Source organism: Pavona decussata, unplaced genomic scaffold, assembly GCF_977016875.1.
Source record: "Pavona decussata unplaced genomic scaffold, jaPavDecu1.1 SCAFFOLD_106, whole genome shotgun sequence".
Lineage (NCBI taxonomy): Eukaryota > Metazoa > Cnidaria > Anthozoa > Scleractinia > Agariciidae > Pavona > Pavona decussata.
The window spans coordinates 1,094,207-1,166,017 of record NW_028145520.1 but is presented as its reverse complement, the minus strand read 5'-3'; the positions used below and the strand labels follow the sequence as shown (position 1 = coordinate 1,166,017).

Here is a 71,811-nt window from a genome sequence, read left to right as displayed (position 1 = left end):
TTTTGTCCGACAACGACAGCCTTTGCAATGATGAAGTAGCTCTTTCCGCTGAAGTGGAACACAATGAAAGCAAAACCTTCCCTTAACTCGCAGACATGGTGGAACATTTGCAGCTACTTGCAGTTTATGCTTTACGATCTAAAAGGCATAAAAGCGGTCGAAGTTAGTGTAGAGAGAATCTTGGCTTTAACTGAACACTGAGAGTCAGTCAACGATAGAATGACATCTTCCACGTCGAAATGCCAATTGAACACAATTTCTTTGTTGTCTTCGAACTCATCTGGATGAATCTGTAATTCGTAATCACAACAATTAACAATTATTTACCGAAGTGGAGGTTAATAGTGGTGGACACTGAGGTGGATAATTGTTTTAATATGCGGACCAAAATATCCCTTTATATACAGTGAAACCTGGTTAATACAGACACCATGGGGTCATGCCAAAGTGTCTGTATTATCCAGGTGTCCGTATTGGGCAGGCTCTCAGAAGAAACGTCACGGACACACGTTTTATTGATACAGAAACTAAAGCAGACATTTTTACGGCAGAAAGACGTTGTTTAATTTCTTAACTGTAACTTTAACAAGTTCAAACTAAAGAAACATTACCCTCATTTATCATAGTCTCGGGCTAAAACTACTTTGTTGTTCTTGAAACACAACAACGGAATCGAAGTCCTATCGGCGACAGCCTCCGCGCGGAGGCTGATGCCGATAGCGGCAAGCAAAGGACGTCAAAGAGGAAAAAGGCTACAAACAATGACCGCAGCAAAAGGCCAAGGAAATGAAACTTTTCAGTGTGTAGCAAAGTAGGCAGAAAACTAAAGTGTCAAACACTTATTAAAAAGTGTCAGAAAGCAGCTGCCAGGCTTGTATGTAAGACTTCTCGCTTTGATCACATTACGTCGCTACTTTTTGAGTTGCATTGGTTTCCCATTAAGCACAGGATTAACTTAAAGATCCTCCTAATCACATTTAAAGCTCTGCATGGCCTAGCACCTGATAACATCACAGAACATATAACTGTCAAACCTTTGTCCTGCTACAACTTAAGATCTAATGGCAAACGCTTCCTCCAGCGACCAACGATTAAGACCTCAGCGACCTTAGGAGATCGCTCATTCGCATTTGCAGCACCTACACTATGGAATGAACTTCTCACGAAGATACTCCATGCCAACTCAATATTAACTTTTAAGATACTCCTTAACACTTTTCTGTTTAAAAAAGCGTTTTAGTAGTTTTTTTAGCATTAAGTAACAATGTTTGTAAATTTAAGTAACGACCATTGTAAATTGCTGTGATATGCATTTTTCTTTAATTGTATCATTTTTGTGCGCGAGTAAGCATTTCCGTATGAAACCCGCGCACTACAAATTATTATTAAATTAAGATGTAATTGCGGTCCTCCACGAGTGCCATCCCATCTCTTTCTGCTCTCCCTCCACGCACCTCCTCCAGGTCATTCGTGGTCTGCCCCGTCTAATTTTGCCTTCTGGTGCCCAAGTCAGTGCAGTTCTGGCGATGTTGTTGCCATCTCTTCGTAGTACGTGTCCAATCCATCCCCATCTTCGCATTTTTATCTTTACAGATAGTGGCAGTGTGTTAGTCCGGCTGTACAGTCTCCCGGCCGTTCGAGATTTTGTTTGGCCAGAAAACTCTGAGTATCTTTCGCATGCACTTCCTGTGGAAAGCATCCAGTTTGTTCCTGTCTGAGGCTGCGATTCTCCACATCTCTGCCCCCATACAGTAAGACGGGCACTACACTGGTGTTGAAAATGCGCATCTTGGTTCTCAAGCTGTACTTTGAAGATTTCCATAGGGGCTGTAGCATGCCAAAAGCATTCCTTGCGAGGACCAGTCTTCGTTTGATGTCTGCCTCATTGCCGCCTTGTTTGTCAAGCACTACTTCGAGGTGTGTGAATGCTTCAACGTCATCCACTTCACTGCCACCGACAGTGATGGGGTCACTCTTCTTGCAGTTCAGGTGCATGGTCTTGGTTTTGCTGGGGTTGATGCTGAGTCCTATTGCTTTAGCTACATAGTGAAGGCGGGATGTCTTCTCCTGCATGTCGCTCTGCCTACTTGCAGAGAGTGCCTTATCATCTGCGTAGTCCAGATCTTCTAGAACAATGGTGAAGTTCCAACGCAGTTCTCTTCTTTTATCAAGCGTGTTCCTCACGATTCAATCAATCACGATGGCAAAGATGAGCCAGACATGACACAACCCTGCTTTACACCGCTTTTCACTTAAACCAGTCTGATGTTCCTCCACTCTCGAGGATGCAACCTGAGGTTTGATCCCACAGGTCTCTGATCCATCTCGGGTCTCTGACCATACTCTTGCATTATGACCCTAGTTTCTCTCTGATAACCCTATCAAAGGCTTTCCTGAAGTCGCCAAAGTTCACGTATATGGGAGCCTGCCATTCCATGCGTTGTGCAAGGATGTTTCTATGTGTGGACAATATCTGTTCCATTGTTCCCCCGTCCTTGTCTAAAGCCAGCTTGTTCTTGACGCACCTTCTCATCCACAGCCTTCTTGATTCTGTCGATCAAAATTCTGCGGAAGATCTTCCATGTCACTGATAAGAGGGATATGCCACGGTAGTTGTAGCATGGGGTCTGTTTTACTTTCTTTGGGATTTTTAATGATGAGAGATCTCCAGCCTGATGGGGCTTTCTGCTCGGCCATGATCTTGTTGAAAAGCTTTTGGAGCTTCTTGATGAGGTGTCTTAGGTGCACGTGAGCATTTCTGCGTTGATGGAGTCCATTTCTGGATTTTCCTGTTCTTCAGTCTTGTAATGGCGCCTCTTATCTCGGCTTCACATTTCAACTTAAATGAAGTCGAATTACATTCACAGTGAAGTAGTCTTTGGTCTTTTCTTGTAATTTCTTCCGTCCTTTTCACAGAGAAAGGTTGCACAAACAGTACCTTCATGCGAGAATTTCTGGAGTCTTGCATTGGTATAACCAAGCGGTTTCTTCAATTTGGAGGTGGAAACCCAAACCTGACAATTGTTTAAAGCGTATAAGATTTTTGTAGGCCAAGATTCTCTGTGCCAAAATTGAGCAAAATAAATTGAGATAATCAGACATGCAATTTCAATTTCAAAATGATTGTTTTGTATATTATAACCCTTCAAATATTTCATTAGAAATATCGAGGTTTGGTTTGAAAAATGTTTGACTAACTTTTAAAATTTTTTTTTGAGGTTGCAGAGTTGTTTGCAGAGAATATGTCCTTGTATGAGAGCGGTGGAAAACTAAAATACGTTGTGGATGTGGAGCAAGGATATTAGTTACCGTTGTCACAGGGAATTCAAGGATTTTATTGCAATACCTCTGGAAGACCGGCACTGGAAACAGAATACTTGTAAGCGAGACTGAAACACCTTTGGAGGTTTCCCTGTTCGAGTGACCATCCCGTATAGAACATCCATTTAAAACAACATATTGATTGTACACTATTTTTGTTGAAAACTTTTCATAAAAAACCAATAAATTGATCTTACTTAGTTTATATTCTATCTACTCTTGCTTGTTTTAGTCATGCGTGTAAATATCATGTAATAATTGTTTGCATGTCATTGAGGAGGGTGTAGATGGGGTTAACTGATGGCTGAAATCGGCCAAAATTTTAAGTGTCAGCTGAGAAATGGCCAAAAATTTAAGTTGATAGCTGATAAATTTTAAGTGACTGTTGAATGAATGAATGAATGAATGAATGAATGAGTGAGTGAGTGAGTGAGTGAGTGAGTGAGTGAGTGAGTGAGTGAGTGAGTGAGTGAGTGAGTGAGTGAGTGAGTGAGTGAGTGAGTGAGTGAGTGAGTGAGTGAGTGAGTGAGTGAGTGAGTGAGTGAGTGAGTGAGTGAGTGAGTGAGTGAGTGAGTGAGTGAGTGAGTGAGTGAGTGAGTGAGTGAGTGAGTGAGTGAGTGAGTGAGTGAGTGAGTGAGTGAGTGAGTGAGTGAGTGAGTGAGTGAGTGAGTGAGTGAGTGAGTGAGTGAGTGAGTGAGTGAGTGAGTGAGTGAATGAATGAATGAATGAATGAATGAATGTTTATTTCCCACAATTATAAATAACATAATAAGTACATATTCCAATTTACATTGAAGTCGGGAGGAAGACTAAAGGAACCCTTACGGGCTTTTACAAAGTAGTCCCCCTTTGATTCAAATTACATTTTTAAGCTAAATTAATCAGGATATCAGGTTTGGTGTAAAAATAACAGTTATGATAAAAGGTGCAAGTAAAATTATGTAAGTTAACGCCTATATCATAATCATTGAAAGAGAAGGAATTGCTTCATTTTCTTTTTGAAAACATGTATAGAAAGAGATCGTTTTATTTCTAGAGGAGTTTTGTTCCATGTATCAACTATCTTACTTCTTGAAGAGTATTTTCCATAGTTAGTTCGGTTAAAACACTTATGTAGATGTTTTGAATTCCTGGTATTATAACCATGGACTTGCGTGTTTTCAATGCAGAGGTCACTGAAATAGGTAGGTAACGATTTACTGATAAGACTAAAACTGAAAGATCCGATTAGTAGGCCATTAATTTGGTGAATATTTAAGCGACCCATCTTCATAAAAAGAGGAAGAGATGGTGCGGTATATGGAGAGAATGTTATGATACGTAGTGCCTTTTTTTGTAATTTGAACAATTTCATTAGCCTTGTGGGGTAATTATTTGCCCAGACGATATTTCCGTAATGCAGGTAAGTGTAAATCAAACTATAAATATAATCCATCAAATATTTTCGCTCACGCGCGATTGGTCTAAACGCCTCACGTGACCGAATATACCCCAGCTAAAACTGGGGAATATCCGAGGATATTCCCCAAGTGATATTCCCCAATTTCAAAAACTTCAAGGCGCGTCTAGTTTACAATTAAAATGAATGTCAAGATGGGGGAACGGTTTGCTTTTGTGACAGAACAAGAGATAAACCTGCTGGTCGATAAACCAGTACCAGAAAATAGCATACGCTCTAAACGTTTTTGACGGTAAGCTGTTCGTAAACGAAATGTTGAAATACTCAAGCTCGTATTTGCGACATTTTCTCTTGGTTTGAACGCTGTTTAACAGTCCTTGAATTAAAAATGTGGTAAAACTGAAAAATATGAAAGGCGAAAAGTTTTAGCCCACCTCATTTAAGAGTATTTATGGTTTTCTTTCAGTCTGGCGAAATGAGAAAGCCATCAACAAGCTATTAAACGAGTTTTATTAATAAGCTCGAAGCTCGCTCACACGACGGCAAATATTACAGTTGTAATTCAATGAGAGCAATTCGTGCTGGCCTGGATATAAGGAATTTAAATAACGAAAACATAAATTTCAGTACCATTACTGACAGAGTTCAAACAGGTAAATGATGCTATCAAAGCTCACCTGGTCGAGATCGCTCGCGAACATAAAATCTCGTCCACGAAACAAAAACCAGCCATGACACCCCGAGATGTCGAAATTCTCTACGAAGAGAAGCAGCTTGTCCTACTCTCGAGCAACAATTTTAATCCTCAGTGATTGTGAACGACTTCGTTGCTGGCTCCATTCAATGTCAAGTTAGCAAAGAAAGCGCTTTGATGGAATCCAGCAAAAACAACCGGTGGCGTCGTATTCGACTGCAGGTTCAGCTTCGATTTCTTCACAGGTCGTTTTCGGCTAGCAAATTCCACAATTGTATTTTCGATATAAAGTGCTGCTCTAATTGAACACGAGATAAAGGAAGAGAACGACAAAGCGCCGGCTGTTTCGTTGACGGCAGTTTACACTTTTTACGGAATGCGATACTTTACAGTTTTTCGCTTTCAGTGATCTTTAGCTTGTTTTTGAGAGGTAGTTAGATTTCCTGTAGCCTTATCCGCCACTTGTATCTTGCTTTTGTCTTTCACGGAATTAAACAAGTTTACTTTCCTTTCAAATGTTTTACCTTTTCCCCAAACAAACGCTTTCGACCTGAAGCGAAATCTGACGTGGAGATTTTGGAAGCCAACTGACAAACTTTGACGTGATTGACATATGACAGAATGGCAGATCCTGCCGATTCCCGCGAGATTCCCGCATGTTGCGAAAAATATTTGAAGGATAATAAACACAATAGCCTCCATTTGACTTTAAAAATATGCTCAGATATTTGTCCTTGGACATTATCTGCTCCTTGAAGCTCACAGTTTTCCTCGAGCTTCGCTCTCGGAAAACTGTTCGCTTCGCGGAACAGATAATGTCCGCGGACAAATATCTGAGCATATTTTCGCGCCAAATGGAGGCTATTGTTTATGTATAATATTTTCAATAGTACTAGACTGACATAGAAGCGAATCCTACATAGCATACCGGTGGTTTTTATTATCTTCTTAGTGATATAATCAATATGATTCTTCCATGTTGAGTGCTGGTTAATTATAATTCCTAAGAATTTAGTTTTATCTACTCTCTGGATCTCCTTGTTATCAAGCTTAAGAGTCAGTGATTTTTTTAACTGTTTCTTTGTTGTTCTAAATATTATGTAATTGGATTTTTTTATGTTGAGTGTAAGTTGATTTAGTGTTAACCATTCTTGAACATGAACTAATTCCCCATTTATATTAGCTGAGATGGCCGATAAATTTCCTTTCAATAATCTTTTGGACAACACTCACAAACATGACATTACGAGAGTTGCTTATAATAACTAAAACTACCGATTATCCGGCTTCCCGGCTAGCCTCCCACGCAGTCGTTTTTAGGAGACTCCCTTGTGGGAGCTCAAACGGGGATTTGTGAAGGCCAGGGAAGGCGGTCGTAAGTACGTACATGAGCTTCCACTGTATTCATATTTAATTTAGTTATTTAGTCATTTGTCAATAAATAAGTTATTTGTTTTGTCGTTGATAAATTAATTAGTAAACTATAATAATAGTATATTGTTATTAATTAGTTACACTGGCCTCCATTTAGCACGTGCGCATGCTCGAACCTCAAAACGTACCACATGGAAGACAAAATGAGTACATTTTCATATAAATATATCGCTGAATCTCAGTTTAAGTAGAGGTGGAACTGAGGTTTGAGTATGAAGGGATCTATCTCATACGGTCTAGGGGCCGACCTCGCTGTCTTGTCGGGGACCAGGTATCGGAAAGCAGCGAGGAACCATCTTCGGCTGGCATAAGGTACCACTGTCAGCTGTGTTTTGCTATCTTTTTCAGCCATTTTGTCTTAAACATCCCAAGTGGAAGACACAGTGACTGCATTTTAGTAACAGGATGATCACATTGATATTAAGGCTGGCAAGTCGCCCGAAGACATCGTAGGGAAAGAAGTGTTTCATTCATGTCGCTTGTCATGTCCTTGTCGAATTGTCGACGGGTATTGTATACAGTCAAACCTGTATATAACTGCCCTGTATATAGCGGTCACCCTGTGTATAACGGTCACTGAACAACTTCCCAAAAATCGTCCCTTATATTTACTGTTAAGTTGACCTGCATAAAGCGGTCACCTGTATATAACGGACGCGGTCACCCTTTTGACTTCCTAAATCCCCAATTTCATTATCTTTTACCTGTATATAACGGTCACGTAATTGGGTTACGATTAACGAATAATGACAAGCTTTAATCATCAGCTCGTTAAATAGCAGCCACCAAGGCAGGAGTCTCACAAAAATACAAATATTAGCACCTAGACACAACTACTAATACATGTCATCGCCTACGTCTGACTCATACTTGCGGCAGATAACATTAAAGTGCCGTCGCTTTCAAACAATAGTTATTGCAACTGTAACAACACAACCCTACCGCACTGTTTTCACTTTCGTCGTCCCTGATTATATAAACACTGTACTGTACTTATCAAGTTGACAGCAGCGGCTTTACACTCAGCGCTCGGCATCAAATTTCTCTTCTATCAGCTTTCGATGCAACCACTCACAGGAGAAATTGTCACCCTCAAAAATGTATTCACACGGAACCTCGAGACCAAAGCCACCTCCTCTGTTACCTCGCTTCCCCTTTATGACCACTTTCCCACAGTTGGTGTGCCTCTTCAAAAACCTTGTTAACCAAGTAGCCATTAACTTAGGTACGTGGCCTATGACCTCGAATTCTTTGTTCAAGATATTTGGATGAAGGTCGACGGCTCGTTCTGTCTTGACCTGGTCAGGTTTTGGTCTCACAACGGCTACTGCATTCACGTCCTTCTCATTTTTTTGGCTCACGCATAGGCTTATACATATCTTCTAGAATTGGTTCCCAGTCAGCCTGGTATTCATGGTATCCCCTGATGAACGAATTTTACCCGATGAAAGCAAACAGATAGAACTTACATGAAAAGCACCGTAGCGTGAAATGGACCGAACCTTGTTATCACTACCACGCCTACTTTTGTTACACGTTTGCGTCGCACTCCTTTTCCCACGTGGTGTTAAAGCATTTCCGTTGGTTTTTAACCCTTTTTTCTTTCTCAATAACAGAAAAACCTCCTGGGAAAAAAACTGTCATGGAGTCTCCGCTCCTTTCGATAATTATTATTATTATTATTATTATTATTATTATTATTATTATTATTATTATTATTATTATTATTATTATTATTATTATTATTATTATTATTATTATTCGGATTTTACATCTTCCGTCTAAAGTCTACATCAGGAGCCAGGCGGTGTGCGTCACGACCCACAAAGGGTGCTGGGTAAAAATATGGAAATGACTCATTAGCCTCTGGTCACGATCGAGTAAACATCTCCCGAACGTAAGACTTATGTCGATTTACAGTCGCACTGAAACTGGGCATTCAAACTTTGCTTCCTTTTCCAAAATCTATCACTAAAGACAGCAATTTGGCAAATTTTAACGGTCTAGTGGCAGCCGTAGATGCTTTTTGTTGGATACACGAGGCGATATTCCCGGTTCGGAGACAATCAAAGGCGAGAATTTTTTTTGTTTATTCTTATACTAGTATTTGTGCTGTCACGTCTGCTTATAGACGCTTTATTATAAACAGATATTTAGACCGCGAGCGGTCGAGGGGTATCTTTCTCCTAAATTCTGACTTCTGCGGCACGCGATGGATCTATCGAGCGGTGAGGCCGCGAGCGGCGAGTTCATTTTTGTAATTTGCATAATTTTATTGTTACTTTGCGCGCGTGATCTAAGGAAAAAGTACGACTGTTCGCAGTGTAATTTTCATTTTTCTCGCTCATTTGTAGTTTACTTTTTTATCTCAGGGTAATAGAGATCTACATTTCCTTCCTCTATTTGTTGGAGAGAAAAGCATTCGCCCGTTGGCTTTTTCCGGTCGGTTTCCCGGGAGTTGAGCTACTTTGTTTACACGATCTCTTCATAGATTCTCTATTAGTTCAACGGCTTCTAACGGAAAAACCATAAGGGGTAGACCCGGGTAGACCCCGAAAATTCTAAAGTAGAAAGGATAAGCTAGCTTCATGTGCAAAAGTATTGGCCAAACCCAGCAAGAGTAAGTAGCTTTCGCCTCAAGAAATGCAGTAAATCAACGACCAAAACAACATGGCGGCAGGCGCGAGGTCGTGACCTTTGAAATGGCTACAAACGCGAACAAATGTTTCAGCTTAAAAATTAACATAATCAACATTAAGCCAATTTGTTCCTCTAACTTTGAAACAAATTTCAACCGGGAAAAAATGTCACAGACTTCGTTAATGACGAGATTTTCGACAGGCTGACCTCACCTCTCCAGACTGATGTTCTTGAGCGCGAAGACTACTTATCAAATAACGCATTCTGATTGGTCGAATTTCGTGACGCACACCGCCTGATCAGGAGCATTCCACAATCCAATTCTTAGGAATTTGAAGTATTTCGTTGTCTGTATTGTAAACGCAATGCATACACCACTCGGCGCCGCTCCAATTTAAGAGAGCTGTACGGCGACATCTGTCATTCATTGATTTTGTACTGTACTTTATCACCACACTTTCGACCGATCTCTTATTACCATGTTTTACTGTACTGTGTGAGGTCTTCCTAATGTGAGGCTAAAGCACAGAAAGATGTCTTCTTTAAAGCCTTGTAAGACCTGCAAAGCCGAAACAAAGTACGTCTGTTTAATTTGTCAAGGTCCTATCTGCAACAGATTACAGTGCTCTGTGTTTCTTCCCGAAGAGACTGTCAACTGGAAAGCTGGGATCAGTGTTTCTGCGTGTTTACCATGCAAAGAAGAAAATACACAGCAAACTGACACCCCAAAACAAACTGATACAAGCAAGATTGTTCCTAACACCACACAGAGCAGCAGAACGAAATCTCAGCCACCTAAAACTACTAAAACAGCCTCTGCTAAAGCTTCTACTGATGGTGCCAAACCTGTCAAGGAATCGAAATCAAGAAATGCCCTAAGCCTGCAACAGAGAGTGGAATTGATAAACTATGCAAAGAATAATCCAAACGCAGGTTATCGTAAAGTTGCAGACAAATTCGGCATAGGGAGGACACAAGCCTCGAAAATTCTTCGTACCAAGCAGGAGATTCTGTCCCAGTATGAGACAAGCATGAAGCCTGGTCATCAAAAGAGGGTCCGCCCAGCAAAATACTCTAATGTGAATGACGCATTGTGGGAGTGGTACAGCCTCTGCAGACAGTCAAACATTCCCGTGTCTGGCACGATGCTACAAGAAGAAGCTCGTCTTATCGCAGAAAAGATGGAAATAAAAGGTTTTTCTGCGTCAAATGGATGGCTACAGTCCTTTAACAAGCAGCATAACCTCCAGAAAATGAACACTGCAGGCGAAGATGGTGATGTAAACGAAGAAGTACTTGAAAGCTGGAACGAGCGGGCCAGGGAGATCACAAGAGAGTACAAACGGGAAGATGTGTGGAATATGGATGAGACCGGATGCTTTTGGAAAGGTCTGCCTGACACCAGCATGAACGAAAAGGGGACGCGGTGCAGAGGAGGAAAGCAAGCTAAACAGCGTAACACCTGGGCATTTCTTGTGAATGCAGCTGGTGAGAAAGAAGATCCGATCGTAATTGGGCGATACGCGAAGCCGAGATGTTTTGCTTCTTTGACGAATAATAAGCGCCCGTATGGTTGCGGGTACTATTCCAACAACAAGGCTTGGATGACAACTGAAGTTATGAAAGAAGTGCTGGAGAAACTAAACGCAAAATTAAAGAGAAAAAGGCGAAAGATCCTGCTTCTGATGGATAATGCTCCCTGCCACCCTCATAACCTGGCTGACACTTTTTCTAACATTGCCATCAAGTTTCTCCCTAAGAACACAACTTCAATGACGCAGCCTCTTGTTGCTGGTATTATTGCTAACTGGAAAGTTAAATACAAGCAAAAACTTCTCCGCTATGTGTGCTCCAGAGTAGATGGAAAAAAGAATGCTAGTGAAATCGTCAAATCAGTTAATGTCTCCATGGCAATTGAGTGGGGGAAGCAGGCGTGGGATGAAGTGTCCTCGGACCTGATTGTCAAGTGCTTTAAGAAAACGAAGCTTTACCCCGAGGAAATAGACGACGACGATGATCCATTTGAAGGCGAGGATGAATTGCCTTCCCTGCAACAGTTGGTACACGAGATCGACACCACGTGTGATGCCCTGACATTCATTTCGTCAGAAGACCAGATTGATGTATGCCAGGGATATATCGATGACACAAAACCCAACTGGAGGGAGGAGGTCCGGAACGATCTCTTTAATGACGAAGATGATGAAATTGAAGCTAGTCCCCGACAGAAGCAAAAGAGAGGCAGCGATGCAGCAGAAGTTGACCATGATGAATATTACGACCCGGAACTCAAGGAACCAGATGTCAAGACAGTAGCACAGGCAGTCGGACTTGCAGAGCAGTTGAAAGACTTTGCTCAGTACTACGGACATGAAGAACTTTCTTTCACACTGAGTAAAGTCAATGACATGCTAATGAAATCAAGCTTCGAGCTCCGAAACATCAGAAAACAATAACTGATTTTTTTTCTTCTTGAATGTTAAAAGCTTTTCCTACAAGGAAACTTAAATGAAAGTATACTGCATCTCCCTTAAAGTACACCACGGACATTTCATGGGCATTTTTGTCTTATTTATTGCGTTCCTGTTTAAAATTGTTGTCAATGAATGTAAATTGAGTGATTTTCATTGGTTTCCAGTAGACTCTTACTGCACCTCGCTAAAAGTACGCCACAGACATTTTATAGGCCTTTTTTATCGTGATTATTCCGTTGCTGTTACTCGTAATTGCTAATAAAATGTAACTTGAGTGATTATTTGCACATAAAAATGCTATTTATTGACTTCCGGGGGAGTTTAAAGGAAACCTGTGTACAGCGGTCACCCTGTATATAACGGTCACTTGGCCATATCCCAAGGGTGACCGTTATATACAGGTTTGACTGTATAGTGTATTGGTAGCTTTGCCATCCAAATGATTCGAACGTTTCCAGGCTCTCATTGAGGACGTCCACCTCGTCTCGGGCTATGAAAAGGGAGAATTTTTTCTCCTTTTAAGCAAGTACTATTAAGTATGCGAGTGGTCAACCCGCACTAAAACTAAGACAAACTCTCTAATGCTCGTAAATTGACGAATTTTGCCTAAAATAGAGCAAGGCTGATTTCATGGCGTCTCGCTCTCGGATTTTTGATTGCAAGCGTCTCGGCTTCGGAATTAAACGAGGGTCTCTTCGTCTCGGCTAGTCTCGAATTTTCCCATTTTATACCCCTTCTTCTTTGACCTCCTTGCTTGCCGCTATCAGCATCAGCCACCGTTCGAAGGCTGATGCTGATAGGACTTAGATTCCGTTGTCGTGTTTGAAGAACTGACAATAAAGTAGTTTTAGTCCGAGACTATGATAAATGAGGGTAGCGTTTCTTTAGTTGAAACTTATTACAGTTACAATTAAGAAATTAAACAACGTGTTTCTGCCGTAAAAATGTCCGCTTTAGTTTTGTCCCCTCGGTGTTCTTATTAACCGGCTTTCACTATCTAGGCTGTCACGTCTATTTATACCAAGAGGGTGCAATGTTTTAGCTTTGTTGATTAAATGAGCTTCACGAGCCTTTCTAACTGAGTCACGTTTGCTGCGTATAAGTTCAAGCGGGATTAGTTGGACGTCGTTGATTGAGTGGCCAGGTTGGTTGAAATGTAGCGAGACAGGAGTAGGGTTGAGTAGTTGATGGTGATTCAGGATAGATCTGCGATGCTCTCCTTCTTTGTAACGATCCTTTTATGTTTCTCACTTTTCTTTTTCGTTCAGCCCCCGAGGAAGGTTTGTATTGCAAACCGAAATATCGGGCAAAAAAATTTGTTTTTTTAAAAAACAAATATATTTCAGTTATTCTAGCTTTTGTTGTTTGTTCGATCTCTCAAGCTCGTCACCTCCGCCGTTGGGATCAGTCTGCCGTTAATATTTTGTATTCAGTTTTAGCTGGGGTATATTCGGTCACGTGAGGCGTTTAGACCAATCGCGCGCGAGCGAAAATATTTGATGGATTATAAACAGGGATATTTTTGCGCGGTTTAAAACTATATGGAGAAAATAGAACTTAGCAAATGCTTTTGGTAGAAAAGTAAAGAAAATTTGGAGGTAACCATGCTTTTTCAAAGATAATTAAGCTGCAATTTAGGAAAAAAATCCCATACATTGCTTTCAATTTTGGCGCTTTTTAGAGATATTGCTTATCTCTGAAAAATGCGAGGCTACCCCCAATTTTCATTTTGGATTCCAATAGTTCTTGCTAAGATTTGCTTTTCCCGCATAGTCATAAACCAGACAAAAATACTTCGGTATTAGTAGGCACCATCCTTAAATCAAAAGATTGGTTATGATTAATACTGTATTTATTGATTCTAATGTAGGTGACGTCATAATGGCAGACAGTTGGCATGCGGCCTAAAGGCATAGAAGTACCGAATAAAAATTCATTGCCGAGTTGGAATATCGAACAGAAATATTCTCTTGGCGGATTTTTAGACGGCTGGCTTGAACAGCGACGTGTGGTAAGTAATTTTAACGCCTGTAGAGATTCGTTAGAGGCGCTTGCAAGAAAGTAGTTCTGAAAGTGGATATTGTCAGTTCCTATTCTAGTTCACAGGTGTCAATGCTTGAGCGTGCACTAAGACGCCCGACTGTGTGTAAAGCCAATTGAGGCAAAGCCGCCTGCTTCGGTGAATCATCATCGCGTGTGTTATCCGTGCAGTTCGAATTATACTGGCTACTCTACTTACCACCTTCATCAACGAATAGACCAACATAGATCTAACATAAAATCATGTGCTGTTGGCATAAATCGGTTTCAAGATCCCTGAGTGACTAACTTGTTTTCCGTTTTAAAGAGTGCCAATGAAAGCTGGATATGTGAAAGACAAGAATCTTGTGTTTTAAGCCTGGCGCATAAATTAACTTAAGTGATCGATGTATTTTTTCAGTCAGTGGGACAGGAATACACGGAAAAAGAAAATCCTGGATACCGAATATGACGAGATGGTATTCAGATTCGAGAGATGAACGGAATGTAACCCAAACTAAGCACACAGTCACCGACTTATTTAGTATTCAGACAGCCGTTTTCTCACTCCACTCTCAATCATTAATTCTTGTGAGCACTTAAACATTACATACCGAACAATCAATTAAGCTTATATCGTGAGATTTAATATATTTCGACACGTTCAAAATATAAATTAGTTCCATTTCAACTGTCATTTTTAAGTTGAAAATGAGGTCATGATGCCTTCGCGACATCTCTCTTTATTTTCACTTTTTTTGTATTGTTAATTGTCCTTTACAATGTGGTGAGAAATCTGCAATCATAAGCGGCACATGCCGGCGGTGTGGGTTAATATCCAGGTAAATTTAACTGTTCTAGACTTCCCTCATAGCGTAAAATTAGCGTTTTCCTGTCCTCTCTTTCTTTTTATGTGTGCATTTGTACTTCAGCTTTCTTGCTAACCTGTATTTTATTGCTATTTAATACTGATGTCAACTGGCTGCCTGACTCTGCTAGCCCCTATGGTTATTCCAGGCAGCCAGTACTCTAATTATTACTTTTAATATTTGCTTTGTTGTAATTTTATTTTTGAGCAAGAGTGAGTACAAATAAAGATTGATTGATTGATTGATTGATTGTACCAATTTAAAAAAAACTCTAATGCTGGGCCGTTGGTTTCACACAGATATACAGAAAGGAGAAACTCAATGAAAAGTTCAAAAATGAGCTCAGTAAGCATTGTTAAAAAAGAGGTTCTCATCATGTTTTTTGAATTTTTTTGGAAGTATGTAATAACACTTTAGGGCCAAGATTGTTATGTTTTATTAAACTGACCCAAGTATGGAGCTGACTTGTGTCCCATGGCGATTAACTCAAGATTGATGAAATTCAGTTCAAGCCTTAATTGGGTACTAACTCGATTTAGACCTATTATCGTTTAGGCCTTAAACAACTTTTTTTTTAATACTCACTCACGGAAACTATAGCACTGTTGTTTAATCACTAAATTAAGTCGACTTAATAGCTCATCCGGTAAAGCTGTCGTTGAGGTCAAAACTCAAACAGGTATTAGTTTATTTATTTTGCCAAATCACAAATACAATGAAAACAAAAAAAATAGAAATAGATTTAACAATGGCGAGGAGACCTAAAGGAAACTATGAAGCTTATATTAATTAAGTCTCCTCAGTTATTGTTTTACAAGATGAAATCAAAAAAGAAGATAAGAACACGACGACGGATACAATTACAATTTCATACAATTACAATGTCAAACGGAAGGATACAATATGAAAAGAAAAGCTACAAAAAAGTTAATACTTAAACACATTTGTATAAAAACTACTAATAGTTTTTACAGAAAAACGCCTTAAGTGCTCTCTTAAAGAAGACAGAGGAGGACGATTGACGATTTTGGTACACAAGGAGTTGTAAAATTTAGGTCCTTGATAAAAAACGGAAAATTGTTTGATGTTAGTTCGACAAAGAGGCAAACGATATCTTGGGAGGTATTCTCTCTATCAACGGTTTAGGTTGCGGCGGCAAGAGATCATAATAACTGCGATGGTCTTCCAGCCTTTTTTTTTTTTCTTCTCAGGTACAAAAAGAGAAGATCATTGAACGTGGAATTTACAGCAGGTACCAGGTCGATGAATATTACAGTGACTTATCAAAAAGGAAAGCGGCACACACTGACACGGTGAGGATGTAGGCGGCGGGTCACGTAAACTCGCCGTTTGAATATCAAGTTAGTTATTTTAGGTGAAGTTTTGTGTTGTGGATCAAAATGTTTTGCGTGCCTGCTCTCAAACACATCGTGCGACGGAAAAGAAGAGGATTTTGGCTTTTGTAAGTTGATCAAAAATTGCTCTTCAACCAGCAAAGTTCAAACTTTACCGGGAAGCACTGATAAGCACAAAAACAGTAATAACAAGAACTTGACCCATAACGGTTAGAAGAACTATTTTATACCATTAATGTATGATTGGTGTGAATGCATATGAAGTTATGGCACCAATGTTGTTGAACAGACACGCTATAAAATCGCCTATAAATTAAGGTATTCTCTCAGCACTCTACGATATTTTATTATGAACGTTTGTAAAGTATCGAATTGTCCTCCAAATGTTAAACAAGTCTGTACGAGTCTTGAAAGAGCGTATCATGAGAAAACCAGGCAGGACCAAGCATGAGGTGATTATACTGAAATCACCGATTTGGCTCAAACTTTACTCTGTAACTCCATTTCTTTCAACATTAAGAAATGCAGAACGGTCACATATTAGTGCCGTTTTTCGTTCTCTCTTGTCACATTTGGAATGTACAACCTGATAACTTACGCGGAAATGATGTTCCCCTTCAATCTTTCAAAAGAATGCTGATGGAATACTACAATTATTGCATTCGTTAATTTTTATCAAGACGATATATGATCGTGGAGGATTGTCTACCCTAAATGCAACGGCGCTCGCAGTTCGGATGCGGCGGCCGTGGTGTTGTTTCTAGTCTTTTTTCATTAATGATGTCAGATGTGATCCAAATGTTTTATGTATTACTTTAAATGTTAGGGGACCACTGTAATTGGCTCTTGCTGTAGTGGCTCCCCTGCCTGAGTGTCTTCTGTGTATCTTTTTCAAGACAAAGCTCAATAAATAAAAGAAAAACTTGGCACAGAGGTTGAGTACTGTCACTGTACATTAACGTATTAAAACAACAGATCGAAATACTTTGTTCTTTCGCAGTCGTGGGAGACCCTCGAGAAAAGAGGCATTTGGGCCCAAATTTATGCATATTAATTAGTTATCTGTTTTGAATAGTCAGAGCAAAAGATTGGCGGTATGGGAATAAAAACTAGTAAATCATTCTTATCATCTAGTGGCCTATTGCAACGTTGGTTTCTTTAGTTTTTTTAAAGTCGCCGCATCTTAAGTGCATGAAGAGAGGAGAGAGGAACAAGCAGTTTATTGTCCTACCTCCCTATTTTATTTCTCCTCCCTAATTTTTCCGCTATTTCTACCTCCTCCCTAATATTTTTCCTTTCTCCCTGAGTTTAATAATTAAATAAATGCGAGGGGACCACTGTAATTATTGTTTAGTATGATAAGGGTTTTTACAGTTTTTTATTTAATACCTCATGTCAAAATTTACCAGTTGTCTAGAGAGCCTTAAGTGGCGATTACGGTAACAACAGAAAACTTAGACTCAGCGTGTCCCTTACCTATGAATCATGTACCCCAGCTTTGTGGGTCAATGTTTTTTTTCTGTGGTGGTAGTCTTCCTAAGTAACAGGTTCTTCTTCTTGTGTTATGCTTTTGTTACACTCGTAATGTAAGGTTATGGAGATCTTTGAATCAGTCTTTGAAACAAGTCACGGAGCCTGGCAGGTGCTCTAACTTGTCTGCTGCATCGCGTATGTGTGCAGATATGTGTGTGCGGCAAATTTGCTCGGTCAATTCCTTGTCGTCTTGAGTTTCAATTTTATGAGAAACCAGTTCACTAATGTCCTGCCAGATAGTTCGCAGCTCGTCAAATTGGTCTTCACCGGATACCTCCAGCCTCCTAAAGGAAAAACAGCTTCACTGAATGCTAGTAGAAACAAATGCTTCTACGCTTACTGTATGCTTGGTCCATCTTCAGCTCAAATACAGGTTGTCGTCTCTGTGTTGCATAAACATGTCTACATTTACAGTGCATTCAGCAAGCCATCCGAAACCTCTTCCCTCGCAACTATAAGGACTTCATGTTCTTCAGTGCTTTTGTCTCATTCACATCAAAAGAGTTTAGGTGACATTCATCTGTCTCGATAGAGAAAATCGCGGAAGGATCCAAAACTGTTAATGATGACTGAAATCACACTCTCTGAGGTCTTTGTGGGCAGTTGTTCGGGTCTCGTTTTTCCTTTCTACTCCTCGTCGTTTTGAAATTCATTAGGGGTAGTTGATGCCACTGGCTTAGCTCGCGGTCTCGCTTCGGATTCAGAGCTATATTATATTCCAACAGTCCTATGACACTGGCGCAGTTCCCCTCTGACTGGACTAAAGCCCTGGTTACAGCTATTCGTAAAAAGGATTCAAAGTCAAACCCTGCTAAATATCGCCCTGTCTGCCTTACTTCCTGATGTTGTAAGGTTATGGAACACATTATTTTGAGTCACATTGCAAAACGCTTGGCCCCAGACAATATCCTGATCGATCAGCAGCATGGATTTAGGCAACGCTTCTCTTGTTAACTTATTACAGCGACCAATGACTGGGCTAGATGCATAAACTCACGCTCACAAACTGATGTAATCCTTCTTGGCTTTAGTAAAGCCTTTGACTCGGTACCTCACCAGCGTTTACTATTGAAACTTGATTATTATGGAATATGTGGAAAGACTGCAACATGGATCAAGACTTTTAAGCAATCGCTCCCAAGTGGTGTCTGTAAATGGCACTCACTCCAGTCCTCGACCTGTACCTTCTGGTGTACCCCAAGGCTCAGTACTGGGTCCTGTTTTATTCTTATTATACATAAACGATATTACTGAACATATCAAGTCAACAATGCGCCTCTTTGCAGATGACAGCATTTTATATAGAGAGATCAAGAATACTTGTGACCATGCGCTGCTCCAACAGGACTATGTGAATGGGCTGAAACCTGGCAACTAAACTTTAATGTCACTAAATGTTACCACCTAGGGGTTACTAATAAGGCTGTCCCATTCTCCTATGATTATCACATGAATGATATTGTTATTGCTAAATCAGCCTTCACCAAATATCTTGGAGTAACTATATCTCATGATTTAAATTGGAATCAACATTGTAATAATATTTGTAGTAAGGCTAATAGGACGCTTGGCCTTCTAAGGAGGATGTTGTCAGATTGTCCCACGGATGTCAAATCTAAGCCATACACTACCCTTGTCCGTCCTCAACTAGAGTACGCTTGCTTGGTGTGGAACCCGTATACTAAACGAAATATTCATCAAATTGAACAAGTTCAGCATAGAGCAGCAAGGTTTGTTTTTAGAGACTACTCAAATTTTAGTCATATTACTTCCATGTTAAAACAGCTTGGTTGGGTCACTCTGGAACAACGCAGGCTTTCATATCAACTATCCATGGTTTACAAAATTCAACAAGGTTTGGTTGGTATCTCCCTTCCATCTCAAGTATGTCCATTAACAGGGGCTTCTCGAGCCCCTAATGCATTCCCCTTTCGTCACATCCAGTCCAGTTGTAATGTCTATAAATATTCGTTTTACCCAAGTTCAATAGTAGCCTGGAATAAATTACCTGTAACCATGGATGCTTTTCCTTTCGCTAATGGTATAATGCCCACCATAACATCCATGATTAAGCTATTATGATATTGAATTGTAGTGTAGATAAATCTTGTGAACAGCAATTTTAAATTGTAGATACCTATTTTAAGATTTGAAATGTAAATAATTTTCTCTTTACAAACAATTATTATTTATTTATTTATTTATTTATTTATTTATTTACTTATTTATTACTTATTTATCAATTTATTTATTTTTATCTCCTAAGTATAGTGTACACTGTTTTAGGAGCATCCCTATTAAAGCATTAAAGCTAACAGCGTTTGCTTCAATAGCTTTTACACTTATTACAAAATCTGAATTATTTAGAACCTTTGATAAACCATTGGTAATTGTTGAATGATTCTGTGAAATCACTGTACCAGTGGCCCGTCATAAATAGCGCATTTTTTTAGTTAAGGCCGGTGCCTACTATTGTTACAGCGCATACGCTCTGTGGTGCCTACTAATACAGGAATATGTTTGTGCGGTTTAAGACTGTGCGGAGAAAGGAAAACTTAGCAAGTGCTCTTGGTATCCATTAAGAAAATTAGGGGTGACCATGCATTTTTCAGAGATACTAAAGCTTCAATTTGAAAAAAAAAACGCCATACATTGCTTTGTATTTTACTGCTTTTTATATGCGTGGTTCGCCCTATTTTCTTTTTGGATTTCTATAGCCCTTGCTAAGATCTGCTTTTCCCGCATAGTCATAAACTTGTCATTTGCCCAAAAATGTTATTCAGTTTTTGAAAGCCCTGATATGCCTCTTTCATCTTTTGTTAAAGTTACGTGTCGGTTGGGCTCAGTGGTCTCTAGAGATATTTGTTTGTGAATTATCCCAATTTTAGGCTTTTCTGAAAATCACCAAAATAGTTCTTCATGCAGTTACGATGAAGCGACTTTTTTACAAAACAAAGAAACCTTTTTTTGCCATAGGCTACTGGATGCTAGATGATGGATGTTTTTGTCTGACTGATGGATATTTTTGTCTGACTATTCGAGTAAAGATAGCTATAGCTTATTTATATGCATCATGAGCCATAATCAGGGATGGATCCCTGATTATGGCTCCTGTATGCATACATTTCGGCCAAAATACCTTTTTCAGGGGGGTCCCTCATAACTCTGTCTTAACACGTCAATGTACTATGGTTCCCAAACTTTGAACCAAATCGGTAACTTGAGTATCCGCTTCTTTAAAATGGCTGCCCATTTACACTAAAATTTTTCTCCGTTTTCTTTTTTAATGCTTTCGAACGTGATCATGGTGATTTCAAGCACAAAATTCGCACCTGCTCCCACGTCAACGCTCACTGCACAATCCTGACCGAACAAAATACCGAATGCTTAGCTTTAATGTCCTATATCATGGATATGTTTGATTTTAGTAGAATTGATCTTTTAATTTGTTGGAATATTCCCTGCGTTGATTTTGTCATGTTGTTGTAGTTGTTGTTGTTCCATGTCATCGTGGAACAGGATTTTTCAAGTGAACTAAGACTTTTCTCCTGATACAATAGGGAAAGAAATCAGTAGATCTCGCGCAATTAATTGTTTTAACATCTGACATTATCCGCGTTGTACCTTTTCGTCTGCTGAGAGTTTGTTTTAAGTATTTTCGTTGTCGTGTTTATGGTATGTCTGCAGGCGCGGATCCACACCGGTTTCCATCGTTTCACGGAAAACGGTCAATTTGTTTTTGTTTTTTTGTTTTTTTGCAATAAAAAGATATATACAGTCGAACCTCCACTAACGGCCACCTCTCCACAACGGCCACCTCTCTACGACGGCCACATTTTTTTGTCCCGGCAGACAGTCCATACATTAGCTCTTGCTTAAACCTCTCTACAACGGCCACCTCTCTACAACGGCAACGGCCACTAAAGTGCGTCCCCAACTGCCAAAATAACCTCTCGACAACGGCCAGTACAGTTCTTTTTTGTAAAAACCTTTTTTTTTTTTATAAACTGATGCAGTAATCGACATTTGTCTTCGGAACATTACGTTTCTGTATCCATTTTAATGATAAACGTATTTTGATTGTGTTCCATTTATATGCTGCAGTAAGCATAAATTGTCTACAATAATATAGCGAATGTTGCGAACCTTGATTGTTTCGTCTTGTAACATTTTGGTTCAAAACATTATTTACGTTTTACTGTGTATTTTATCTATATATATATTATTTAAGATTGGATTGCCATTATGGGCTACAGTAAGAATGAACTTGGCACAATAAACATGTTGTGCTTCCCGAAAAAAAGGTGTCATATTACACCCCCTACCTCCCCATAACGGCCACTTTCTTCTGTCCCCAGGGTGGCCGTTGTAGAGAGGTTCAACTGTATAGAATAAAAGAAAAATCCCAGTTTTAATACCTGTCAGAGTGACAGAGTTACCGCCTTTGTTTGCTTTCTTTTTAATAATAAACTTCTTGAAAACCAACTTCGTTGGCGCCTAAAATTTTATCATCATTATTAGTACCACTAAATTAATCGATAACTTTTTTGAGCAATATTTTAAGATGTAAATGAGCTATGCAGGCGATAATAAAAACAAAAATACGTTTCGACCTCTTCATGACGCGATTGTCAAGGTCGAATATCCTCAGTTACTCAAAATCAAGGGAGAGATTTTCTAACGGCTCTTGACTTACTGAAGACGTCCAAACGCTGTTCGTTTTTATCATCGCCCTTTTTTATTTAAAAATTAAATTAAATGTGACTGTTGAACTTTTGCGCTTGTGTTCTAACGGTTACTTGCCATTTTTTTTTTTCAGACAAAGTGGAATTATAAAAGAGAAGCAGCAAATACTACGCACTCAAGCAACAAGAGCAAGCAAACTCGTCCCATACACATTCCTTTACCAAATGATCTTTACAAGCTTCGGTACAAACACAGACCCAGTAACCATTCCTGAAACCCAAACTGAGCTGAGGCTCTACGTTTTTTTTTATTAGAATTGGTTTGTTTTCATTTAACATATATACAAAGGAAAAATAAATAACCAGATGAACGAAGATTTCTATCCAATGTTTCTAATGCAAAGTACTAACCGATAGGGTAGGGGAGAAAAACTTTCGTAACGTCGGGCCGAAAAAGGAATGGGCCTCTTCACAACGATGTAGGGTAGGGACAACTTTTCGCTAGTTTGTAAAGCTGCAAAGTCTTAATGTCAAGGGGGCTAAATATCGATCTTAAATCCAATCGAAATCAAATTTACCTTATAAAAAGGCACTGTTACTATCTTTGCGTATAACATGTTAATGATTACGAACACAAGAAGAACCGGGCAAACGGAGTAACAGCCGAACAAAGCAGAAACGTAAACGAACGCACACACAGAAAAACAAGCAAACGAACAAACTGAATGAACCAACGGTATCCAAATGCATGACAGACCAGCATGAACGAACGAACAAAAAACCGACTGAACGAACCAGTGCAGCAAAGCTGGATAACAGCTAAGAGACTGATTGAAGAGCTGTTTTGTTTGCAGCCATAAGCATTCATAGAGATGGGTTTCCTGGTGTTTCAATGCAAACTTTGAACACTATATTCTACCAGAAGGAACGAGCGACAAAGTGATTTAAGTTCTTTTGCTTTCATATATGTTCATATCATAGCGGAGCTTCGCCCGCCGAAGGCGCGCGCGCGGAGTTTTACGGCTAAGAAATTTGATAACCCATCGATGCCAGAGTTTTTAAAACGTGTCATTCGAGTTTGGACACAATGGTTTCTACTAGTAGCCAGTCTAACTTTGGTGTCACATAGCTTAGCCTCGAAGCATGATATACAATACATATACACTCGATTGCAAAAACCTTGACACATAAAAAGCATAAACCGTGAACGATGAGACCCAACAGATTGTGGGTAGTGTTTAAACAATAACCTCATTTTATAATATAAACATCAGTGAAATACCAAGTGAGCTTTCGCGCGAAAACGTGATATCTTTACACGTGAAGATAACACGTTATTTTCACATGTGAAAATAACACCGTTACTATGGTTACATAATAAATCGCGCCTTTCGCAGCGAAAATGAAATGGTTTGGTATTTCATTGGTGTTTACATAATAAATAGAATATTACATGGCCGCTTGGAGATACGAAATTTCTCTTCTCGTGTTGAAAAATATGTCACTCGTTCGCGCAAAGAGAAATTTCGTATCTCCGCGCGGCCATGTAATATCCTCTATGCCATAAATAATTTATCATTCTCGTTCTTTGCAATAAAAAATACAGTGCTGACTTAATTCTTCCAAATAATTTTCTACCAAATACGGCTTAAGTTCATTGCCTGTTTTGAACTTAGGCGAATCGCGAATTGTATATCACTCCGAATTGGGCCTTGTTAGCCAATTTGGACACTTAAAGGAAAGCTTGGACAATTTCCATCATTCACAACGTGCAACTAATTTTGGTCATCAGCCGTCGCACGAGAATAGAATATTATGCAAATAAATTTAGTACACTTATACCCATTAAGCCATTGGGTCTCATGCTTTCCAGGTGTCAACGTTTTTGCAATCGGGTGTATATGTATATATAAACCTAACCATCGAGGTCACCCAATAAGGAGAATATTTAAGAAAAATATCCAAATGCCGTTTTCTGTTTTCCATCCTTTTTATTATGCCAACACAGTCTGATCTGATCGAATTTTTTAGACAGAAAATTAATGTTATTTTTCCATAGTACGTTTCGGCCACGCTTTATGAAATCACCATATGCATACTGCTCCAGGATAGATGTTTTTCCCAATGCCTGGGTCAGGCGCAATGTTTAACGAGAACAGTCCTCAACCACACGGTTGGGTGTTTATGTATCTTATTCTTTTAATACTTGGGTTTAAAATACAAAATAGTAGTTAGTCTAGTTTGTGTGGGATACTGGAATTCGAATTATGTTTTTTGTATACATTTTACATTGAATGTTGAACTTTGGGGTCCAAAACTGAATTGATCGATTTGGTCTAACAGTTGCCTAGTTCCTACATGTAGGCCTCTCTCTCTCTCTCTTTCATCTCAGTCAATCCATTTCGGATTCCCCAGCCATTAGCCTCAGTTGCCTCACTGGAATGAATTGATCGTGAGGGCCTGGAAGGAAGCCATACAGGAACTAGGCAAGGCAAGTTATTCATGGTAAGGTACCATATAGTCACTCACATAACCCTAACCCTTCATATAGCCACCCTTACCTTACCATGGATTATATGCCAGCCAAGTCTAACAGTAAATGTTTTGTAAGAGAAGTCCAACGTTTGAGGTGGACCACCTTACTTGGTTAGATGGATCTGACTGCAAAATGCTATTCTATTTGACAAATTATCATTTCTAGTTCCTCTCTGTCATATTTTTTGGTCCAAAGCTGGATCTTTAAGACTGAAAAACCCTTAGAAAGTCCATCACAAACCTTTCACGCTATCCGCACCTGGGGAGGGGGCTGATTGTACCCCCTCCATAACTTCGCAAGTATATAAACTATGACAGTGAGACTTACAGGGAAGATAGTATGTCCAAAAATGTCTCGTTTGAGGTTCGCATCACCAAGTGATGACATCATATAACGTGGTTATTAGGTCTTGATTGCCAAATGGCGGCCATCTTCGATCTGCCGCCTTGGGTTTCTTGATTTTCCCAAAACTTCGGGAAAGCACCAAAATTGAACAAAAAGTAACCAAAACCGGAACAGGAACTCTAATATGAGCTAAAGACATTAAGTACGGGAAAAAAATATTTAAAGAAATATTTTTGAAAAAGTCGTGAAGTTTCAGGGCATTTGCTCAAATATTAAAAAAGTTGTTTAGGTTCAAAGTCACTGTGAACAAAAAGCCCCCCCCCCCCCCCCCCCAGTCTGTTTGGAGTTTGAATGAAATAAGTACAGTAAGAATACAATGATCAATGAAAGATTTAATTTCATTGTCATTACCACATGTATCGTTTCCATATGTTCTGAATAATGGGTTGTGCTGTCTAAATGAGCGAGAAAGAACTTAAGTTAATCCTTGCATTTTGCGTTTGGCCAAATTATTGGACCTCATAAAAAATGCTCTGATTTTGGTTGTCGATGTGGTGAGTCTGGGCTTGATTGTGGATGCAGCAAGTCTGAAGACCTCGGCTGTGCTAAACTTGGACTTTCACTGTGTTCTTTGTGCAGGTCTTTAAATGATACCTCCTCTGATTTAAATATCACCTGTTCCAGCTGTACTCAGTTCCATCATCTGCACAGACAGAGTTAAGCTCCTAGGTGTCTGGTACTTACTCTTTCTTTCATGGATTGTTGGTGATAATTCACAGAACTATGCAAGCACACCTCTCCTTTGACCCTCTATATCTTTTCCTTGAGTAGAGAGCTTGCTTTCAAGTGGGAAGGAATGCCACACATTTCACACAGTTAGCTCAGTTGTAGAGCACCAGACTACTGCGTGGGAGATCATGGGTGTGAACCCTAGCCAGACCGACACTCAGGATGTTAAAACAACTGAGGATAAGGATAAGCCTTTGCTTTGCTCTGCAAATGGTTAGACCTTCATGTGTCTCACAGTATGATGAAATGGCAGTTCAATCTCCAATTTCCAGACAAACAAGAAGTACTGAGGACATAGTAAACCTTGGCTGTGACCATGCTCAGTGCCAGCATGTGTAACAGCCAGAAGTCAATGAGATTTGCTGAGTACCCCAAACACAGATAGAACACATGGAATATCGATTTAGTAGTCTGTTATTTTAATGACAAACCATGTCGTTTCAGGAATGATGTAACCCATCCACTGCTAGCTTTGAAGTCTAATGTGCCATTTCCTTCAATAACCACAGGTCTCTCAAAGGTCTGCCATACACTCTCTGCCTGTTTACCAATAGTTTTTATTGAAATATGCTTGTTTCCTTTCTTCATCTCATAAAACCACTCCAATATAACATCTTCGAGTTCCTCAGATAGCGGTTTCCTTCCTGCACCATCTAATCTTTTTCTTTTCTGTCCATCAGCTGTGCTGGCCTTGCAAGTGAGTTCTGCCTTTTGACTACACCATTCCCGGATCCGCTTAACTTCTACTCCAAATTTTCTTGCCGCTGATCGTTTCCCTTTCAACTCAGAATAAGCAACAGCCTCCAGTTTAGTTATCATATTGTATGAGTTTCGTTTCTTTCCCTTTCCGCTCTGAGTTCTAGTGTCACAATTAACCATCATGGTCGAACCAGTGGAATATACTTCATCCAAATGGATTGCCATTGATACAGACTCTGGAGCAAAAAGATTGAATTAATCATCCATGGCAAAGGTAAGTTTCTATTTGTAAAAATAGCAAAAAATGCAGTGTTCTCCTTTTCAGGCGGTAACCGGCAAAATTTACCGCCCAATGCACTACTTGTCATTGCCTAGTATCCCTTGAAATTCTTGAAAATTCATCAGGTAAAAGAAAAAAAGGATATATCTGTTTCACCAATGTAATATTATTCGTATCAGATCCTTGTAAAAGAAAAAAGATAGACATTATTTAAAATAAACTGCTCAGCTATGTATTGCAAGTGCTATCTATTCTATTCATGAAGCAAGATTTTTTTGGCAGGCTTACTGTCACAATTTCATCGTAGCAGATGTCATTTCTGAGGCCCGTAGCAAGGCTAAAAAAACTGGATGGAGCAAATTTAAACAAAACTATCCCCCATCACTCAAAACACAGACCGATTAGGGGGTTAAAGATGCAATGAGAACATCAAGAAAGCAGTAGATTTAGTAAGGAAAACAATAACTTTGCACCTGTATCACACTCTTTGGTACATTTTTTGCCGTTTCTTTTACGTGACCTACCACGCGAAATTTTCTAATTTCATGTTTAAAGGAGGACGTAAACTAGCAGTGTCAAATTTTTCTTTCTCTTTTTAAATTTGGAATCGGGCAGTAAGAATCCGACTGCAGGAGAATTTCTTCTGTGGCTCTTGAGAGGACATATTTGTGTGGCTTTTGACTATGCGGGACTGCCATTAAATAATTATTGTCATAAACTAAGGACATCTACATTGCTACCAATGAGTAGATATCTTAGAAAACAAGTAGTTTATTTCAACGGCTTTTTTGGCTTGAGATTGGTTGATTTCAATCCATTTTGATTCTTACAGTATTTCAGATTAACAAGGTATGAGTGCCTTCATTGCTGTTGTATATAAAAACAAACTGTTGGCCAAGGAAACTGACAGATAGTAAACGGATCATTAAAGGTTGTGAAAAGGCACTTGCACCATTAGAATTCAAGCCTGATTGATGCACATTAATTTGCTTTTATTATATATTTTTTGGCACATTGTTTTTTAACTTACAAAAATTCTGGGGGGCTCAAGCCCTCCCTGCTACAGGCCTGTTTCGTCACAAGCGCGTGTCTGTTGTTCACCTTCAGTTTCACAATGAAGCAGTAGAAAACAATGTTCTCCTTCCTGTCTGTCAGGGAAGCCAAGAAGTCGCAAATAGAAACAGTTACAGGAAACAGTAATTTTAGAGGTAAACAAATATCTAATCTGCAAGCAATGAGAAATCAGTTGGATTTCCCCACAGAAAGTAATCTTGTGTTGCTGAACTGATTGATCAATACTCTCGTGTGGTGATGGAAAAGGCAGTCTTCGTTATGAAATGCTTTTCATTCAGGTCAAAAGTGTACATTTTCAGACGATGTGTTGAGAGAAGCCTTGACAATAAAACCATTCAAAATGTGAAATAAGGATGGTGCATACTAATACAAAGTATTTTTGCATGGTTTATGACTATTTGGGAAAAGCAAATATTAGCAAAGGCTATTGGAATCCAAAAAGAAAATTGGGGGTAACAACAAAGCACCAAAATACAAAACAACGTATTGCACTTTTTCTCCAAATTAAAGCTTAATTACGCGGGATGCCCTCGGGACAGACTGTGTCAAAATTTCAGTAACATTCCTTTTTTTTTTTCTTTTTCTTCCTCATAGTCACAAATTGCAATGAATAAATTAATTGAACCTGAATTAATTCTGCTCTCTATGAGAGGGGATATTATTTTTTGTCCTCTATTGCTCTCATTGCCTTCAACAAAAACAGAACCATTCTCTGCGGGTATGTCCGGAGGGAGGGGATCGACTCATCCCTATCTGTGTAAATTACACATAGCCATAAGTCAAAAGAAGGTTTCTCAGTTTCAAATTGGCGGCCATATTACATGTTTTAGACTCAAATATTCCGTTTTCACAAAGAAAAATTAACCCTTCTGAAGCAGTAACTAAGTCGAAAGAATAACTTCTAAGACGTACTCGACAGCTTAAACAGTGGAAATTGAAGGGTTCCTGTTTGACAGATTCTAGAACTAAAATGCAAGGAGGAAAGGTCATTGATAAGCTTAAACACATACCACATCACTTTGTTGAACTGCTGGAAATCCACTTCACAAAAAAAAGTAAATGTTTGATTTTCAATTTTAACTAAAAGTTTTCATTAAGGAAAGCTTTTTGTCTGTTTTTCTTACTGATTTTTTGATGAAACAGGGACATGTTGTAATCTTACATTTATTGACATTACATAACCAGAATAGAAAACGTGAGTCAGGCATGTATAATATGTGTGTGGTCCATCATTACGTTATCACAAATCAATTTCCAGTATGACGATAAGTAGTGTAATGCAAGGATACTGCCGAAACAACATCACGCTATCTTTGTGACTCAAACTATTCCATTATCTCAATCAGGACGGGTTATCTCTGAAAAATGCATGGTTACCCCCAATTTTCTTTTTGAATTCCAATAACCCAGCTTCCCAAGATCTGCTTTGCCTGCGCAGTTATCACCTACGCAAATACATCTCTGTTTTGACAGTACAGGCACCGCCATTAAGAAACTGGGCTTTCTCGGACCGTCCTGAGATGTACAGAATGTATGCAGAGTACCAAAAGAAGGCACCGTCCTTAAAAACGAATATGTAATGAATTTTGTTGCGATTTTAGAGAAGACCGCTGATTTTGTAACGACACCTCACATAAGCACAACGAGGATACCCCAGAATAGGCCATTTTACAGTTGTGTACTAAGTGACCTGGCCTTGCATTGGAAGCGAGGCTGGGTGTGACCTTGTTTTGATACAAACCTCACTGCTTTTCATATGTAGATCATGCTGTTCTTATGCTAACTAGTTTGCATTTACATATGAAAAGCAGTGAGGTTTGTATCAAAACAAGGTCACCCCCAGCCTCGCTTCCAACGCAAGGCCAGGTCACAAAGGACACAACTGTAAAATGGTCTATTAGGGAAGTGAATTTTGGCTATTTTTCTTTGGCTTTAAAGCAAGGACTAAAAGTTAAACACAGAACAAAACTCTTGCAAATCAAAATTCTGCTCTATTTCATTTCTAATTTCGAAGGTGTAAAATTAGTAAACTGCAATACGTATTTGATGAAGGTCTTTTTTAAAACCTGCTTGTTTTTGGAAACGACAACATTAACGATAAAGCGCTTTGCAATTCGAGAAAGAAATAAACATAGCTGCGATTCACCAGATTACTCCACCGGTTTGAAAAGCCCTTTAACCTGTTGTGCTAAAAACAAGGGAGAACACTGAAATGTTTGCGTGCTGACCTGGTAAACATAACGTTTTCTGAGCGCTTTGTTCCTCATTCTGTATGCATGCCGCCATGTTGACTACCAACAGGGAAATGGAAGCGAGGCTGTGGTAGCCCCAGGTTTTATCCGTCAACTCACTGAAGCGAGTCTCGAGCATGGGCAGTGTTATTTGGCGGGAAGTAACCCAAAGTAACCCACGAGTCATGCCGCAAAATATGTCTAACGATCGTGAAATTGTTAGCTCCAAACGTACAAAACCGTGAGTCAGGTTTGCTTTTGATGCTTTAGTCGTTTCCCTCTATAGTGATCCTTGTTTCTTTGGCCTTATAGGAAGGGAAGAACGGAACTTGGTGATGTTACACCTCACAATATTAAGCAGCTGAAGAAACTGAACTCCGTTGTGTTTCCGGTGAGCTACAATGATAAGGTGAGCTTTACATTAAGGAATTCCCTTGAATAGCTTAATTAGAGCTTATCATATTAAAATACTACAAAAAATCAACAAACATAGGGGAAGGCTGTTCTAGTCTGTGCTGTTTTATTACATGGATATTTCAAGCGGAGTCGATTTCGGAAACCAATCGAAAGTGATCGTTGTCATTGTACAGATGCGAAAAGACCCGGCTTGGTTAAATCGATGAAAATCCAGTCGATCAATGAATGTCAGTCAATTAAATTGGGTAATTAATGAAAATTTATACTGCCCAATCGATGATCAAGTGATAATCACGGAATTTGTGCTACAAAGTATTAATTTCATCGATTTTTAGTGATTGATTTTCCCTTTTTAGCATGTTTTGTCAGAGCTCACATTGTAACATCCCACACATGTCTGATCAAGTTGCAGCACGAGGGCAAAGTTATATCCTCCTCAAGGCTTGTGATATTCCCCGTCATGTATGAATGTCCATTTTGTACAATTTTCTTTTGTTCCTCTTGGGAATTAACTAGCAAAATTAATACATTGTATCTTACTCTGTTTGTATGGTTGGGCTTTCAGAATACCGGGTGCACTTTTCATTCAATTTAAACTGATGCTCCTGCAGTCCCACAGTCATCAAACGTTCAAGTCTGAGTTTACAACAAGAAAGGAACTTAATGCTGTGTGTTGCCAAATGAAACTGCCAATTGGCTGGCAAATGTGACTATTCTGCGTGTGACCATGAAAATATACACTTTTGATAAAGTGTACTTGATCTTAAGGCCCGGGTTAAACGGCGTACTTCACATGAGCCGAACTCAATTCAACTAATTAGCATGAGTTAAGTTCATGTGAAGTTCGGCGTTTGACCCAATTAAGTTCGGGTAATTTTATTTGGATCGGCTGAGCAGTTCTTCACGCCTAGTCCAGGCGTGAAGAACGGCTGAAGATTGACTTTGGGTCAAACGCCGATCTTCACATGAGCCGAACCCAATGCACGAATTACATTAATGTATTTCTGAATATAACAGGGCCAGTGATTGGCTAAAAACCCTTGGCGTAAAATCAGTCATGCAGAAAACCTGAAGAATGAGGCAACTTCGAATTCCAACGGTTTTTGCCTAATTTAAAACAGGCCACAAAGACACGAAAAACATTAACCTATAAGTTTTATCGCTTAATACTCAAGAATCAACATTGTTGAACTCATTTTATATCCGTTAAGTTTTTTGTTGTTTTCCTTTGGGTAATTAATCTGAACAGAAGAAATTTGGAGGAATTGGCAAGCCTTCATTATAATTATATTTTTTTGCTAAAAGTCACATATTTTCAATATTTTTCTGTTATTTTCTTATATCCTTCACAGATATTTCTTGATCGCTTTGCTTTATATTCGATCTTGCAGTTAAGTTCGGCTGAATTAAGTTCGAGGTTTGCCTCAACTGGGCGAACTTAATAAATTACCTAAACTGTAATTAGGTTTGGCTCATGTGAAGTACGGCGTTTAACCCGGGCCTAAGTGTTCATCAACGTCTCACCCAACCTTGATTTTTCATTGGCTGTGGGAGTGCTAGTCTTACACACAATCTAATAAATCACCTACTAAGGGGTTGCAGGATTGTAGGACTGCAGGAGCACTATATTTTGTTTTTTTATTGAATATTTGACAACTGTAGGAGCAGTTGATTTGTGCTGTTACAAGTCAGCTGTGTATTCTGAAATTGCTCCCTTTTTTTCTTGAGTTGCTATTCGTGAGGCTTTTCCCATCACAATTTCTACCTTGAATCAATATTATTCAGTTGTTGTTTTAACATGGATTTCCAAGTTCATGTGTAGCTTTTTTTTTTTTTGGAAAAAATCTTGCCTTCTGTTTAATGGTGGTAATTGGCATGTTCTTGTTTCCAGATGGCTAGTCAATGTTTAGTTTCATGTTGCAGCACATTAGAAAACATTTAACACTGTTCTGTGATACAATCAAATCACACCATAGCTGTTTTCAGCATCATAATTACATTCAATTTCATCTTCCCTATTTTGCATTTTGATTAGGGGGTATTATGTCTGGGGTGTTACACCAGGTGTATATTTTGATTATGGGGTGTTACAGTACCGCTCAAAAGTAAGTTACCAGTCTTGGCTTGTTTCTTGCAAGTCGAAAGTCGTGTCTCTCATATCGAGAGATACGACTCCCATCTCCCAATACGAGAATCTTGTCTCGTGACAATCACTGAAGCGGAAATTTTGAAATATTACCGAACTAAAATTTCTTGCCAGAAGAAAAACAGTTGTCTTGCTGTATGTTTATCTGTGCCATTTTTAAAACAGCCTGTGCCAACAGTGGATGATTCCATCCTACATGTTTGTTTGCATTGTATGAGCTAATGTGATTTGAAATAATTTTTCACCAGAAAATAATGTACCAAGCTAATCAGTCATGGTATTTCAAGCAGTACACATGAACCTTGAGATTGCCCTCTGCCATATAATCCCTTGCATGAGAATCAAATATTTTAAACCCCATATTACCATTGTGTGGTTCCATTGTGTGGTTCCTCCCGAGGGGGAGGGGGGTCTGAAAGCGCTAAATTTCCGAGGGGTTAGGGGGTTACACGAACAGTTTACTTTCCAGGGGGTTCGAAATCGTTTTGAAAATGTGCAAATCGAAAAATACTTACGTGCTTATTCGATTGCCAAAACAGTTGAAACTTTGACAAGCAGAAATAATGAATGATTCCTTTTCATATTTTTCCGTTATTGTTTCGACTTTGGATATGGAAGACAGCGCTTCTGAGCAGCATGTTGCAGATATTGGTTCGATATGGATTACAAACAAACAAAATGGCCGACCACAAAGTTGTCCCCAGTCCCCTCGCATTAGATGTGAAGCGAGGTAAAGTGCACTTCCGTTCACCGTTCATTCCCGCAAAATTCAATAAAAGTAATTATACCTTTTTCCTAGCGTTATTCAAATGATGTGCCTGCAAACAGGCTCCCTAGTGAAAGTGTGTGAAAAGAAAAAGAGCGACTGTTACTTGTATCAAAGCGGAAATACATGTACGCGAAGAAAAAACATGTTCTAATTCAGTAATTGGCTTATCATCAAACGTTGCATGTTTGCGTGTCAAATTCCAAAGTTTGAATCAGCTTTTCACACGAACGATAGCGGAAGATTACTATCGATAAACAAAGTTTTTTATTCTGCGACAGTAAAAAGGCGCGACATTTCCGTATTTAACGGGCCAAACGTGGCGCTAATTAGGGTAGCTGTCTTGGCCTTCTGTAGAATTATTTATTTCCGATAAATCATTCCGCTAAAAAAAAAATATCGCAAAACCTTTGCGGGTGTACGCGTAAAAGCCTTTGCTCTATGAAATCTCAAAATACTTTGTGATCACTCGTGCGACACATGGTTTGAATTTGACAGACCGCGTGAGGTGAGTTAGCGCGCAGGTAGAGTAATTTGATATGTTGTGTTGACAATGCATAAATTGAAAAGTCAACCGTGTAAAACATCTGGAAATTGTTTAAACGCCTTACCTTCAGTCTTTTTTTTATTCGTGAGTGAAAGTCTCCTTTAATGATTGAATCTAGTGATGAGCTTTTATGAGATACATTTTAGGCTTCGTTTGCTTGTTAATTAACACTTCAATATTAACAGGTCCTATTTGCATATTGTCTAGACTTTTCCGTGTTCATTTTAGGGAAAATTCTGAAAGTTTATCACACAGCTCTGACGCCTCATAGCCCAACAAGGTTATTCTGAACCTAACAAATATGTTTTTTTCGATATATTTTCAATGCACGATAAAAATTAGTATCGAATGTGATGAGGGCAAGTTAAATGTTCATATTTAAAAGTTTACCGTGATAAAATATTTATTCTGCGATTAATACGTTTTTTAAAATCTACGTGTACACTTAACGGCTGGAGATTTATAAAAGGAGCAAGGTGATAGAATAAAAAGAAATAACTTAATTTTTGCATTTATTCGTTTATGGAATTTTCCAGGGGGTATGGGGACCATGTGGCAAAATCGAGGAATTTCCGAGGGGGTGGGGGGTGTCCAGCGAGACCCTCTGGAGCGGAAATTCATGGGGGGTGGGGGGTCAAATTGAAAAAATCCTCCGTGGGGGGGTATGGATATTTTCTGGAACCACAGATTGCAGTAGATAGCAACACCAGTAAACCTTACTGTTAATATAACATTAGTGTAACCATCAGATATGAGTGATTCAAAGGCTCTTTGTAAAAAGGCACAGTACTGATATCATTCTATTATTGTCTCTCGATGCACAGTAGCTATCACTGTATTCTAGTTGATAGTCAGCCTGAAACATTTAACACTGTTGGTAATTCTGTTTGTATTAAATACAGTCTTGCTAATTCAGATCATGAGCAGAACTAGTACTTTGTCTGGTATTGTAAATCAAAGAACATAACTCATTGCTTCATATTGTGGCCCTTCATTTTGTTCAACAATTTTACCAAAGTGTCAGTTTGGCTTATCCTGTTTTCATGTCTGTTGAGTTTTGTTTTTAATCAAGGAAAATTTTATCCCGTTGGCAGACGAGTCCATGTTACTCAAAAATATAAATATTATCGCTTAGCATGGCTGATGTAATAATTCCAAATTCTGAAAAAATCTGAAATGAAGAAAATTTTTAAAACCATTGTAAATTACAACTGCAAATGCGAATCAGTAATTCACCTTGTACAGTTTATATTAGTAGCTAGTGCTGTGCGCCGCAGATGTTTTTTTTTTTTTTTTGTTTTTTTGTTTTTTTGTATCCTTACTCATGGCCTACTGGCTCTAAAACTAAAAATTCTGGGGCAGCCTTGGTTACAATCACACTGTAAAAAGCACAATCAAGTTTTCTTTTACACAGTTTGTTTTCCATGTGGAAACGACAACAATCCTGTTGGCCAGATAGATTGACACAAATGCAATTAAAAAGGTTGAAAGTTCGGATTTTACTGTGAGAATCTTTTATTACTACTTTTTAATATTTTATACTTAGTCAGTGTTAAACGCAGACTGGAGACAGGACATAAAAAACAGACAGAGGGTAAAATTTAGACCAGGATATTCAATACTTATAATATCCATGTACTTGCTTGTACTATGCTAGAGCTGTAAAACAATGGACAAAAGACAACTGAGATTTCATGATGTCGACTTTCTGGCCTTTACAGCTGGATATACCAGGAAAGAAGCCCAAGTTCAAGCACAAATGTTTATCACTAGATCTGCTCACAGGGAAAGAAGCTTTTTCAAAGATTAGTAATGATTTTCCTTTGATGTTTATGTTATAAATTTATCCATATTCGCAATTAGCAATTACCCGCAAGTTTGTCTTTTGATTGACACTTATACTTGCTTTGTTTCTTAAAGTGCACCTAACGCCGAACTTTTTTTTTCCTCTTAAATAAATCTTTGCACTTGTTCGAAACATATTGCGCTATTTGGCGCCTTTTTAACCAAATCTTGACTTTTTAAAGGCTGTGAAAGTTACGAAATCTAGCCATCATCTGTCCCATGACCAAGCTAGTAAGGGGCATGGGTCCATTCCTTACTTAATGACACAAACTGATTTGCATTATATTAAGTATTTGTGAAAATGCATGCAAAGCAGTTTGTGACGTCATGTGAGAGTGGTAACTTACTTTTGAGCGGTACTGTACTATGGAAGTTAAATTCAACATGTTACGATGTAGTTAGCAATCAGCATAGTACACTAGCAATCTTAGTTGAATCCAATTTTACACAACAATAATCACAGTCTTTGAACTTGGCCTGACATGTTTTTCCCCTTAATAAATGTTGATACCATGGCTCGCATGTTTGGCTCGCATGCCTCGCACGTTTGGCTCGCTGGCTCGCTGGCTCACACATTGGCCACGCTCTGGCCAAAGTTGAGTTCCCTTTGAACAACAGGTAGTTGGATGCTTGCATGATGGACAATCTGCCAAATGGCAAAGGTACCAGATGTAATTGCTGACTGCACCTCTACACTCTTTTAAGTCTAATGGTAATTTTTTTCCTCAATAGTTTTACAAGGATGTGCTTGAAGTTGGAGAATTAGCCAAACTGGGTAACTATTTTGATGACAGTTAAAAAAACATTGCATTGTAAAGGTGTCTAAAAGAATTTATTACAGGGCTTCTGAAAGGGTGCACAGGTGTGGAACTGCACAATTCGGTCAAACCTGCACAATATCACACAATAAAAATCTGCACAATCCAACAATAAGACAGTCCTATTGATTACCAAGATTTTTGGACACTTTTAGGCGGTTTACCTTTCAAAACAATCAAGAAATTACACACATTCCATTGATAAAATTGAGCGGACATAATTATATTAAACAAGGCGTTTCCATAGCTCTGCACTGGCCTGCAGCGCACTACCCTCAGCTTCTAATCTTATTTTTCATTGGCGGATTACGACAATTGTTTGGCAAATAACAAATCAGAATTGCTGTTAAATAGTACCACTTAGCTCTGGACTTCGAATTGAGACAAAAATATCAGTAATATTCTTGACAAGTTCCCAGGTTTGACAAAAAGTTTTATGTAAGTTACACAGTAGAAAACAAAAACAAAACATACTCAGCTCAGTTCATTTCCTGACAAACTTTTACAGGCAAAAACATTGTAGAGGATATATGTAGCTGCCTACAGTTTGTATATTTCCGAATTATGGACAAGTTCTTGACAAAAACTGACAATGTTAACCATACAGCTATAAAAATAACAGCAGCAGACAGGGTGAAAAACTTTCGTGCAAGGCTTTGTAAAGACTCATGGTTTTACGATCACTGCAAAGCATTTCTTAATTAATTCATAACTAAGTTATCATTCTCATTCATGACTCAACAAGAAGCTTTTTTTTTGGTGGCAAAAACATTGCACAATCCAGCAAAACTCCCTGCACAATCAACGTTTTCTATAATTTGTCCCCCAAATCTCGCACAATTATATAATATATTTTCCCGCACCCTGTCAGAAGCCCTGCTAATTTCCCACTGATCCTGTTATTTGCACAATAAAATTATGGATACTTTTCATTTTCTTCTGACCTTTTAAACGGAAAGTATGGCACTTCCACATAATGATTGGAGGTGGTATTTCTTCTGTTGTACCTTACTGTTACTAATTTCTGTGGGAACTTAATTTTGCGAGACTTAATCAGAAACAGCATATTAATATCAACATTTCATGCTGATCTGCATGAACTTAAGAACAGGTATTCTCAGAAAAGGTACTACAGATTTTAATGCTAAATAGCCATATTTTGAAACAATATTGAACAGAACCATAAATGAACAAACTAAAAACAATTTGACATTTTTGTTTGGTACAAAACACAACTTTATCCAACACAGGTCAGCATTTACAGTACCATGCAAATGTAAGTTGACAGTCTCGACTTGAAACTTGATCCTCGATCCTCAAATTTATCAAGAATTGAGTTTTGAGTATCGAGACGCCCGGAGAATTTATTCAAGGATCTGGATGACAGATTTTGAGAAAACAATTTAAAATTTCTCGAACTTCAAACAAATAATAAGAGAGAACAAATTAATAAAAGCCATTTTCGCATGGTTCTTGCATGTAGTCTCTTCATAGCAGGCTTTTAGCCTAGATTCCATTAGTGGCCGTCCAGTAACTAACGTGGGTCCAAAGGCCTCATCCTGCTAGGGGGGTCTGGGGGTCATGCTCCCCAAAAAAATTTTGAAAATTTGAAACATCTTAGGTGCATTTTCCGCGATTTTCAGTCGATGAACTCATTGATCAGACTTGAATGTTAAATGAGTTGTTTTCTTTGCCAAAAACCTAAAATGGATTGAACACTGTACTTGGTTCTGCCCACTAAATGCATCAGTTGTGTTAACACCCCGATGCTTGTCTTTTATTCCAACGTTTGTCTGATGTTTGTCTTGGCGGCCATTTTAGGGGAAGTTGGAGACTGGGAACGAGCAAAGTTACTATTTCATGTAGCCACCAGCAAGCACTCCCCAGTAGGAATGCTTCTTGCTGGTTAGTGGTTACATGACGATCCTTTCGATGAAATCGATTCGGTAACACGTTATGCTCTACACGGGCCAAAACAGGAAAATAGTGCCCAATATTCACCTATGAAGTAACCAAAGGAAACTAAAGTAGAATAATAATAATAACAATCTTTTATTAGTGAACCTCCATCACTAAGAGTGGTTTAAATAGAGGTTCTAAAACTAGATATACATTATATAATGATTCAACTAGAAATCATAAAATATAGAGTTAAAATCTAAATATATATAAACTTAAATATAAATGAATTATTTTCATGTTGTTAATTTTTGCAATAATTTTCTTGGGGGGTCTTTAGTTTTGCAATTTTTTGGCAATTGCAAAAATTGTGGCAATTAAGCCCTGTGATTCAAAATAAGTTACAGTAAGGTTCATGTAAGAGATGTTGAAAATTGGAACTCTTTTAAGATGTCCATTAAATCGCTATCTCAGAAAGGAAGCAATCATTGTGTCAAGCAGGTTTTGGTCCCTGAAGTTTTAGTTTATGACCTAATTACTCTAACTTTTTTGTCTCCAAAGATTTCAATCTGTTTTTGTCGTCGAACTCAAACCAATTTGGAAGCCTGAAAATACATGCCCCTAAGGAAGCCTTTTGAATTATATAAACCCAGTGTATATGTTGTGGTTCAATTGTATCCTTGGTTTAAATTTTATTTCCCTTTGTTTTGGGGTATGGAAATGATAATGAGTTTAAAACAATGGGAAATAAAAATTAAACCAAGGATAAAATTGAACCACAGCATATATGTTTAAAATTTTATGGTATTTGTGGAGAAAAAGTGAACATGAAAATGTTATGTCAACCTGGAAACAGTGGAGAGAAGAGCCACTCCTTGGATTCCATTGTAATTCCTATTTATTTATTTTATTTATATGTATACAAAAACCATGAGCTTAGCTTTTAGATGAATTCCCCCACAGGTCCCCTTAGTGTGCCATCTCACTTGGCTCATGACAAAATAGGCATGTGCACATGGTATTCCACTACATTGCTTATGCTGTTCATTTTTTTTCTCTTTCTTCTAGCATATTACAATGATATTGTAGTTGGCGCAGTGTGCTGTCGGATTGACCAAACTGAAGATGCCAGAAGACTTTATATCATGACTCTAGGATGTTTAGCTCCTTACAGAAGACTGGGCATTGGTAAGTTGCTAAAGTCCCTGAATAACTTGTTCTCTTGTATCTGGACTGTGCTGGTGAAAGTTTGGGAGAACTTATTAAAATCACTTGTGGAAACATTTACTCTCAACTTTACTTCACAGTTCGTGTTTTCTTTAATTCCTACTTTACATGTAAATGTACACATACATGTAAGGTTATGACAAAACAGTAAGTATTCTGTAGATAGGGTTGATCATGCTGGCATTTCTAGCATTTCTTCTGTGTAAGTCTCTTAAGTCTCTGACTTTCTCTGTACCTTTTCAAACAAAAATTGAATACAACAAATCGTACAACAGAGCTCGAAATAATTAACAAACAATAGCCAGTTATGTCCAGTCAAACTTACATTTGCTCAGACAAGGCGGTTTTCGACCAGACAAATATTCAAACAAGTTTGACTTAACAATTAACACGCCTCTTAATGACAGCCCTGCGTGGTGTTTGCAAGCTTTATGACCTTCGTTAATTTCTTTACTGTTCTACGGATTGGTTACAAGAAGGAAAGTGTCCTAGATTTTACAAGAATAGTAAATATTGAGAACCCATCTTATTTAGAGTTGAATCACTGTTAAGTTACAGACTCATTGTTCAGTCAGATCCCTATTAAGCACCCAGTTATAAAAATCTTTCCTTCCTTCAAGTTTTCTAGGGTGTATACTTTAATAGACCATAAAATGACATCACAAAAAATGTTCAAAACTCAAGCGGAGCCATGAGCTTAAGGCAACTGGTTTCAGCGGTTTGTCATTTACAATACTGACCAACATGCAAAGGAATGAATAAAAGTTAACTTTTAATTTAAGTGTAGTTGCATTTTTAACTTTGTAGAGAGGGTGGTTTACACACCACTTTCCAGCAAGGTACAGAGTGGTGCAGTAATTTGTGGTTGCAATTTAATGACTGTGCAAAGAAGTTCCAATTGCCACTCAGAAGCCTTTATTTGTCATTGTAATGTTCTGTAATATGCAGTTTAAGACAAAGTCATTATTGTAATTTCTTTAACGGAAACAGGAATATTGTTTAGTATGTTAACTTTCTAAACAAGCTCAAAATTGTGATGTCTATTGAATTCAGCGTATGTGACCAGACAAGAAGTCCAGCTATCCTAGAATATTTCGGGTCAAGCTCTCATAATTTCTGAACCGATGTTGTGTGTGGGGTGACCGTTATTTCAATTCCTGTACAAGGAAGCTTCACCTTCACACTTCACACTTCCTTTATCAAAATGCCATTTAAAGTTCAAGCTTTCTCTTTTTTACGCCATTTTTGAGCTGCGTTTCTAGAAAAATAGCTCTGTAGTTGTTGTGCGGAAAAAAATGGTTCATAAAAAGAAATTGTTCATGGTTCATGTTACTCAATCATGTTCTCGCTACAATCAGAAGGCACGCTTGTATTTCAGCTCTTGGATCTAAACAGAAAATCACAAAGTGTCCCGTCTTCCTCTTTGTCTTTTTCCTTTTCTTTTTCCTTTTCCAATCCACTGACCTAGTCTTGACAATACGTACCATAATCCCAGCAGTCACTCTTGACTCATGTTTTACTTCATTAAAAACAACAACATTTGTACTGAACTTTGTTGGTTGCCTTATGTCCTGACAAGAACTAATTATTACTACAAGTTACATTCTTTATTCACCCCCGGGCACACGTGATGACTGTAGAAACACTTTCACAATCCAAAAATAGCTCTTGCATGCTCTGTGTACCTATGTTTTTTGTAAGGGGGAGGGGTGTATTGGATAAGTTTTGGCTGCATGGAACTTATCCACCCCCTTTTAGTTTGTCTTTGTAATAAGATTTTTCTGGAATTTAGTACCTCATGTTAGTAGTCCAAACCACTTGGACGTCTTTTAGCCTAGCAATTAGCAGAGCAAAATAATTGTTTTATGTGCATGTTTATTAGTATACATTCTTTTTCACTATAAATATTCAACTATCTCACTGCAATTTAACTGAATTGGCAAACTCGACGATACAGTTACAAAAAGTGTTGGTAATTGAGCATTGTAAGCTATTATTTCACAGTATACAACTCAAACACATCAATTGGTTTGTCACATGCAAACAAACTGTTTCTTTCATTCAACAAGTGAGTCCCTTGGATTTCTTAAACTAAACTAAACTGAATTGGCTTTTTTTGTCTTCCAGGAACCATCATGCTAGAACATGTTCTGAAATGCTGTGACAAAGATGGCAACATTGACAATGTTTATTTGTAAGTGTCATTGTTTTTTCCTACAATGTCTTGTTCTTAGTTTGCTAGATGCTTTATTTGGCTGGTCTCTAGGATTCAAGGCTCAGGTGTCATCAAGTTTAAGTTGATTTTGCCACTTCTGGCATTGTTTTTTTTTTGTTTGCTCTTTGTCCACTCAGTCTCATTACCCAAGGGCTTGAGTTATTAATTTTTGTGATGCTAAATGAAACTTATTACAGTGTAGATGCACTGTGTACTTTACATACAGTGTAGGTAAAAGGGATTTAAAGGGAAGTGTCACAGGAATGTGGTGTCCTGTCAAAAAGACAAATAACTTTTCTATCATCAGAAACCTAAAAATGGTGTATTGATTCAAATTACCACTTACCGCTCCAGTATACTAAGACTGTTGATGAGTGTCTCTGGCCACAGATGGACTGGGTGGGAATGGATTGGAACTTGAAAAAAGTTGGGCTAACGATTTGTAAGTGGTAGCGTTTTTATTTCCAGAATGTAAATGTACTAGAACAGATCATGACTTATTCCTTTCAATAATATAGTTGATTTCTGTTCTCTACATTCTGCAATTTTAACTAATTCTAACTAAAAAGTGGAAGTGTGGTTGGACCATTTTCATCTAAAAAGTTTGATCATCACCCACAGCTTGTTTTTCCTACCATACAAAAGAAAACAGGTTCACCCTTAGCAACCACTCTGTTATATATTGTTAAAACCTAATCAAGGTGTGGGTTCAGTTTGTGTGACATGAGTATTTTTTTTGCAGGCATGTTCAAGTCAGCAATGAAGGAGCAATAGGATTTTACAAAGGATTTGGATTTGAAATAATAGAAACAAAGAAACAATACTATAAGCATATTGAACCAGCAGATGCACATGTCTTACAGAAAACGCTCAAGAATAAAAAGAGTGACACTTGTTCATAAAGGAAAAAACAAGGAAGAGAGCAATGAAGAACAATCCCAACGCATAAACAGCAAATTTATAATTGCCCATGGGTAATGTTGGTTTACCCTTGGAGAGGAGAAGCAATAATAATAATGATAATAATAAATATTATTATTATTATTATTATTATTATTATTATTATTATTATTATTATTATTATTATTAGTAATGGTAATAGGACTGAGTGGAGTACAATTCAGGGAGTAATCGGGTGAGTAATTTCCGATTTGAAATTATGAGCCTGATTACCCCTGAATAGACCCTTTGCATAAATGGCGCCCAAATTTGAATAACAATACTTTATACATCCTAAGCCTCATATTCATGTGAAAAATCCTTTGTCTGGAAACATAAACACGAGGCTTAGGATGTATCAAGTATTGTTATTCAAATTTGGGCGCCATTTATGCAAAGGGTCTATTGTATGACACAAAGTCCTATTACCAATTAATTGTGCCAGTAACAAAGTGCGACAATCTCAGTCTTTGAATATTTATTAACATCTGAAAATGGCTGAATAAAAGTCACTGGACCAGTTAGTTTCTTCCATTTTTCTTTTCCAGTTGAAGCTGGACAGCTTACCCGGTCACAATTTTTCATTGATTTTGACTGGTTATCATGTGCCATGTCGCATTTGCTACTTGATTTTCATTGGTTCTTTAACTGTCCGATTTGACCTGTCCGATTACAAGCTTCTAGTAATCGGACAGGTCAAATCGGACAGTTTTGGAGTTACATAGCAAAATTAAGCTATAAATATTATTATTATTATTGTTGTTGTTGTTGTTATTATTATTGAAGGGGCTGGTGAAAAAATGCTAAGCAGACATTTAGCTGTTAAATCCAAATTGATCCAAAATTGCAAGAAAAATGTATATTTTTTATCTTGAGCTTTATTACTTTTTCCGTACCTCAGCTTATTAAAAATTATTAGTAGAGGCAACAAAGAGGTCACAGCAGGGCTTGAGGCTTAGGTTAGGTAACTAGCCAGTGACTGGTAAAAATTCAGTTTTGGCCAGTAGATTTTGTGCTTACACTAACCATTTTGGCTCATAAAAATTGTAAAGCATCAAAGTGCTGAATAGAAAACAAAGGTGAAAATGATTTAATAATCACAAAAGCAAATTGAGAGAAAAACACCTACATTTAGACACTTGTGCTTTGTAGCTAAAGTTAGGCTTTTCTTGTTAAGGGCAACTTGAAATTTCAGTCGCAAACAAATAATGCAATTTGTAAACAATAGAAAAACCTTTACAAAATGTATGACCTCGCTCCTCCTTTGTGTAAAACAAATTAGTGAAAACTGCACTTTCTTTTGCTAGTAAAATCTGTCCTGTTACTTTCCACTTGGCTAGTGAGCTGAAAAGTTAATCTTGTAAAATATATTTAGAACTATAATTCTAGCATGGTGATCAATCTGTACATCAAACAAATACTAATGTGGAACAGTTTAAATTTTACACTTTTTCGACCAAGCCCTTCAATTGGCAAAACTACATCCTGGATAATCAAACATTAGATGTCAATTTTCAGAACAGCATGCCTTGCCTGTTTTGTTCAGCTTGTACTGAGTAAGCTTTGGGGTGGGGTGTTTTTTTTCTTTTAACAGTTACAAGAAAGTGTGTTGAAACTAAAATTCATTTAATTGCTTTTGTGATTACAACAGTCTTTCCTCTCAGTGAAATTCAAGTGAGAAGAAGTGCAATGCACAACAGGCCACTTTGAGTGTACACTTAATTGAAGAAGAAATTCACATTCCCAACACTAAACAAACTCTGACAAGGATCACCCCAAAGAACATACACAGTTGTTTTGTGTTGTTTGGTACTGTGGTACTGTCATCATTGTGAGAAATAGTATGTATGTTTGAGTGATGAAATGCACACTGAAAAAGTCCTTTATCTGATCTCTGGAGTTCATTAACTGATAACTGTAAACAGTTTTGACTGGTATTTTTTGTGGAAAGATTTTTTTATTAGATTTGCAATAAAACATCTTTTGTTCAGGTATTTGTAGTGGATTACGACTTTGTAGGCTAACAGCAGAATGTAACCTTTCTAAACCATTACTGCACTGGAGCAAGAGTGCTTGTATTACAATTGTCTTGATAAAAAGTGAATTGATTTTATTCAGGTGTACCATGCTTATTCTACTGACCGTGAACATAGCAACTACCCTTGATGTTCAGTCCTTTCAAAATGGAAGGGGTTTGGGCTGATGCGAGTCCTCAAAATTATGTCTCAATGGAATTTGTCTGATTTACAACATCCTGGCTCTTCTCCTAGACAAGGAACTGTGGCAACGCGCCGGTTCATTCACTATTTCTCTACCAATCAAGAGGCAGCACTCCCATTTCAACAGCCCATTTTACAGTCTTGTGCTTAGTGACCTGGGCTTTGAGTGGGAGGGAGGCTAAGATTGACTTTGTTTTGTTACAAAATACACTGAGCCACACTAATACTAACTAGTTTGAACGCGTTTTGAACACGTTTTCAATGCGTTTAGAACGCATTTTCAACGCATCTAAAACGCGTTTTAAGGGCGATTCGAACTCGATTTCAACGCGTCTTTACGGATTTTGAACTCGTTTAAAAGGATTATTGAACACTTTTTCAACGCTTTTTGCCCTCCTTTCGAATACTTTTTAAACCTCGGGGTATCCAATCGATAGAATCGATAATCGATGACGAAGATTCGTGTGGTTATCGATTATCAATACCAATCGATCGATAAATTGGTATCGATTGATTGCAGATTGACGGCACCGGAATCGACGCATAACAAACACAACTTTGTACGCAGTAATTGTAAACACATTTCATTTTTATGTTAACAGGAGAACAATACTCTCTCCTTTCGTTTTTAAAACGTTAATGCCCCGTCCACAGGAATCTGTATGTTTTCTTTTTTTTTTTTTTTTTTGACAAATTAAAAGTTTGTTCCATGGGCTAATCTATAGACTTCAAAAAACCGAAAAGCGGTTGCATCGTGCCTTCACAGAAAAATTCTGGTAACAGAAGTTGTACTTGCGTAGAAATTATGACACGGAAAGGCAATGACGGGCAAGTGGGTAATTCGAGTACACGTGCAACGGGGTATATTCTTTGCGTTGAGAAGACTGGGTCGGAATTTGTTTTACCAATTTCGTCCCCAGAGATTCCTAAAAATGGCAGATGATCGGACGGGTAGCGTGCGTGACGTCTGTTCGAGGTTGCTGAGCCAATCGATAGCAATCGATCAACGGTTTTTGTGTGGTCATCGATTGGCCTATACTAATCGATACCAATTAACTAATTTTATCGATTGATCGATTGCATTTCCGATCATCGGTTTCCATCGATTGGATACCCCAGGTTTAAACACGTATCGAACGCATTTTAAACGTGTTTTTCGAACGCGTTTTAAACGCTTTTTATCGCGTTTCGAACATTATCAACGCGTTTTTAACGGCTTTTAAACGCGTTTTGAAAACGTTTTTTACACGTTTTCAACACGTTTGGCACACATTTAACATGTTCAGAACGCGTTTGGAACGTGTTTTAAATTCGTTTTTCAGGCGTTTTGAATGCGTTTTTGTCCGCGTATCGAAAACGTTTCGAACACGTTTTAAAACTCGTCTCGTTTAAACGGGTTTTTGAACACGTTCAAAACCCGTTTCGAATGCTTTTATTACACGTTTTAAACGCGATTCCAACCCGTTTTCAACTATTCGGGACGCGTTTAGACGTCTTGAGTCCGTTTCGAACGCGTTTTAAACACTTTTTTCCCGTTTCGAACATTTTCAACACATTTCGGACGCGTTTTAAACGCTTTTTGAACGCGTTTTGGACACTTTTCCAACGCATTTTGAACGCGATTCGAATGCGGCTTAACGCGTTTTCCAACGGGTTTTGAATGCGCTTTAAACGCGTTTCGAACTCGTTTTCTACGCCTTTGACCCTCGTTTTAAACGCGTTTTGAACGTTTTCAAACCGTTCCAAACGCGTTTTGACCACGTTTTAAAAAGCGTTTTATCGAAAATAACAATCTTTAGTGCGAATGAAGATTAATTAACCTGGGTTTAACGTTCCATTACGCAAAAAATATTTCAGTTACAAAAGAGTTTTCAGTTACGTGGTTTCCAACTAATTTCCCACTGGATTTATATGGAAGCTCAAATTTGAAAACGATGCTGCACATGTGCACACTGGTTTCGCAGTAATAGAGCAAAGAGTTCGTCGAAACCGTATACCAAATTAGCATTGTGAAAGGATAGTTAGGCCCGGTTCATACGTCGAACTTTACATGAGCCGAACCTAATCATTTGGTTCGGCGCATGTAAAGATCGACGTATGAATCAGTTAGGATCGACAGATTTGTATTTGGATCGACCCGCCGTTCTATTCGACTGCGCCAGTCGAATAGAACGGCAAAAGTTCGACTTCGATTCAGACGTCGAACTTTTCATGTGCCGAGCCAAATGCATACGTTACGTATAAATTATATAAATTATATAAATTATATCTATCCCAGAGGTCTGTGCATTCCATCGACTTGGCATGCACGCAAAGGACTTCATTCTAAACAAGATGGCGGGAAAAGAGGAATGTACTTGTTCTTCTTGTTTCGAAACAGCTGAATATACTTGTCTGAGATGCAAAAGATTAAAAAAAAAAAGTATCTATTCTTGAAATGCACACGCACTTCAAACCGACAGAAACTTTCCAATACAGGCTATATCAAAGGCGAAGCGTCAAGACTTCTCAGAACGAAATCTTCAAAAACAACATTTGAAGAAAACATGACTCTATTCAAACAGAGATTACGCAACAGATAACCTTATAATAAAACTCTTTCAGAAGTCAACCTCCGCGGAAGAATGTCGGCACTACAAAACAAGCTAAAAACCCGCAAAAACATTTTGAGGTTTGTTATGGAATATCGCCCTTCTGTGCCTAACCTAAAACAATTCAGATAAGTAAATACAGGAGCCATAATCAGGGATGGAGACCGTAAACGTGGGGTCCACGCGTCCCCATGAGTTGTACCAAAAAAATCTATTTTTAGAAAAAATCCCCCCCCCCCCCCCCATCATGTCATAAACCCGCGTGAATACACGCAAATTTGCGTGGGGTTACTACCTTATATGTGACACGGAAAGCAGCTGAGAAAAAATTTACTAAAGATAAAAAAGTCCTTACCTGTCTGAGTACATGTCCTTAGAGTGTAAGCTTTTTTCATTCATTCAACAGTAGCAACGCACGCAGCGCCACCGTTTTGGCGCCTTTTTGACTTTACTGTGAGAGTCATGTGATCAATAGGCCGCTTATTCCAACTTTTCCCGTCTTCTTTCAATTGTTACCTTTTCTTTGTGAGAGTCTAATTCCTTAAATGTGGGCACTGAGAAGATATTCCCTGGCAGAATTTTAAAATTTGGACGCCATTTTGAACGGGTGGAAAAAGATTTCAATTTCTCCACGCGCGATCCTGGCCGTTGACACGCGTGCATAGCGCAATTTTTTTTCTAAAATTAGATTTTTTTGGTACAACACATGGGGACAGGCCCACAAGTCAAAATGGCATCTCGTTACGGTCTCCATCCCTGATTGTGGCTCCTGGTAAATGACACTTGATAGAAAATCTGCCTCTACTAAGGGAGATCTACAAAGACCCTTCCTTACTTTCGTACAGAAAAGTGAGATCTTTGAAAGACGTACTCGCAAATTAGCTTTGAAGGTCATATTCTTCCTATCTCGACCAGTAGGAGCCGTGTTTGGCCTGTCTTTATTATTTTACCAAACAAGCTCTTCCATGTCAGAATTCATCTTTCCCGCCATTTTGAATCTTGTTGAGTAAAAACTACAGCCGCTGACCACGTTAATCTACTTTCTTTAATTAAGTTCGACTTCAGTTAGGTTCGACGTCTGAATCAACTGCCGAACTTAATTATTTGGGTCGACCTTAATAAGTATTAAGTTCGGCTCATGTAAAATTCGACGTATGAACCGGGCCTTAGGGCGTTCGAAGATCCTCGCGAGAAGAGGAGAAACGTGAACACGATAACTGCCAGAAAATGTGCAGCGTGGTTTAGGTTTATGCAGACTTACATACCACGATGTTTGAGCGGGGAGTTGATTGAAGGATTGATTGTTACGCTGACTGTATCTCTGTTGTAATGAAATGTTTTCCTCGTTAAAGAACATTAAGAAGCGTCTAATGTTTTTTCATCCTCTTAAAAGTTTCTTATTTCCTTTAAATTGAACTGATATTCGCATTAATGAATATTCTTCTCTATGTAAAATGCCTTATTGATGACGTCGAAAATGAAAACGTTTGTCTATTTTCATACAATGATTACACATTCACTTTAATTATTTAATTTTTAACACTAATGAAAATTTATTTTCTGATAATGAAGGGCAAAAGGTGTAATAAGCTATTCATCCATCTTAAAAAAAAATAAGGAGCCTTGCTGCCCGCGCCATAAAGAATTCGCATGTCTTTTGGTTCTTAACCTTGGTATTGTTACTGGTCCTGGTGTTGATTTCAGATTAACGCTGTAGCTAGTATTTGGCTTTGTAATAAAAAATTTGATTTGGGTGGTTTTTATTGTTTACAATTCTTTCCAATTCACGCTTTGTCGCTACTTTTCGTCTTTCCTCCAATGTCGGGAGGGATGTTCTCGGTATCCCAATGATGTCCAAACACCTGTTTTCTGTTTTGACTCCAACTCGTCTGCAAGGTATTTCAGCAGACCGCCCCAAACTGGGAATGCATATTCGAGGAGTGGACTTCTCGTGGATATATCTGGTTTTGTTTCAACACGTTTTGACCGCGCTCCCAAGATGTTTTAAACTCGTTTTCAAAAGGTTTTGAATGTCTTTCGAACGCTTTTTAAAAGCGTTTTGAACGCGTCTCCTTTAAAAGCGTTATTGAACACGTTTTAAACGCTTTTCGAACAGGTTTAGAACGCGTTTTAAATACGTTTTGAACGCGTTTTGAGCTCGTTTTTTACGCTTTTAAACTAGCTTTTCACGCGTTTCGAACGTCTTTAAGGCGTTTTGAACGCGTTTCACCACGTTTCGAACGCGATTCGAACTCTTTTTCAACGCGTTTTTACAGGTTTTGAACGCGTTTTAAATGCCTTTCAAACACGTCTCGTTTCAAATTGTTTTTAAAGACGTTTTAAACGCGTTTCCAATCCTTTTTGAACATGTTTCGAAGGCGTGTTAAACGCTTTTTTGGCGCCTTTCGAGCCTTCTAAATAAGTTTCGAACGTTTTTTTTAACGCGTTTGGAACGCATTATAAACGCATTTCCAACGCGTTTTGAGCTTGTTATGAACGCAGTTTAAACGTATATAGAACGCATTTTAAAGGCCTTACCAACGCGTTATGCACGCGCTTGGAGCGCGTTTGGAACGCGTTTCAAATGCTTTTTGAACACCTTTTTAAGACATTTGGAATGCGTTTCGCACGCGTTTTATAAGCAATTTGAACGCGATTTTTTTACGGGTTTTGAATCCGTTTTTTGAACACCTTTTTAAGACATTTGGAATGCGTTTCGCACGCGTTTTATAAGTAATTTGAACGCGATTTAAACGCGTTTTGAACGCGATTCCAACTATTTATACGCGTTTTTTACGGGTTTTGAATCCGTTTCGAACGAACCTGCAATGCGTTTCGTTTTAAGCCGCGTTTCGCATTCGTTTTCTACGCGTTTTCGACGCGTTTTAAACGCTTTTAGATTGCAGTTTCAATGCGTTTTTAAAGCGTGCGAGCTCGATTTCCACGCATTTGGAACGCGTTTTAAACGCTTTTTGAACGAATTTTTAACCCGTTTGGAACGGGTTCAGAACTCGTTTTCAGTGCACTTTGAACACGCTTTGAATTTGTTTCAACACGTGCTGAACACCTTTGGAACGGCTTTTAAACGCGTTTTGAACGCTATCAACACGCTTTGACCGCGTTTCGAACAATTTTTAAAAGCGTTTTCAATGCGTTTCGAACACTTTTGGGACGCGTTTTGAACGCGTTCCATTAAAATGGTTTTTGAACACATTTTAAACGTATTTCGAACGCTTTTTGAACATGTTTCGAACGCGTTTTTCAAGGCATTTAAAACGCGTTTTAAACACGTTTAGAACTAGAGTTCCATTTGTCACCACTTTCTATCCAAGAAAACTGGTTGCCGTTAAAATCATTTCAAGGAACTTCTAGATCCTTCATGAAGACAGCACGACCGCCAATATCTTCAATAAACCACCACTGAGGGCTTTCAGGCGAGCAAAGAATCTGAAGGATTTGCTAGTCAGAAGCAGCTTACCTCAAAACCCTTTGAACCAACTACCAGGAACCTTCCCTTGTGACAGGAACGTTTGCCGTACATGTCCCCACGTCAATCTGTCTCCCACAATAACAACACCCAAAGGGCAGATTAATGTCACAGGACATTATTCCTGCATCACAGACAACGTGGTTTACTGTTTAACATGCACCAAATGTCCATCGGCAGTTTATATCGAGGAGACTGGTCGTAGGTTGGCGGACAGATCCAGGGAGCACCGTAGAGATGTCATCAACGGGAGAAATGGCCTTCCTGTTCCCGCCCATTTCAACCAAGGGAACCATACACTCGGAGATCTGAGAAATTGCAGGAGATGCGGTTGATTTTCAAATATGGAACTGTTAGTCCTAGTGGCCTTAATCATGACTTTAGTTTTGCGTAAATTGTTCGTTTTTTACTTGCTCACGCGCTAGCATGCGCTGTGAGCGCAATAGTAGTGAGCAAGAAGAGCAACGGCAAGATAAGACTCTGCCTTGACCCACAGCCACTGAACAAGGCTTTAAAGCGATGCCATTACCCAATCCCGACGATTGAAGAAGTCCCTCCAGACCTAGCAAATGCAAAAGTGTTCACTAAGCTGGACTGTAAGAACGGTTACTGGCAGGTGAAGTTAGACCAAGACTCGTCTATTCTGACCACCTTCAATGCTCCCTTTGGTCGCTACAATTGGACCAGAATGCCTTTCGGAATTTCTCCCGCAGGAGAAATTTTCCAGCGCCGCCTAGACGTAGACTAGACCAAGCCATTGAGGGACTTGGCGGAGTCAGGACCCTAGCAGACGACCTCCTTATAATTGGCAACGAGGAGTCGGTTGTCGATGCAGTAAAAGACCACGACACCAAGCTAGAGGCCTTGCTTACCCGGTGTCGCGAGCGTGGAATCAAGTTAAAGGAAACAAAGATTGCCCTCAAGCAAACGTCCATGCCGTACATTGGTCATCTACTCACTGCCCACGGAGTAAAGGCGGACCCCTCCAAAGTTGATGCAATCACCAATCTGACCAAGCCAACTGATGTGCAAGGCGTCAGACGGATCCTGGGGATGACCAATTAGTACTTAGCAAAGTTCCTGCCGAAGCTATCAGACGTCTCAGCACCATTGCGAGAGTTAACCAGAAAGGAACATGATTTCTACTGGTCGGACATTCTCGACCAGGCATTTGACAACATCAAAGAACTTGTGTCAAGCCCGCTGCACAAGGTTTTTCGGGAATCACGCTTTGGTGATTAGACTTCTTCTTTGTGCCTTTTGTCTTGCCAGGCAACGAGTTTTCTGCGTCATTTAGCGTTTTGGGGAGATGTTCGGTTTGCTCAAAATTGATCTGTTCTACGCGGGGGAATGAACCGTCCGGTTGCGTGACATTATTGCAAGAGAGGTCTACTAGCCATTTTTCAGCTCTGGAAATTCTTTTTGGGCCCACCACTTGTATCCAGTGCCCTGAAACATGATATGCCACTTGTTAGATAAATATGAATGGCGATAACAAGCACGGAGTTGTTTTTCATGGCATCGTCACTGTCTTCTGAGGAAGTGTGAGACTCCACGTGGTGTTGCAAGGAAAAACAACAACAAAAAATCCATGTTTAAAAGGGGGTGGGTCATGTAATTTCAACCTTCATTTAGGGGTGGGTCAGCCAGTTTTGCGCCAAAAGGAGGGGGTGGGACATGTTTTTTTTTTTTTTTAATCCACATATTCAAATGCCCCGGCCCACCCCACCCTCTACTTTTTGGCCAGTCCCTAATGCCAGTACAGGAATGTATTTGGGGTTATGATACTATTTTTAATGATGTGCTTATATACTTGCTGTTGTGGGACTTATTTTTAAGGTTCAACGGGCGTTACGACTTATTTGAAATGGGCCTTACGTGTATTGTTCTGTACACATTCTGCATACGTAAAGTATGATACAGCTATTTCAATTAACCTCGACATCACGCGACCACACCGACAGATAAATTTTATAATTTGGCTGTAATTTTAAGGTTGTTACTACCTCAGGATATAAACATTTGACTGTCTGATTTATTTTCTGTAGGGGTTAGCCATACCCAAGTTTTTTTATCCGGGGTCTTACATCCCCAAAGTAACCGTACAAATAATACTGACAAACCAGACATTTAGCCCACAAGAAAATGCAGTGGCGGATCCAGGGGAGGAAGGGGGAGGACTTCCTCCCATTCCCACCCTTAAACCTGGGCTCTTATTACCAGACGTAACTGATCGATGATCAATGAGTAATCAACTGATTAGTCATTGATTATTGGCTATGATTAATGGGTAATCGATATCTAAACGATGAACATAAAATTTTGTTGCTTATCGATTACTCATCGATGTCATTGATTATTCATTGATGCTATTAATTACCCATCGATTACTCATTGATTACACATATATTATTATGCTGCAGATAATATAAAAAAGGTGAGAGGCGAAACACGACTCCCGCTGGTCGCTAAATGTACCTTGAACATTAGCAGCGTGCCACTGAAATAAACGAGTCTGATACTTCAGATGCCGTGGTTGTAGTAGCCTGTGTTCCTGAGGGGAGGGGGCGGCTGTACACGGGCTATCGTTGTAGGTTAAATAAAGTTTCCATTGTGACATGTACCTTGAAGAAGTTGTTTATATTTCTTTATTTTCGATTATTAATCATCGATGACTAATTGATGTCGTAATGACTAATCAATGCAATCAATGACCAATCGGTGACTGAAAGTTTTGTGGCCTATCGATTATTCATCGATTACTCATTGATCATTGGCAATAATCAATGACTAATCACCTGATTGCCCATCGATTACCTATTGATTACTCATTGATGTCATCGATTAGTTACTCTACTACTCTCGAACTATTCAAACTGCGGAACAAAGAATGAATAAGTGAGTGATCTTCGCAGTAGTAAACGCAACTCAAGCAGTTGCGAAAAGAACGCCTAAACGGCTTGAACGGGTACCGCAGAGGTCATGGGTGCTTTAAAGTTCATAGAGCATGAAAATATTGCACTGGTACCTGGCATAAAATATAATTCCTCTTTTTTCGTCGTGGAAAACCGGGAGTAACATCAGTGAAGAAAATGTAAATGACATCACTAAAACAATTCAGTGGAATTTGGAATTTGAACCTGTTCTATGACTTTCCCGTGATTCTTATTTTATTATTTTTAGGTTTGATTTTGTTTTCGTTTTTTGTTCTCCCGTCAGAAGTTAGTAAATGCGTAAATAATAGTATTAAAGTGTAATTTTTTATAGTTAGTACTATCTAAGGCATTTTTCCATCTTATTTTTATTTTCTTTGTTCTAGGAAAATATTAGCCGATCTTCATTCCCTTTAATATTTTTATTTGTACGAATTATTCAACATCTTAAATATAAATGTTTGTATATGTTGTTCGTCACGTAAATTTATTTTATGAAACAGAAGTTTCCTTCAAGCTGCTCGAAAATAGAATGTAGCTCTGTTGCACATCCTTATGAAAACCGAAGAATTTGCATGGTCTTGTTGTTATAAATGTCACCATCGGAACTCTCAAATTAGACAGCACAGTTCCAGTCTATAAATGTTTATTTTGGTCAATAAACTACCTTGCGTGAAAACGTTGACGTTCACGTGTCAGACACGTTGAGAGAAAGATAATTTGCATCAGTTTTATCTGTCAAGTCTCGACATGTTTCGGCTTAGTGGGAAAAAGTCCAAGCCTGTCGCCATTTGGGCCGCCATAGAGTGTCCTTATCACTGGCGAACAATGGAAATTGATTGGGTAATTTTGTCTTCAAAATAAAGGACATTGCAAACACACCAAACACATAAAGACTTAACCTCGTGTCGTCTTTACACCGTTGTGTAACTGTTGCCCTTCTTCAAAGCTTTCTTCTATGGGAAAAAATAATTCTTTTGTGAGTAAGTTATCTAAAATCTTCCAAAAAAATCCTGCCCTGGTCACATGGATTTATCTTCGTTTTACCCATTTGCAAACGAAATGTTTCCCTTCAGTGTCGCCGTGAGCAACAGCGATGTCCCTTTTATGCAATGTGAAGAGTCTGAAGAGAACGTCAGCAAACCCTGCGGCCTAGTGACAAGATTTAATGAGCAAAACATTGTACCCTATAAAAAATGAACGTGTCTTTGTACTGTTCATTTAATAAAGCTTTCCTGTGCCAACACAGTGACTCGAAAGGCCAAAACTGCTGCTGCCGCCAATAACACTGCAAAGAAGGTGAACCATGGCGTAATTTACATGTTTATTTATCATACATACATTAAACGTGAATGCATGACGAATATTTTAGGGAAAATATGTTTTTCACCATAAACTCAATAATCAAAACAAAGTGCACTTAAAATCCCATTAACAATACACGCAGAAAAAAATGAAAGTATTACTGAGAAAAATTATATTGTGTGTGTGGTGCACAAACAGCATTTATTAGAAATCAGTTGCCAAAGCCGTAGGTGGGCATGGCGCGCAACTTGGCAAAGTTACTTTATTCGGCTCCAACTGCTGTAGTCATGACTTATGTCTGTAGACCATACTCTATGCACACCCACAGTGTTACATAACACTCAGGAGCGTTATTATTTCGCTAATTGGAACAATACAAAGTCCAAGTGTCCACAGCACCAGCAAATGGTTTTTCTTTTATTATTATTATTTGATTATTATTAATTTGACGAAATACGTTGCCTTTAAAATCAATCCTTTCAACGTTCAGGGATTATAAAGGGATTAAAATGTAACATGGCAGTTTTTTTTTTTTTCAGCTCAAACGGTAACTTGATGTTGACATGGGATCTTTGAACCCATATGACACTGCACGCAATGACATGAGTATCAGTTTATCAGGCTGACCACATTCAGACATGTATTTCTCAAGTGTACGTTTTGCTATCAACTCAAGTATTTAACCTATTGTGTTTTCAGCTCCACTGGTCTTACAGATCTCAGATCTGAACAACCAACGGTGAGTACATTTTACTCTACTGCCACTGTCAACCGGTACCAAACCTCAATTAAACTCCACGCCATGTATGATTCGGAAGAACAGTAACAGCCATTATTTTTATTTATAAGATAACATTTTTTTGAAACAATTTTACCCAATTAATTATATTATTCCTTGAAAACCGTCTCGTTTGTAACAAAAAAATACCTGATGATTCGTGCGACTCGTCATGAACTGTCCGCTGCGCGAAAATTTGCTCTCACATGATATGCCATGATGTTTTGTTTAAACATAATTTTTTCTTAGATTTGATATTACCGTTTGAATCTTGTAAAAATGTGACTTTGTATCCCTAATGAATTTCATGTAAGTTACAATTCCGGAAAAAATTTTGCTAAGGAGTTACACCACAGGTAGCCCAAGCTCGAAATATGAGCGCTAGTTACGCAACGGTTGAAAAATATAAGGATTTGGATGGGAGAAAAACGGTTTATTTTAGAGGCTAAAAATATGAACGAATTTTTGGGTGATTTTTATTTAAAAATTCGTTCATATTTTTAGCCTCCAAAATAAACCGTTTTCCTCCCATACAAATCCTTATATTTTTCAACTGTTGCGTAACTAGCGCTCATATTTCGAGCTTGGGCTACCTGTGGTTAGACCTGGAAAGTTTGGACTTCTTGCTCCACGCATTCATCTCAAGCATCACTTTTGAAAAATATCCCTAAATGTAAAGTTCTAAAAGCATGAAAATATTGCACCGGTGCGTGGTATAAAATACAATTCCTCTATTTTCGCCGTGGAAAACCAGGAGTAACATCAATGAAGAAAATAAAAATGACATCACTAAAACAATTCAGTGGAATTTGGAATTTGAACCTGTTCTGACTTTCCGTGATTCTTATTTTATTATATTTTAGGTTTTGTTTTGTTTTCGTTCTTTGTTCTCCTGTTGCAAATTAGTAAATGTGTAAGTAACAGTAGTAGATATTAATTTTTATAGTTAGACTATCTACTAAGGCATTTTTTCATCTTGTCTTTATTTTCTTTGTTCTAGGAAAACATTAACCGTCCGATGTTCTTTTTCTCTAATATTTTTATTTGTACAAATTATTCAACGCCTTGGATACAAATGTTTGTGTATGTTGATCGCCACGTAAATTTATTTTATGAAACAGAGATATCCTTCAAGCTGCTCGTTATTTGCTGAAAGTCAGTGTTCCGTGGTTTGCATTTGGTTTGCATTTATCTCACGAATGGAACAATTTGCTTTTCTGCATAAAATAGCCCTGACGGCTGAATCCGCACGGCCAGGATCAGTTAAAGTGCCAAATGAGTTATTTAAAAGGAGCTTAAGGACAGACGTTCGCGAGCTATTCGGGAGTCAAATGTTTCTTTTTTTGGCGCGTTTTTGCTCCTCATAACGGATGGAGAAAGCTCTTGTTGGACGTCTGTTGCTTGATGTTACAAACGTGATGGCGTCAAAACGCTCCAAAAAGGAAAAATTTCAACTTCCGGTTGCCGTCCGTGGCTCACGAACGTCTGTGCTTAAGCTCCCTAGTAGCATTCCCGTGACAAGAAGTAACCAAGGTTGCGTTCGATTGACTGTATTCTGGAATAGGAATAAGCGGAATAGTTTCTCTTTTTAAGTAATTTGGAAAGCCATTTCTGCAAACATGCACTGACACATGGTAATTTAAGAGCCATTTCGTACTCCAGTAACTCCTAAAACCTCTTTTGAGGGATTTTTTGTCATCGTTGTAAGTATTCCTATTCCGGAATAGGGTCAATCGAACGTACCCCAAGTTATCTTTGGTAGCTACCACAAAACACCAAACTGTTGAGGCAGGACAAAGTAATTCTTTTTTCTGAATTCCTTTTGCCTCGGGTAAATGTTGTCTGCTCCTGCTTTACGCCTCATAACTGAACAAACATATCACTGTTTCCATGGTAACCAAACCTTGTGATGCCGTCTTTCGTATGACGACATCATACGCTAAGCCTTCAACATGCTCACTTGTGCAAATGTCTTTCCATCCCGAGCACTCTTCTGTATGCAACCTATGGAGTCTCTTCTTTACACGAGAGGCCCTGTTCTTGTATCCATTTTATCTATCACATCTTCACAGAGGCATACAAATTTATTCTGATCTGATTTTATTTGAAGGAAAACTGCAGTCCGACTAACATGGAGAAGATCAAGTTTGTGACACTTTCCTCTGGTATTGTCTTTGTAGGCCTTTTCATGAGTAAGTCGTTTGGTGTTTACAACAGTATTGTCCTCAATTAACTAGCCACTCTCAGAGCACATACATAACAGTGTACAGTCAAGTCCTTCCGTTATAATAATAACACTGAATAATTAAAACAGAACCAAACAATACACATCCGTACTCTAAAAATATATCTTAGGACTTTCACATTATTGAAAATATATAAACTGTATGCCTCTATAGCTTTCATAACTGGTGCTCTTATTCCCACCCCCTCCTCCCCCCCCCCCCCCCCTGCTTGTCAGTTCCCCAGAAAAGATATATCAGTCATATTACATACTTAAAGGGGAAGTATCATGGGGTTTTTGATACCCTTTTGTTAAAAATGATGAAATAAGACCTTCAGTCAGCTGCCAAATAATTCTAGAATGACTAGAGAAAAGAAATCAACTTAATTCTTGAAAGAAACAACTCGTGATCTGTTCTAGCGCATTTTGAAAACAAAAATGCGAGAACTTGAAAAACATTAGCCTAACATTTTTCAAGTTTCAATCCATACCAGCCTACTCTGTCTCTGGCCAGAGGCACTAATCGACAGTTTTAATGCACTGGGGTGAATAATTTATAACAAACTTGACAATTATTTCGTTGTTTCTGCTGACAGACAAACATTTTTAGGTTTTGAAATGACCGTCAGATTTGCGTGATACTTCCCCTTTAAATAACTTAATGTTCAAGGGAATCACTCGTTAGATAACGTAATCTACAGGACGTTGGTTTGCGCTGGACCCGAAGACGGATACCAAACCAGAGAGAGCACTTCTGTTGAGGTTTTTTGTCATGCAAACCGCAGTAGATTTTGAGCTGTGTTGTAGCAGCTGACCAAAAGAAAAGTTGCGAGACACGCCGTTTCGAGTAAATTTTTTGGTTTGCCTTTATTAAATTTTCTCTCAGTGCACAGAAAGGACCACACAATGAGAGGTTTACCAAATTGCAATCAGGTTCAAATCAGGTGGTTGAAATTGAGTAAGATCTGCTAAATCGTGTAATCCAAATCTCATCACTGACAGGGCAAAAAGAACGTTTTGCAACATAACCAGTTTGTCGAAAAGCAAAATGTATAAAAACAAACGTGTTTGTACGGCTGTGGTGCTTTCAAAAAACATCGAAGCATCAGTATTCTGGCCTTTGCAGTTTCGCTTTTTTATTTTTCACATGATGTTTAAGGTTTTTAGATGTATAATTTACCTTATAGCTAACGAATCATTCTTTATGTAACTTCAGCTGTATGTATTGCCGATTTGTGCCCCAGCCCTCACGCCATGTATGCTTCACAAGGTGATAGCGTCACTATATGCTGGAAACTTCTACCAGAGGCAAACTCGAGTGAACTGTTACGCATCACAGTTAGGGCGTTATTCAGGCCAGTTGAGGAGGAAATGATAAAAGTAGCAGCTGCAAACCCCAAAGGAGAATTAGACAAAGTGTTCGACAGAAACCACGAGGGTTTGTACAAGAACAGGGTAACTCTGGACTTTGATTTACAGGAAAAAAACCTGTATTTTAGAATAACAAATTACACCAGCAAAATGGCGAATGTGTACTGTCTGTTGTACGAGTTGTCTGGCTCCAATAACATTCGAACATGTCATACAAGTGCTGTGTTTCTGGGAGATATCGTGGGTAAGCATGAGGCTTCGTTCTCTATCCTTCTTTAGTTCAACTTCTAAATGTTTGTTTGTGAGGATGAGCGAAACAAGACTTTGTGAAAGTAAGTGCATTTATGGGGTGGGGGCTTAATTTTATTATAGTACAAGTGAAATTAGAAGTTGGCAACATCTTGCATGAGGTCAGAGAATTTCGTAATGAAGTTATTGGCAAAAGATTGCATAGAGTGAGAATGGTAGGTGTTGTACCTCGGAGATTGCGTGTTTACCCGTTAAAATGTCGTATTTCTAAGGAAAACCTGCGAATCCTGTCTAAGGACGGCTAAATATTGAATAATACTGCAAAACTAACGCACGGGTCTCCAAGCGTTTTATTTTCGCGTTCGCTTTTAATTTCTTTTTTCCAAGTACCAACTGCAGCTGAACCTGTACTGATTAAGCGAACACGCTCTATTGAGCGTTCAGTTGCCAAAGTTCCGAAAGTTACTTCCCTTAATTACTTTTATTTTGACCTCTATTTAACGGTCACCTCTTTTAAGCGGTCGCGGTTACCCTTACTAAGGCTCCATCCACGCTAATGCGTTTTCGTTTGAAAACGCATACTTTTTAATGCGTTTTTGCCTATCATCCACACTAAAAAGGCCGGAAACGCCGATGAAAACGGAGACTTTCATAAACGGTTTCAAAAGTGGAGACTTTTGAAAACGCATTCTTTTAAAAACACTTCGTTCTAATGTGGACAGGTGAAAACGGAGAGTTTTGAAAACGTTGACGAAAAAGCATCTATCCAAGATGGCGGATGTGATGTTAACACTTGCGCAATCCCAGGTCCCAGTCGTTTCATCGTTTTCAAGCGTTTTTAATAGTGTGGATAGGTGAAAACGATACGAAAACGCAATGTGGATGAAAATATTTTGCTTTGTTTTCGCCGAGATGAAAACGAACACTTTTGAAAACGCATAAGTGTGGATCAGGCCTAAGTCCCAACGAGCTGTTTCTATTGTCTTGACCTGTTTTAAGCGGTCACTTTGTGAAAGTAAGCCACTCAAACACGGTCACAAATAGCATACCAGCCAATTAAAATTTCTAACGACCTGTAGGATTTTGACATCAGTGTTTTATTGGTCCGTTTCTCTCCAATGTTCTTCTTGTCATACCATATTATCGCTTCAGTTTCTTTACCAAGTAAGTGATTTTGTGAGCGTTTTGTGCATAAACTGTGTAATTTTGACGTGTATGCTGTGCAAACTGTATTAAGCTGTCACTTAGCCATTCCCTGAGGGTGACCGCTTAATAGAGCTTGAACTGTATCTAAAAACCCGGAATAGAATCAAGCGATCTAGAAACATATAAATTGTCTTATGGCTTTCAATTCCCCACTCTTCCATTGTTCTCATTATTATTGTATTGCAAACGCGGAGAGTTTGGAAATCTTGTTTTTTTGGCCCTGATCTATACGAGAAGGGATATTAGTTTGGTAATAGAGTAGTTCTCTTTCGTTGCAGATAACGAATTCAGCAGTACAACGATTCCCAGTACAGTAAAGACCACAGTATACAGCACTAAAATCCCCAGCACAGTGACTGAGAGAAACCTGGTCATAACTCTAGGAAAAGCACCAGCAACCCACGGTAAGACCTGCACATAAATATGATACTTTGTATTAAAACATCTAGATGATCATGGAACAATAACCGAAAAACATCAATTTGCTTATGCATAAGCAAGGTAAATTCCATGGTCATAATCATGCTCACTAATGAATGGAAATATGTACCAAACTTTTTACTTGGGCGGAGCACCAAGTTATAAAATAGGATTTCTTCGTATACGCCAAAACGCAGTGATCTACTGCGCGTGCGCTACATGTTGGCCGAGTCTGCGAGTCTGCATGTATTCATCATAAGCCGCCATTACGGGACAAAAAACAAGGACGTAAAATTAACACAACGAATATCGTATTCTTAAAAGAAAACAGCTAGTATGTGTGTTGTCTGCTAACTCCTTCCATTGAACGAAACTAAGGGGCAACTTTCCTTTCAGGGCGGATATTTTTCCAAAAGTTCGACTTCAATTTTAAAACCTCAGACGCTCTTTTGGCTCTTCTCGATAAATCCCCATTCAGTGTCAAACGTAATCGATAAGATCAGGCCGTAAACACTGAATTTACATACAGCCGAGCAAAACATTTCATTTCTCTGGCCGCAATATAAAAAAGAAAACGTTCAATTAACTTTAAAGATTCAAGACCATTCCGTGGGTGAAAGGCTTAGGGTAAAGTAGGAAACTAAACTAAAGCTTCGAAAATAAATTTCATTCGGGGTCCAGTATGAGCGATAAGATCTATTCACCAGAACAAATGTAAACACTGAAAGTTTGCTAATGCAAAGTGGCAATCAACGCTTGACGAATTAATTTCTTTATTTACGTTCACTTAGATAAAACCAAAATGTGATCCCACGGGAAAACAGGGAAAAAGGTGAACGCACGGGCACGCCTAATTGACACGCTAAACGTAGAATCTGAAATAAAATCTTTTCTTCGGAGTCGAGTGTTAGCGATAAGATCGATTCATTGGAACAAACGTAAACTCTGAAAATTTGCATATTCATACCACAACAACTGAGTACCGCAACGCTAAACGCATTTTTATTTTTACGCTGGATAAAGCCAAAATAGCAACTTTAGCATCGGGCTTTAGCAAAACTGAAGCCCCTTTGGATGTTACAAAACGTTGAAAGAAGCCGTCGTTTGGATGCAGAAAGGAATTGCCACGCTAAAAACACCGGGAAGAAATTGGTCACGTGCTAGGCAACCAAAATCGTTCAGGGTGGGAAGGTATTCGCACAAATACCCCTCTGTCGCCAAAATTCGTCATTACCACTGGAACCGCAAATACTCCTTTGTCGCCAAAATCCATCATTATCTTAGATGTACCTCATGGTTACAAAATCGGACGTGTTTAGTATTAAAGAGAGTAATGTTTTATTTTGTTTGCGTGACATTTTCGGTCGAACTACATCACGTTTATTGCAAATATGATGCCTTAGACTCTCAGCGAACCTTTTATCGTTCACCAGTCACCAAAGACTGAACTAACGTGCATGCTCAGATACTCTCAATACAACGGCGCCCAAGTAAACGCTCCCACAGCGTCTTGTCTATCGAAATTAAAACAAGGTATCTGAAACTATTGCGAAATAATTGTGAATAAATGAGGATAATGTATCAATCAGAAAATGACACAGGCATACTCGGAAAAAAATTCGAGTGCTCCTATCAGGAGACGTCTGTCTCCTGTTAGCTCCCACGAGTCTCATATAGCTCAGTGGAAGAGCATCCGAACTAGTGATCGGAAGGTCTTAGGTTCGACTCGTGATAGGAGCACTCGGATTTTTTTTTTTCGAGTATGCCCGTGTCATGTTCTGATTAATACATCATTCTCAATGGTTGTCGTTTTGAGTAACTTGCAAGTCGGAGGCCTTTGAGGTGTTAAACACCGGATATTCGAGTTTCGGAGTTTCGAAAACATTGTTTTTAGATCTTCACATTGCTCAAAAAAATATTGACAAGAGGACGCAGAGGTGATAGGCGTGGTTCAGCATGGTTTGCACTAATGATTTCTTATATCTGCTGACTTTGACTTATGGTAATGGACTTTGGTAATGTGAAAGGAGACAGGGGGCTGGTTGGTTTTCTGTAGACTTTTGATCGGCAGCCTTTTTTATATTTGCATGCCAAGTAGCGGTAGTTTGTTGTTAGACTCTAGTTCCATGGTGAATTGGACTCAAGGATGGCAGTTTTTATATTTTTTTATCTCGTGGATTTCATCGGCAAACTAAAAGGTATCCGTAATCGTGTATTCTCAAACTCATTAATAATTCATCAAGAGGAAACAAAGAAAATCACTACCGTGACCGTGGTTTGGATATGTGATCCTAATTACCATAAAATTTTGCCAACTTTAGCCTTGAATTTCTCCAAGAATTATTGATCATTTGAGAAGCCATATCAAACACTCGAAAGTGTGTTTCATCAGATATCCAAACACCTCGAAGTCGTTTAAAAAAACTCGGCTACGCCTCGTTTTTTCAATCTACTTCTCAGTATTTGGATATCTGATGAAACACTCTTCCTCGTGTTTGATATATTACTTCATTGATGGACAAAGCTTTTTAAAGCTGTTCATCAAGCTACTTTGCAATAGAGAACTTGATCTGACTATCCGTGCAAAATGTTTCACATAGAACAATGCTCTCCCAATCTTTATATTTTAATTATATCCATAATACTTCACTGTATTTAATACTGACATTTGAAATTCTGTCATGAGGACGGGGAAACGTTATTCCTTGCTACTTCGCTAGTTTTTATTTTAAAGATGTGTTATTTATTTGTTTTGTTTTTAAGTTCGTTTCTGTTTTCATTTTTAGTTTAATTTCTTTCTTTTTAATTTATTAGCCGTTTTTTTCCCCACTAAATTTAATTTTTTTTCTTTGCGGCCCACGAGTGCCATAGCTGATACACACAAAAAAGATAGTCGGCCCTGGAGTGTAATAGACCATGATGCATTGAGGCAAAGTAGGATCTCAACATTTCAGCAATTAGGGAGCTTAAGCAACGCCAACGGCGACGGCAACGACAACGCCCCAAAACAATAGGTTTTATGAGCAACAACAATCGGTTTTACATTTTGGTACATTTCTTTGCCGTTTTTTGCAAAACAACAACGTGAAATGACCACATTTAAGGTTTTGTGGAGAACGTGAACGCACGACGGTGAATTTTTCATTTTCTTTCTTAACTTGTACGCCACTACTACCAATTTGGTTCCTGGATAGCTCGCTATTTTTGTAAAAGTTGAGCGAGTTGAAATAATTGCGAATTAACACAAATGAAATAAATATATTTTTTCAGGTGACGTTTTCTTTGACGTTGCCGTCGTCGTTGCTTAAGGCGACTCGACCCAGTTATTTTTTGGTGGTACCACCCTACTTTGAGGCTCTCTGGTATCCCCACCTTTGCTTTTATCGTAAGTTTAACACACAGAATGGATAACATATAGATCAATCTACAATATAGCAAAAAAATTTCGGCGATCGGAGTAAATGTCACGTGGTTATAGTGCCACGCCCCTTTTAGGTCTGAGTCGAAATTCTGCTGTTGCCGACTTTTTTTCGTGAGAATCTCTCGGCTACACATAGTGCGCATTAGTGCCTTGCGCTGAACAAAGTTTCAACAAAATCGCAAAGACCCAATTCGAGAAATTTAGCGCTTTCCAAATTTAGGTCATAATTTATGTGAAAATGGTAAGCAAACTTTATACGATTATATCTAATAAACTATGAGATTTATTCCTTTATTTTAGGGATCTTTATAACAGATGGGTCCTTGCAAATCAGCAAAAAGCTTTAGAGCCTTGTAAATGCGCGCGATTTCGAGCAATGCAAACATATAGAAATGATAGTTTTAGCTACTTGTTGACGCTTGTCAGCGTTTCAGAGTCCTTCTCACAAAAAAGCATTTTCTTAAAAATTCGTAGTTTTTTTTCCTTCAACTTTTTTCAGGGCCACAATTGATTAACTAACTCCCCAGATTCTGAATTCCACGGTCATTGAAAAACTGTGACATTATCTTCTATAAGCCCAAACTTGAGTAAACATTGAAGATTTTTAGCGTTTTGGCTGAGTTTGTGCTTTGAGAGTTTTCTATTGTTTCGAGTCTGTCATGATACAGCATACAGATCCCTAAAATAAAGGAATAAATCTCATAGTTTATTAGATATAATCGTATAAAGTTTGCTTACCATTTTCACATAAATTATGACCTAAATTTGCTCAAAATCGGGCGCATTTACAAGACCCTAAAGCTTTCTGCTGACGAGCAAGGGTCCACCTGTTATAAAGATCCCCAAAATAAAAGAATAAATCTCATAGTTTATTAGATATAATCGTTTAAAGTTTGCTTATCATTTTTACATAAATTATGACCTAAATTTGGAAAGCGCTAAATTTCTCGAATTGGAGAGATTCTCACGAAAAAAAGCCGGCAACAGCAGAATTTCGACTCAGACCTAAAAGGGGCGTGGCACTATAACCACGTGACATTTACTCCGATCGCCAAAATTTTTTTGCTATATTGTAGATTGATTTATATGTTATATATTCTATGTCTTAGACTTACGATAAAAGTAAAGGTGGGGATACCAGAGAGCCTCAAAGTAGAGTGGTACCACCAAAAAATAACTGGGTCGAGTCACCTTAAGCTCCCTAATATGGCGGCGGCGCGCATAAAAAATGGTGGCTGGCAAGACGATGAGCAACTGAGGGACGATTTGGTGAAATAGGTCACACAGAATCGTAAGAGAAAAGAAATATTAGATTTGGCAAGATTTCCGCACAGCCCCATACATTTATTATGCATACAGTCTTTGTTCAAGGGAAACAATAGGGATAACAATAGTGCGCCGATAACTCAACAAATTTCCCGGGTCATTTAGTCCTTGTGCGCTGATGCTTCCAAATCGTCCAGTTCTATTTCATAGTCGATGTACTTTATATCGAAATAATGTAAACGACGACAGAGAATACGGAGACTCCCAGCATACACTAGATATTTTGTCCAAACAAAACGTTATTTTTGACGTATAGAGTGTGTGCACGACGGCCATGTTGGAGGACCAAAACAATACAACGATTTTCCTTTGGGAAATATATTCTATTTTTATGCAAACATCTTCTATTGTTTTAGTCCTTCAACATGGCTGCCGTACACACACTCTATTCCACCAAATCCTGCCTCAGTTGCTCATCGTCTCGCCATTATTGTTGAAGTGTTGAGATCGGAGCCTGGTGCCTACTCTGCCTCAATGCATCATAGTCTATAGTACTCCTGGATCGACTCTCTTTGTGCGTATGCGATATCCGAACAAAAACAACAAAGAAAACAACAAAAAAAGGGCTAATAAATACAAAAGAAAGAAACTAAAAATAAAAAAAAATAAGATAAAAAGAATCGAACTTAGGTAAGTAAATAAATAAAAGAATAAATATCAAAATCTTCTCTTTTTTTTTTTTTTCGATAGCCCGAAAATATCGCAATACACGCAAAAAAATGCTATGGCACTGGGGGGACTCTATTCTGAAGGAAACTATGGAGCAACAAGACAATAGTTCCATTGTCCCAAAATCTTCTCAAAATTCGAATTCTTATTGTTTCACGGCTTTTCTGTCCCTCAAAACACTCGACAAGTTTGCGGGTCGGAAATCTTTTTGGATTGGTGTCGAAACTTTCCAATTTTTTTGGTAAAAAGATTACAAATATTTTAAAATCTGCAACCTTGGACAAAGATAGTTTAGAAAATTGCGAATTGTGCGCGTAGACGTGAATCTGGCAGGGGGGGGGGGGGGGTTTGAATTGTAATAAAATTTCGATATAACACGCGCGCTGATTGGTTGAAACAACGTGCTTTATCAGAGTACAGATGCACGGAGCAACGGTGTCACGCCATCAGCCCGTTTGTGAAATGCCTGGACTTCTCTCTCGTTTTTTTTTATTTATTTATTCATTTATTTATTTATTTATTTATTTCAGTTTTTTTACCCAGACGTCTTATATAACCTAGAAAATGAAAACGGGCTATAGACGTGCGTAACAGTACAAATAACACGGTGATTGAAAGTGAAGTTTTCGAAGAAGTTAGCCACTAAAACACAGAGCCAAGTAGAAACATAAACAGAGATTTTCAAACATGCAACCGCCGAAATTGACGAAGCTAGAACGAAAGCAGAGACGAAAAACACGAAAGATAACATAAAATGGGCGGCTCAAGTTTTTTGAACGAAAGATGTAAAAATGCCATAAGCTTACAGTGCGACGGCCACCCAACAAACTTTTTTTTACAAGTATCTTCCTCCTTGTTCATAAAGTACAAAACGACATGTTTTCAATAATTCGTTGTTGCCTCACTTGCCTGTTGGACTTTGCAAGGAAGCGTGACCGTTAATCAAATTCGCGTATCCTGATTGGCTAACTTGTAAAAAAGTTTGTTGGGTGACCACGGTAATGCTTGTCACACTGTAAGTAAAGTGTTAGCAGTGTAAAAAGATAAGCTTACGGTAAACGCTCGTTAGCTATTCTCGGTTTTCACTGTCACGCCATTGAAAAAAAAAATCGAAACCATTCCATGAATGAAGTCATGAAATTGACATGGTATAGAGGATAAATAAATAAGGCATCTGTCCAAGTGTCAGGTCTGTGCGGCATTCCGTACTCGAGTTTTTTGACAAAATGTTCCACATAAATTTATAGAGCTTAGTATGGAGACGCCATGTTTGTGTCCCTCTGAGGGGCACAAACATGGCGGCCGGAAATACGAAAAAACATCTGGAGTTCACTTTTGCCAGAAAAGAGGCTTGTTTGCCCTTGTGAATTTTCGAATATTTAGATTAATATTTCTCCTCAAACTTAAATTGTTTAGAATGCTGAAAATCACCCGAAGAGTCATTTTCAAAATACGGAAAAGCTCTGTCACGGCCGTCCTCCTTATGTCACGCACGATGGAAACTCGGAAATTGAAACTGTTCTATTTTTAAAAGGAAGCACGACATCGAGCTAAGAAATTGTAAACAGACATATTTTTAGGTAATCGTTCCTTGAATGAAGGTAAAAATTTTGTAGGCCTCCCAGTTTTGAATTCTAGACTTTGGTGACGTCACGTGAAAACCGAGAATATTTTCGTGTAGAAAATCAAATAAAAAATAGAGAAAACTGAAAATTAAATTAGCTAGCAAATACACACATCAGTAATGGGCTCCTGACACATACAATATTAAATAAGCTTACAATTAAGATCCTAACATTTTCCTCCCAGTTCATCACGGCCACCATACATACATACATACATACATACATACATACATACATACATACATACATACATACATACATACATACATACATACATACATACATACATACATACATACATACATACATACATTCACAAAACAGCGCAGCAAGTTGGTTTAATACCAGCCGCAAGCTTTAAGCAGTTTGTTTTCGAATTGCCATGTTAACAACGTTCAGATTTTCATGAGCCACAAATCGACCGGATTTCACTAAACATTTTACTTTTCCATCCTGATTTTTAAATGGAAAAAACTATGAAGAAGAGCTGAGGTTGCATTTGAACTATGCAAAGTTTGTTAACTTTGATGCTTCGGTTTGACATGCTTGACAGCTTTCGTCTTGTTCAACCAATCAAATCATTCAAACCATTCTAACAACGATTGTGATCGGCTTATTTTAGCGTCCTTTATCAGAGTACAGATGCACGCTGACGCCACCTCTGTTCGTTTGGAAAATAAAGTTTGTTTTGAAAATGAGGGTGAATGCGTGGGGAAATAAAAGAATTCTTTATCATAAAACAAATAAAGAAGCCTCGACTGTGCTCTGTTCTGTTGTGAACAACTTAGGAAGCGGCTAGGTAGGGAGAAACACTCGACTACGTCTCGTGTTTCCCCCTTCACTTCTTCTGCTCTAGCCGCTTTCTGTGTGCTTTATTACAGAACAGAGCACAGTCGAGGCTTCTTTATTTGTTAATTGTAGGTCCACAAAAAAAATTTTTCAACATTTTTGTCCAATAGTGTAGCTTTAAACAACTAATGAATACATATTATGCAAGTAAAATAGTCTTGAGGCCCGGTAAGTAATCGGAGCTTTCGTGAAACGCTCCCCAGGTCCATTTCTCATCTACGAATAGTGGATTTGTACCGTCATCGGAAGGTATTTGTTCTATTATGTACTCAAAATATGAAAATAGTAACACTCTGTATGTAGCGACTACCCGTAGACATAGCAAAAAAAGTACTGTAAGGTCAGCAATGTAATGTGTGACAATGCATATATGAATAAAAAAAATATAGTGGATTGAAGAAATGTTTTGGTTGCATTGAAAATGTTTTGGTTGTTTGGTTTAATTTTAAGACCTAAAGAAACATTTTTGTAAGAACTATATGTAGACTTGAGAGTTTTCAGAAACCAACATTCTTTCTCCATTTTTGTTCCTTTTCAGGAGAACGTTCTTCCACTCCGTACAGTTACAGGGGTGCATTCATCGTCATGATCTGCTTGTCTGGAGTTCTCACTGTCCTCACCGTTGTTGCCTTTGTACTGTACTGTAGAACAAGAAAAAACCTAAAGTTCAATTTAGAGAGAATGTCAGAAGCTCGAGTCTCACTGACAGGCTGAAAATAGAAATCAAGCTTACGAGCCTTCTCCTTTTTATAGCCGTTATTTTTTACCTATATGTATCTTATGAACTGTTATATACGCTACGTCCTATACACTAGTTAATCACTAACTATTTTGTTTACGTTAAACTTTTAGGAGCCGTTAGTTTTTCTCATTGTAACTCTGGTCCTGAAGAAGACTAGTTGTACCGTATTCAAAATATTGGCACAATTAAATACGCCCTTTGTCGTAATTTCAGCCCTGCAATCAGTTTGGTTTTTCATTCTCATCCGCTTCGTCATAATCATCCAGAGACTATCATGATATACCTGCCAACTCTCACTTCTTAGGCGTGAGTGTCACGCCTGCGGGCTCATGCCAGCTCACGCTTACGGACCAATTTCTCACCGACCTGGTTGAAAAATGTGAGCTATTACAGCGCTTAACTGACACCCTTTCTAAAAATATGTAAACTCAAACCAATACGAGAAACAAAAAGTCCATGTAAAATGAGTCTATGACGCTGACTTTCCCCAAAATCTCTGAGAACTTCAGAATTATTCGGAACGTCTTCGGAAATCTAATCTTCGGGTGTCTTCGGAAATCTTCGGATATAGTCGTGTCGTCTTCGAAAATCCTGGCACTCCCAGGATGAAAGTCTCACGCCTTTGAGCAAGAAAAAGTTGGCAGGTATAAGACTATACTTATAAGGTATAAGTTGGCAGGTATAAGACGACAGGTTTCGGTGGCCCGTCACGGTGGTCGTGAACTTTTTAACAACTGTTCGTGGCGCTATGGTTAGAAAAGGTCTCCAGCAGGAGCCATAGTCAGGGATGGAGACCGTAAGCGTGGGGTCCACGCGTCCCCATGTGTTGTATCAAAAAATCTATTTTTAGAAAAAAGTGCGCCACCCTCACGTCATAAACCCGCGCGGATACACGCAAATTTGCGTGGGGCTACTACCTCATATGGAAAATGGAAGAGAAAGTCCAGTTTGGTTTCGACAAAATTACATAATTTTTAAATACTTTGAATGTGAAAATAACATTTTATTACCCTGTGCATGTTTAAGTTCCTCCGTCTAACCTTACTAAACTACAGCTGTAAACTAAAGCATTGGGGACAACTTCAGGAAATTCTCCTGACTGAGTAGAAAACATTAAACTTTAACTAGTACGAATATGCTGGTATATATATATACTTAAATTTTATTCGAGAAGTCAGTTTCAACCATTTATGTAAATCC

At 38.6% G+C, this 71,811-nt stretch overlaps 4 protein-coding genes and 1 long non-coding RNA gene across 7 annotated transcripts in view; all 5 read left to right on the top strand.

Moving 5' to 3' along the window:
* LOC146471136 (uncharacterized) overlaps positions 1-3,526 on the top strand; it is a 16,358-nt gene extending 12,832 nt beyond the window's left edge. The window contains exon 4 of one of the 2 annotated variants that reach the window (XM_085121143.1): positions 3,226-3,526. In XM_085121143.1, the coding sequence (XP_084977269.1) occupies positions 3,226-3,273 (48 nt within the window). In that variant the 3' untranslated portion in view covers positions 3,274-3,526. Of the gene's footprint in view, positions 1-3,218 lie in introns of both variants that reach the window. The other variant, XM_085121142.1, reaches the window with a different exon arrangement.
* A 10,296-nt stretch (positions 3,527-13,822) lies between these two features.
* Positions 13,823-26,048, top strand: LOC146471135 (uncharacterized). The gene is made up of 4 exons (XM_085121188.1): positions 13,823-13,973; positions 16,062-16,163; positions 22,558-23,307; positions 23,425-26,048. Exons 1-3 carry the CDS (start codon positions 13,860-13,862, stop codon positions 22,696-22,698), a joined length of 357 nt encoding a protein of 118 aa, XP_084977314.1. The 5' UTR covers positions 13,823-13,859; the 3' UTR covers positions 22,699-23,307; positions 23,425-26,048.
* Positions 26,049-30,472: 4,424 nt separating this feature from the next.
* Positions 30,473-45,309, top strand: LOC146471133 (N-alpha-acetyltransferase 50-like). Its single transcript, XM_085121186.1, has 6 exons — positions 30,473-30,618; positions 30,690-30,786; positions 36,831-36,873; positions 39,884-40,003; positions 42,170-42,236; positions 43,000-45,309. Exons 1-6 carry the CDS (start codon positions 30,515-30,517, stop codon positions 43,157-43,159), a joined length of 591 nt encoding a protein of 196 aa, XP_084977312.1. The 5' UTR covers positions 30,473-30,514; the 3' UTR covers positions 43,160-45,309.
* Positions 33,342-34,801, top strand: LOC146471134 (uncharacterized). The gene is made up of 2 exons (XR_014866879.1): positions 33,342-33,986; positions 34,215-34,801. It is a non-coding gene; the product is annotated as an uncharacterized LOC146471134 (long non-coding RNA).
* Positions 45,310-56,315: 11,006 nt separating the features above from the next.
* LOC146471132 (uncharacterized) lies at positions 56,316-70,823 on the top strand. Of its 2 annotated transcripts, none has more exons than XM_085121184.1 (5): positions 56,316-56,470; positions 58,620-58,701; positions 59,950-60,348; positions 61,838-61,963; positions 70,408-70,823. In XM_085121184.1, exons 2-5 carry the CDS (start codon positions 58,641-58,643, stop codon positions 70,581-70,583), a joined length of 762 nt encoding a protein of 253 aa, XP_084977310.1. In that variant the 5' UTR covers positions 56,316-56,470; positions 58,620-58,640; the 3' UTR covers positions 70,584-70,823. The 2 variants fall into 2 exon arrangements, with proteins under 2 accessions (XP_084977310.1, XP_084977311.1); XM_085121185.1 differs by lacking the exon at positions 56,316-56,470 and adding an exon at positions 58,250-58,340.
* The last annotated feature ends 988 nt before the right edge of the window (positions 70,824-71,811 follow it).

What these genes read in the sequence shown, in the direction of transcription:
- LOC146471135 (XM_085121188.1), top strand. Translation starts at nt 13,860, where the DNA reads ATGCGGCCTAAAGGCATAGAAGTACCGAATAAAAATTCATTGCCGAGT. An exon ending in GGCTTGAACAGCGACGTGTG is followed by an intron (nt 13,974 to 16,061) that starts GTAAGTAATTTT and finishes TTTTCTTCTCAG; the next exon opens with GTACAAAAAGAGAAGATCAT. An exon ending in AAGCGGCACACACTGACACG is followed by an intron (nt 16,164 to 22,557) that starts GTGAGGATGTAG and finishes TTTTTTTTTCAG; the next exon opens with ACAAAGTGGAATTATAAAAG.
- LOC146471133 (XM_085121186.1), top strand. Translation starts at nt 30,515, where the DNA reads ATGGGCAGTGTTATTTGGCGGGAAGTAACCCAAAGTAACCCACGAGTC. An exon ending in TTACAGAAGACTGGGCATTG is followed by an intron (nt 40,004 to 42,169) that starts GTAAGTTGCTAA and finishes TTTGTCTTCCAG; the next exon opens with GAACCATCATGCTAGAACAT. An exon ending in AACATTGACAATGTTTATTT is followed by an intron (nt 42,237 to 42,999) that starts GTAAGTGTCATT and finishes TTTTTTTTGCAG; the next exon opens with GCATGTTCAAGTCAGCAATG.
- LOC146471132 (XM_085121184.1), top strand. Translation starts at nt 58,641, where the DNA reads ATGGAGAAGATCAAGTTTGTGACACTTTCCTCTGGTATTGTCTTTGTA. An exon ending in GTTTCTGGGAGATATCGTGG is followed by an intron (nt 60,349 to 61,837) that starts GTAAGCATGAGG and finishes CTTTCGTTGCAG; the next exon opens with ATAACGAATTCAGCAGTACA. An exon ending in AAAAGCACCAGCAACCCACG is followed by an intron (nt 61,964 to 70,407) that starts GTAAGACCTGCA and finishes GTTCCTTTTCAG; the next exon opens with GAGAACGTTCTTCCACTCCG.